This window comes from Glycine max, chromosome 6, assembly GCF_000004515.6.
Source record: "Glycine max cultivar Williams 82 chromosome 6, Glycine_max_v4.0, whole genome shotgun sequence".
Taxonomy (NCBI): domain Eukaryota; kingdom Viridiplantae; phylum Streptophyta; class Magnoliopsida; order Fabales; family Fabaceae; genus Glycine; species Glycine max.
In genome coordinates, this window is record NC_038242.2 from 22,877,041 (window position 1) to 22,949,129 (window position 72,089).

The window sequence follows — 72,089 nt, forward strand, 5'->3', positions numbered from 1 at the left end:
AATTTGATAAATACATTAAAGATAAAAAGGAAGAAAATATAAAAATTTAGAAGCTAGCATGTTTAAAAAAATGCTAGAAACTATTGAGAAGCTACTAAAAAATTATTTACTGAACAATCAAATGAGCTTTTCAGTTAGTAAAAGAATCTAGAAGTTAGCCGAAATGCCTTGTCGAGCATAACCAAACTCTCTAAAACTTGTCATTTTTTAAGGTTAAATATCATTATGGTCCGTAGAAAATTCATCAAATTTAGTAGTTTTTAAACTTTTCCTGATGTGGCTAACGATTGACATGGATGTCAAATGTTAGCCATGAGAATGCCACATAAAATCACGATTTTGAAAATGTAGGAAATAAGGTCCATTTTGACCAAATTTTCTGGAATCAAAAATTGATTTTACTATGAAAATGTAGGGAATAAGGTCATTTTTTTTTTAATATTGAGCAAATGTTCGAGAACCAAAAATAATTTTTAAATATGATTTTCATTAGGAATTTTTTTAATTCTTATAGCAAAAGCAAAAATACTTGCAAATGAATGCAGCATCTAAAGTGTTTGAATGGTGTCCCACATGTTTTGGAAGGAAACAAAATGTTTTTTTTATTGGAAACCCAATGACGTAGCTCCATGTGGAGCTTGTAGGCCTTGGATTTTCTTCATCAATAGAGTCATTTGCTTCTTAAAGATCATGGCAGTGGAATGGAGAAGGAAGAAAGATGATTGGAGACGCCACTTCAAGGATAAGATGAGTAAAAAAGGAGCTCACCACCATAGGAAGCCATGGATAAGAGCTTGAAGGTAGGGGAAGATGAGTGGAGGGAGAGGGAGAGAAGGAGCACGAAATTTTGTGCCTCAAATGAGGTCTGAACTTTGAAGTGTAATTCTCAAATGATCAACGTTGAAAAAATACACACACATGGCCTCTATTTATAGCCTAAGTGTCACACAAAATTAGAGGGAAATTTGAATTTCTATTCAAATTTCACTTGAATTTGAAATTGAATTTGTGGAGCCAAATTGTAAAACCAAAATTTTAATAATTATGATTAGTGAATTTTAGCTATGGTTCATCCCACTAGTCCAAGATTCTCCACTAAGTGTGCTTAGGTGTCATGAGGCATGTAAAGCATGAAGGACATGCACAAAGTGTGACTATATGATGTGGCAATGGGGTGTAGCAAGCAAATGCTCACCTCCCCCTCTAAAATTTAATTGGATTGGGCTTCTCCCAATTCAATTAAATTTATTTCTCAACACACACATCAAATATTCACTTAATGCATGTGAAATTACAAAACTACCCCTAATACAAAAACTAGTCTAGGTGCCCTAAAATACAAGGGGTGAAAAATCCTACATTTCTAGGGTACCCTACCTATATTATGGAGTCCTAAATACAAGACCCAAATATAATGAAATCCTAATCTAATTTGTACAAAGATAAGTGGGCTCATACTTAGCCCATGAGCCCTAAATATACCCTAAGGCTCATGAGAACCCTAGGGCCTTTTCTTACGTCTTTGGGCCAATCTTCTTGGAGTCTTCTATCCAATTCCCTTGGGGGGTAGGATTGCACCATTCCCTCCCCCTTGAAAAGGATTTGACCTCAAATATAGAGGTTCTTGAAACTCAAGGATTCTTTCATCAACACCTGTAAAAAGAATAAATACATATGTATTAGTGGTGTTGGGTATGTTAGAGTAGGATAAGGACTGAAAACTCCTTTCTTGGCCATCTTTCCATGAGAGAACACGGTTCCTTACCAACTCAATGAGTGGTGATACAAGTATAAAAAAATATGGGACAAACATTTTACAAAAGTTTGGTAAGTCATTGAAGTCCCAAATTTCCTTTATACTTGGTGGAGTGGGTCACTCAGGAATGACCTTTATTCTCTTAGGGTCCGTGGGAACCCCTTGATCACTATTTAAAAATTTAAGTAAAGTAATGGAATAAAAGATACTTTTTTCTTTATTTTCATGTTGATTATTCCTACAAAAAATTACGACAAACCTAAGGTGTTCCATATGAGCACCTAGGTTTGTATTGAAACCAAAAATAAGAACAAACCTACCTAATAAGTCCTTATCTACACGAATCTTGAATATGTTGGGCGCATGAGTGATTTTACAAAAGAGGGTTGCACCACTCAACACATTCATCATATCACCTATTTTATGGATTTGATGTCTAATAATACCTATTTTGGGCACCAACAAAGCACAAGGATTTAAGCTCTTACGAACCAAACCCCCATCCAACAACTCCTTTACTTGAGGAATAATATCAAGCCCAAGAGGTGTGGCAGTGCTAACAAGTTACAAAGGAGAAGATGTGGAGGTTGTCTAAGAGAGAAAATTTCTTTAATATTTGTCTTTATTGCTAAATGAATTTCCTTCTTAGCTAACCTCTTGGAGGAGACACTTACCTCCTTATACTCCTTAACCATTAAAGGTTGTTCTTCTTCTTGGGGGTAGATTTCTTTGCTGGATCCTTCTCCTTTTGCTTCTTCACTTTCACTAGAGGAAGGCGAAGTAATAGCCTCATCTTGGCTACTATAAATGTCTTGGCCCCTCATAATCATAGTTTTCTTGGTGGGGCATTGAGAAGTAATGTGTCCTCTTCCAAGACATTTAAAGCACTTTATGAAGCTAGTCTTTTCTTGCATACTAGCCTTAGGGGGTTGCTTTTCTATTGTCTTCCGCTTATCATCTTTGGGCTTACAAGGTGCCGCCCCTAAGATGCCTAGACTTTGGTCTTTCTTTGGATAAGAGTGAGAGCCATAAGATTTTGAAGTAGACTTTCTTTTAAGTTGTTGCTCTATCCTTATTTCTCAATCTAAGTAAGCCTCTACATTGTCCTTCCCATGGAAGTATGGGAGGTTAATGTTAGCCTCTTGAGGATTTCTTTCCTTTTCTCTCCTATGGGAGTGAGGTATAAGATGTGACCTATGCCTTCCTTCATAATAGTCACGAAGTTCTTCACTTAGGCTCTTACAAGAGTCATGACTACTATAGGTGGCATGTTTTTCTTTTCTTAACTCTTTTAGTATTTTCCTTCTTTCGTCTTCCCCTATTATCTCTCTTTTATCTTGACTTATTTCTTCCACTCATTTTTTCATTTTTCTTTTCTCTCTTGTTTTTCTTTCCACAACTTAAGGGATCTCAGCTCATCTAATATCTTATACAAGGGGTCCTTAGGAGTAGAACCCTCACCATTAACACTATATGAAGAATGAAGACTCATGTTGGTTCCTAAGTTGTGGTTCTTTCTTGTTGGGGGTTTGAAAACAAAAGGTAAAAGAAAATATGGTTGAAACTAGCCAAAATAAACACTAAAAGAGGTGTGAAAGATAAGATAAAAACTAATTGGTAAAAGGAAAGCTATCTAGGCGGTTTGACAATGGAAGGTAAAGGAAATAAGCTATGAAATTAAGCAAGAAATTAAAGTGCAAGAAATGTAAACTAGGCGAATCCTAAGAGTGTTTGGATGACCACATTTAAGGTTCCCAACAAAACACTCGCTATCCTATGAAAAAATTGCCTAAAATTATTACACACAAATGGAAGTTTGGTAACCTATTGGAGGCTCCCAACACACTTCCAATGAAAAGCTTTTTTGTTACAAAAACTTGAAAGCAATGAAGGTAAGTAAATAGCCAATTATAAAATTACAAAACGGTCCTCAATTTTGGTGGTTGTTCTCCCTTTGGTGATTCACTCAATTTGGAGTACTTCTTAATCCAATTGCTCTTAAGGTGATTGGCCCCTTGCTTCTTGACTCAAATTCTTCAAGGGATGACACTAATCCTCCTTTCCAATTCCCTATATGGCAACTCACAAACAAGAAAACAAAGAGACAAACAATAACCAAAGAACAAAAAATGAAATGAAAGCTAAACCAATAGAGTTTTAACAAGACAAAATTTCAAGGATTATTCAACAATTAAAGCAATGAAAATCACATAAAAGAAAGCTAGGACTCAAAGAGAAACTTAGAATGACTCTATAGTAGAGTAAAAAAAACTATAAAAAAAACTCAAGAAACCTCTAGTTTTGGCACTTTTTTTCACACTAATTTTCAATTGAAGTTTCAGAACTAAGATTGGTATAAAATAGGCACTAATTATAGATAAAATTTTGAGCCAAAACAACAAGCACACTTCCATTTTACTTTTTTTCCTGGACACTGATTTTGCTGCCAACTTGTCTGATTTTCCATATTTTTTCCTTTTATCCAAATCACTTGGTTCTTTTTTTATAATTTTTTTCCGTATGTCTGGAAAATTCAGTAAACATTTCAACTCAAAATTCGCATTGACCAATTCCCAATAATTTTTACAAGTACGTATGTTTAAGCTGCCAGCACCAACGATTTCAACCTAGAAACCAAGAGTAGTGTTTATGTTGCTTAAGGCTTGGATAATTACAATTTGTGTTTGCTTATGCTCAAATGTCTTGAATAACACAATTCAAGATAGCTTAAGACTTATTTTGATTCACAAATCCAGCCACAACTCAACACCACAACTCAAGTTCTTGGTAGGCATCATATAGGAAACTTAGGAAACAAAACAAAATTTAACAACAAGACTACTTCTAGGAATTGATTTAGAACATGTTATGAACTAAATAACATGCATGAATTAGACTCAAAATTCAAAAGATAGGCTAAAAATGACAAGAATACAAGAACAAATGTATCTAGAATTCAATTAACAAAATCAAAATTCAACACAAACTTAAAACATAATGTGACAATTATTATGACTAAACATGACTCTAAGACAACATGGAATAAGTGATTTACACTTAGATCTTTGTGTTTTTTTTCTAATCAATATTTTGGAAGAAAATTTAGATCTAAAGGTTCAGCACAAGAAGATTATGACTAAAAAATGATAGAACCTAAAATCAACACAAAAACATGATTCAAGAGTGGATCTATAAAATTTGAACCATAGAAATACAAGATCAAGTGTAGATCTAAGATTTAATCAGTTTATTTTTTTGAATCTACTCTAAACATAACCAAATCACAGGACAATGGAGGATATACATGGAGAATAAGATGAAGAACAAGGAATTAAATTGAACTGACCGAACAAAAAGATAGAGGAAGCAAAAGAACATCACTTAGATGGAGATGCTCTGATACCACATGACGTAGCTCCATGTGGAGCTTGTAGGCCTTGGGTCTTCTTCATCAATGGAGTCCTTTTCTTCTTGAAGATCATGGCAGTGGAATAGAGAAGGAAAAAAGATGCTTGGAGATGCCACTTCAAGGAGAAGATGAGTCAAAAAGAAGCTCACCACCGTAGGAAGCCATGGATAAGAGCTTGAAGGTAGGGGAAGATGAGTGGAGGGAGAGGGAGAGAAGGAGCACGAAATTTTGTGCCTCAAATGAGGTCTGAACTTTGAAGTGTAATTCTCAAATGATCAACGTTGAAAAAATACACACACATGGCCTCTATTTATAGCCTAAGTGTCACACAAAATTGGAAGGAAATTTGAATTTTTATTCAAATTTCACTTGAATTTGAAATTGAATTTGTAGAGCCAAAGTTTATAGCAAAAATTTCAATAATTATGATTAGTAAATTTTAGCTATGGTTCAGCCCACTAGTCCAAGATTCTCCACTAAGTGTGCTTAGGTGTCATGAGGCATCTAAAGCATGAAGGACATGCACAAAGTGCGACTATATGATGTGGCAATGAGGTGTAGCAAGCAAATGCTCACCTTCCCCTCTAAAATTTAATTGGATTGGGCTTCTCCTAATTCAATTAAATTTATTTCGCAATACACACATCAAATATTCACTTAATGCATATAAAATTACAACACTACCCTTAATACACAAACTAGTCTAGGTGTCCTAAAATACAAGGGCTGAAAAATCCTGCATTTCTAGGGTACCATATGATGCAATCCTATCCCGCAAGGACATTGGATAGAAAACTTCAAGTAGATTGGGCAAGAGATCCAAGGGAAGGCCCTAGGGTTCTCATGAATGTCTTTTCTTTGGCCATTCTACCTCACATAAGGGTTACAAGTGTTTTTCTCCAAGTGGAAGATTATTTGTGTCTAAATATGTTCTAATTAATGAGTCTAAATATCAATATTCAGCTTTGTTTGAGTCTGTTTCTTCTACACCTGAACCTTCTTCATACTCCACTCCCTTTAATTTCCCTTCTATACCTATCATACATAATCCTTTGTCTAACTCCGTAGGTTCATGAGATGTGCATACGCGTTGAATGTTACTATAACATGAACTTATTGAAACTCTAGCATTTCTATTCATATTGAGTCAATGTAAGTAGTTATGTAGTCTGAAACATGCTATTTTTGTTGTGGTGCTTATAGGAAACTTGTAAACAAATAATTTTGACACTGGTTTCGTCGTCCCTTTTGCACATTAGGTGCTGCAACTAATTAGAAGTGCCCTCCTCCACGTCAAGTACTATATCAACCATTGTAAGCCTCTGCTCAGTTTGAACATATTGTTCTTCCATTTCATTGATCATTAGCTGGGAGTGAATTTCAGAGTTGTTGGTACCACTGATCATGTTTCGGTGCTGGGGTTAGACGAAAGATCGTTTCATACTAATGCAACATTTTTCATCCATGTAAAATTAATATATGTCTTTTGTCTATTGTTGTTAATGTCAATGGGTTCCCTTTATTTTTCTTCCACTTCATTATTTCTGTTAATATTTTCTGCTTAACATGCAACAAGATATAAAATAGTCAGTATGAATCGGTCTGTATTTGGAAGGAAAACAAATCCCAGTGAGCCAATTTCCATGGTATTTCTTATTTTAAGAAATTTGAATATTGGATATAATTCTAGCATTCAATGCTTCAAAAGAATTTAAAAGCAATCTATGACAACTTGCTTATCATGATTCGGTCTGGGATCTCCCAATTTAGTTTAAAAATTGAAGTTAACCTCAGAGTTATATACTATTCAGATCTTCCAAAATGTTATATAACAAGATAGTAATAGTAATATGATATGGGTATGAGCCATTGAGTAAAGGCCAAAAGGGAATAAAATGAGACTGTGAAGAGCTTACAGTATGCAGTGGCTTATCTCTTTGATTAACATCATTGTCTGACCACTTCTTTGATAAATTTGATGATATGTGATTGTGGCAATCTTGAAATAAGAAATTAAAAGCTAAATGTTTGAAAATCATATTATAAAGTAACAAATATTGAAAGATTAGATTACGGATACCTTTCAAGTTGGAGCTGAATTTCAATGCATCTTCACAATATTGATTTTTGTTCTTCAGTTCCACTTTTAATGCAAAAACTTTGTGATTAGCCTCTTTTAAATTAGTTTTTGTTAGCCGAGTGTCAAGATCTACATTTATGAATGCATGATTTTGTACTTGCTCCTCAAGTATTCGATTCAATTCTTTCAAGGTTTGTAACTCCAATTTGAAGTTGTTAATAGTTTTCTCTGATTCCTGAAGTTGATTTATAGCTGATTGGAGCCTCCCTTCCAAGGCTTTTTTCTCAGATTTAGAACTGATTACTTTATCTTCAAAATTTTTAATTTCTTCCTTATCAACATATTGCATGTCTTCAGTTGGAAAATCATCATAATCTAAATTAGTTAGCACAGGCAAACATGATAACTATTCTTTGGGAAGATGCAACTTATCTGTGTCTGCAAACATCCCTGTTTCAGCTTCATTTTCACTTAGTGTCTCATCCCAATCAAATTGTTTTTTAATGGCATCCCTCATACTAGAAACATCTTGAAGTGAAAAGCAGTGATTCATAATCCAATCCAAAGTTATCGTTAGTTTTGTGGCAAATTTTTCATATCAACCTTGTCATTGAGTAAATCGTAACACACATGGAGAAATTGCTGCAAGGCATTCCCGAGTTAAGATATTTTCCACTGGAAAACATGGACCATGTAGCCTATTAGCATTCCTTGATTCTTATGTGTACGGATATTTCCATCTTTTTTGTACAAGGAATATGAATTATCATAATCCTCAGCAGGCATGCTAATCCCTTCAATAAGATCAATTATCTTACCTATTGATTGGCTCAGATCTCTTTGAGGTTGCTGTTTAGTTCCCTTTATTGATAAAATATCGGCAACATTTACTTCACCACATGGATCTACCATAGAATTATTCAACGGTTTCCATAAGGTGTGCTAACTAAAATGGAGAGTCTTAGATCCATCAAATGGATGGCCTTTTCTTCAATCAAACCCACATTGATCTGCATTATTTAGATAGCTCAAAGCCAATCTAATATCCTCACATATGTCATCAAGGTTCTTATGAGTGAAACACTTTTGTTCCAAGATCACTTTTACTACATCCCGAAGCCAACCAGGAATATCACCATTTAATATGTCAATGGAACATGATTCCTAATTTGACGTAGAGAACTTTGAAAATGATCTGAAACTTCAATAATCGCCTTACTTATTACTTTAGAGCTAATCCTATTCGGTCTAGCCTCTGGCAGGCCATTTATTTCATTATTTTCTTCTAAAGAAGGACAAGAAATTTCAGGGGCTTTTTCAACAGAGACCACTGCTAATTTTTCCATTCCAAGGAAGTCATCCATTAGGCTTATATCTGAAGGTCCAACACTTTTGCATGAATTGATTCCTTCTATTTTACACTTCTAAATTGCCCCAATTCGGAAATCAATGTAGAAGCCCAGGAGTTAGCACAACTAACCTTGTCCTCACTGCCAATGTCAGTCGTTGATGGAAAAGATATGTTTTGTAATGCAGGATTACTTTTAGGCTGCTCCAAGGTTACATGACCTCTAGATTCAATGTATGACTCAAGTCGCATCAGTTTAGAAGTTGTGTGAGCAAGAATTAATCTTAAGAATTGGATTTCATTTGTTTTCCTATTTAGCGATTATCTCAAAGTTTTGTTTTCTTCTTCCACACCACATAGTTGATCTGTCAAACTAGTGATTCTTCTAATGGTAGTCTTAGGAGAACTGTCAAGTGAAGATTTAACCACTACACTGGTTGAGTTGAAGTTTTTCCTTCTCATTTCAAGTGAATCGTGTGCCAACATTTTGACTTCATTTTCATTTATGCCAAGCAAGTTTCACCTGGTAATAGTTTTTGAACCATAATACGCAGCCTCTGACATTCTGATTCTAAGTTGGCAATTTTTTTACACTCTGTAAGTGCAGCTTATGAGAAGCATCAGTGCATTATGATCAACCTCTCCATGAACCAATTGTCTTTTCAAATCTTCAATCAAATTTTCTTTATCAATATTAGACTTATTAAGACAAGAATTTTCAACCCAGATTTAGCAAGCGATTTACTGGTCTTTGATAGTTGCTCCTCGAAAACTATGTGTGCTTCTTCAAATTCTTTAGAAGCCTTCATCACAACATCATGAATCCTTTGTTTTTGTTCTTCTCTAACAAAATGTAACTGTTGCATACATTCCTTGACAACACCATCAAATTGGGCGGGCCACTCTTTCTTTATAAACTAAATGTTGTTGTATAGATTCATTCAGATGTTGCTTCATATATAGTATTTCAGCTTTTGCTTTCTCCCATTCTTCAAAGGAAACTTTAATAAAAAAAAAACTGGTTAAATTACTCTAAGAATAATAAATAATTGATGACTATTATTGTCCAAATTCATGAACTGAAGGGAAATGAGAAACATCTTTAGCATTGCATGAATAATTGAATATTACCTGCTACTGCTTCTTGTACAATTTTTGTTTGTTTCTTGATTTGCTCATCTTTAGCATTGCATTCAAAAAGTGTGAAAGCAAGCTTATCATTTAATCTTTTTAAGTCTTTCTCCAATTTTTCTTTATCAATTACATGAGTCTGTACCTAAATAAAACAAGACAAAAAACTAATTATTTTTATCAAGTAATAAAAAAGCATTATATTCCACAAAGTTATGGGCCAGAATTCTGGGTTTCTAACAAATAGGTACATACAAAATTAATATGTCCATTTTATAATTATAAAATATTTCAAGATAACAGGCCCAGGAAAAAAGCCCTTTTGGATTAACATTTTTACTAATTAGTTCTCTTAAAGATTCTAGACATTAAAGATGTAGGGAGACTATAATAGTCATCTTAATCAATATATGAACCTAAAAGTTCCATGGCATTTATGAATAGAGCAAAATATATATGAGAATAAAAATAGTTGATGCAAGACATAATTACATGACCTCTCCATTTTCTTTTGAAGTCGGATTTGTTTTGTTAGTTGCTAAATTTGTCTTATGTGTGGCTTTTTCCCCCAAAGCCAAGACCTGTGATCCATAATGATAAGAAGGCTTCAAATGTGAGAAGCCTGCATGGAGATTTTGGTTAAGCAAGTATGTTAGTATAATTTAACTGAAAGGATAAGCTGACTGAAACAAAATAACATCATAACTGCATCAATAATACCACAAGTTCATTGAGCTAAGTTGATCTAAGCCTAGATAAATGCATCAACAATTAACTGAGCTCTATAGCTCAATCAATTGGGTTCAAAAGTGTATCACAATAAAAACAACTTTTTACATAAAAAATATTATACTGAATCTTTGGAATGGCATCCAAGATACACATAAATTAGGAAAAGTCCAAATGAGCAAACGACATAGAAGCAACATGGGGCTACTTCAATTGGTGAACATTAATTGTCGAGGGACATCAAACATCCCATTAGTGGGAACAAAAATAAAATTGCAAACAAATATATAGGTGTCAAAACATTGTTATCATCATTATTCTTATAAGGTATTATATTAGTATATAAAGAATTATCCCATGGACAAATAACAAGTCAATTGTAAAAGCTTAATCTTCGTTGGTTTCACAGATGAGTGAGAATTCTTAGCTAATTGAAGTGTTAATAAACTAGGTCACGAATTGGATGATGGGCTTTTCAACTCATTTGTGTAATCTAAGTAAGCATAATATATCCCTCAAATAAATAAACAAAAAATTTTAACCTTGTAAGTGTATTGTCATAACATGGCTGTAAAGGATGTAACAAAAAATACAAGGAAAAAATTTGTCCCAAAAACATAGAAATTAATTAAATACCTATATGGTATTATACCATAAACTTACCATCATACAAAAGAGGTAGATTACATCGCTAAATAAATAGACATTCCCACACATCCATATTCATAAAAAAAACAAAAAAAACTACTAACATTTTTCCAATGCAGAAAGCCTGAAAGTTGAAATTCATATTTTTTATTGTCAAACAACTCATTTTTTGTGCATTATTCATTGTTTACAATATATGCTTAATTCCAATAGTTAATTAAAATGTAATGTATATTTTAGAAAATAAATTAAATGAGTAATTAATATTATTCTGTTTTATATTTATTTTATTCAAAAACACAATTGAATACATGATGACTTTCAAAAGCATGTTTTAGAAAATAAACAATTCTAAGATGGTTCTTGGTATCATTCTAAGACGGTTCTTTGTTAAGAACCGTCTTAGAAGAATGTGTTCTTTAAGATGGTTTTTTAAAACCGTCGTCAAAAGTCAACACTTTCAATAACGTTGGCTTCAAAGACGGTTATAAACCGTCGTCGTATGTCATATTTCCAGTAATGGATGGTAGATCTGGAATTTAATCTGATATGTTTGGAATTGATTTTGGGCTTAGGGATTTAAATTATTGAGTTATTTTTTATATATTTTTTTTAAGTTTTAAGTGTGACAAATGATTTAATCTTTTTTAAAATACATTGTTTTGGCAGTTTTTAGTGGTAAAAAAATGTGATCAAGTTTAATAATCATAAAAGCAATGATACGTTGGCACTTAATGGCAAAAATGAATGAAAAAAGTTCAAAGACAATGACATGTTGCTGCAAAATTTAAGGACCAAAACCATAAACAAGAGTACTAAAAACTTAATTTACTTCTAAAATTTAAATGTAATACATTGAGTAATTCGATTCCTCAAAAGTCATAATGTGAAGCCATACCACCATTATTATAGTTTTATTACAAAATATATAAATTGGCTACCCTTGTTTTCGCCCGGGGAACATTATTAGTAGGGGTATACATAGTTTCTAACAACGACAATTTAGCATATGGAGACCCAAATTCATATTTTGTTGATTCCATAACTCACAGACATGTTGGTTGAACTAAAGCATTGTCAATTGTCACTAGAACGCAAGACAGTTATCAAAGGATTGAATAAAACTTGTGCTAGCTTAAAGTCGTCTTACAGGAAATTAAAATCAAATTGTTGGCACTGCAATGAGGAATCCAAACTCAGACAAAGCTTCGAAAACCAATTGCATAGCTTTTTCATGTCACTTCCTTGGAATGCACATGCTTGTTAAATTGAATTAACCCTTTTAAACCCATGATGAAGTTCTCACAGCAATGATACAAAAATAAGTTTTTGATTGTTTCAATATTTTTCGCATATTATAATAACTTAATGGTTTTGCTTTAACATTATGTAACACACTAGATCTTATATCAAAACATTAGTCAGACAATTCTCGTTAATTCTTTTTATTCTTGAAATACATGTCAATAAATTAATAGTTTTTTTCAAAACTCGATTAATATTTTATTTTAAAACATATATTGATAAATTTTATTGTAAAACTTGGATAAATAAATTTCATTAAAACTTATAAAAACATATTAATATCATTCATTGAAAGTCAACACAATTAAAAGTCTTCACACATTGTGGCATCCAACACAAGTCTACTCACTATCTCTTAATACTTAAGATACCTCACAAAATTCTAAACTACAACACACGATCTCAACTTCTGAAAAACATACAGAGTAACACTTACTAACACTATAAGGTAATGTTTGTGCTCTCAATACTCTACTACACCTCATGGATTAGGATACTCCAAATCTTTTGTTCCCTTTTTTTCCTACCCAATCCCTATTTTTTGTTCTTCAATTCTATATCTTACCCAACATTAGGCAGTTTCAATTCTTCTTATCTCTCACCTCTTTACTCAACCCGAGACTACCACTCAACTTTTTGAACCGTATTCTTTGAAACTTCCTTAAGGATACAAACACATACCCCAGATTTGAAAACAAGAAGGGTCAACACATTTTAGACATTGCTTCACAAAATTTAACATTAGGAGGGAAAATCATCTAGATGGAGTCCTGAGTGTGCATCTCACAACTCTATCCAAATTTTCTTTCTTCGTTCACAACTTTTTCCTTGCGCGAATGCAAGTAAAATAAATGAAACAACCCTTCTTCCCCTTGGATCAATGATTCACATAAGAATTGGAAATAACATATCCACAGGGATCAAACAACTCACAATAATTGAAGACAACTTACTCATCATCACATCAACTACTTAACCAGGTTCAAAAAATTTACTTTCCTTAGGTTTATCCGGATAAGAAGAAGTCTATATCAAACGAATCACATTAGAATTTAACATGAAGCGATAAGAGACATCATATGTAAGTTACTCATTTATGCCAATTTAATGATGCTCATGAGGACTAAGACACTTCATTCACAAGAATAGTATGCTATTCAAAAGTAGGTTATCGAAATGTGTTTGAATGACTCATGTTCGCAAGGAAAATATCAGTACAAAAGACCTCAATTTACCATACAATTTGATAAGGGGAACAACTTACAGAAAACATTATCGGACAAGAAAATTTGGATTAGTAAAGAATAACCCTATCACCTGTCATATACCCCTTTATAGATAGCAGGATCATGAGAAATACTCAGGATAAAGTATAGTCTAAGGAAACAACTTTATCTCTTAGCTTGGCAATATCTAACTATTTAACTATGCTATTTGTAACTAAATTGTGCCCTAACGAATCTCAAGGTCTTGACATTTCTCTCAACAATGTCGTCTCGAACTAATCCATACATAGCCTTAAACTACTCACCATTTGAGGTGTCTAAACAATCATTACACACAACATAAACAATCAATTCGGGAAAATCCTTACTTGGAATACTAAGTAAGTTACACAAACAATCATTCATCTTGTATACTTGTTTTCACAAGAATAAGAGCACACAACACAAACAACAAACAAGTCCATACCCCAGTCTTGATAAGGTCCATACCCCAATAAGAGCACATAACTATCACACTTGACATAAATGACTATAGTACTTAACACCACTGACTGTCATTCTTGACATAGTTAAATACTACACTTGACATCATTGATAATCACACTGGACACAACTGACTATCACACTCAACACATAATAGGAGCCAACAATGCCACCAAGCCTCCAAGGTATTTGTGGTCTTACACAACCACATTGATGACAATTAGGAGTGATCGCCACATAGGGTACAACATATACTAATCTCCAAGCTCATAACTCCAAAAAGTATAGTCTCGAAGCCGATCAGGAGTAGCAAAGTGAGGCTTGTGAGTTTCCCACGCCAAATGAGTGCACCAAATGTCAGGTATTCACCACTCGCTAATTCTCCAAGGTACTTTGAACCTCTTCACCCAATATATCTTAGTGTACCCTATAAATCATCTATTTCTCAACATAAACTTCATTTCTCACATATGGAACATAATCATACACCTTACTATCTTATAGATAGAACATAACAACATACCTCACCATCTCACAGATGGACCATAATCATATACCTCACCATCTTATAAATGGAATCTAACCATAACCAGACCATCTCACAGATGAATCCTAATAACAAAACATGTCATCTCATAAATGGGATAAAACTAATGATTCCATACTCTTCCTTCAATCTTCTTGCTTCTTTTTGCCATATTGCGTGTTTAGCCTTCATGTCGTGTACAACACACAAAACAAACATTCATACACACATAAAGAGAGACAAGGATCAAGCCTATATACTACTCTCAGGGAATCATTCTAGGACCCTCAAGTGATAGAAATCACTTTCCACCCAAATCTACCAAAAATTCGACGACATAATGACTATATTTACAACATCTCAAAATTTATAACCAACAATTTTTCGAGGGTCGGACACCCCCGAACTTAGACCAAAATGCATACATGTGAATATCAATATATTGTAGAACTATAAATCACACACCATAGATACAAGTGTCAGAGTTCACACTTTTTTAATCTTAGGCATGCATAACAAATAATAAAATTTCATCATTCATTCATATCTTAGCAATCACACTAGCAAACAATATATTCAAGTTCACAGTGGATCGTAGAGAGCAGTTCTCAGGACTTCTTGACACTTTCCCTAGGGTTTTCTTCATTCTAAATCCATTTCTAGTCTTAGAATTACCTAATTAAGTAATCTAATGTCTAGTATCAAGTTGTTGCCCTGTTTTACAAAGTTCCACTCTTAAACTTGTCTTCAAATTTTGAAGTGTTTTTAGAAATTAGTTTTTCATAAATCTTATATGCTACCCTATATTTTCACACCTAAAAAACTCATTTTTTAGGTCAAAACTTTAAGAATAACAGTTCATACAACTATGACAATCAGTTCAATTTTGTGACAAATTTAATCCTACAAAATATCCTTAAATTGATTTTGTTCATAACTTTTGCTAGAAAACTCTTATTTAAGTGAAATTTAAGGATAACCCTATGTTTTAAGACTCAAAGAACTCATTTTTAAGCTTAAAACTTCCAAAAAAGAAATATATCATCCAGTTCCAGTCATGGTAATAGATAAAAAATTTAAACATCAACACAACATGCAATGAAGCCTAGCTTCCAAAGACAACAAGGTTAGGGTTCAACAAGTGGAAAGACCCCCCCCCCCCCCCCCCCTCCCTTTACCTCTTGTAGTCTCCACGTGAAAGAGAAGGGTACCAAGAATAAAGTTCTCTTGAGTCAAAATAACCTTCAACAAAACTCGAGAACATGAGAGAAGTTTCAAGTGATGAAGATGAATGAACAAGGCTAAAGTGAAGGGTGAACTTGATTACGAACACTTCTAGGATTCAAGGTTTCTAGACCAACCCTCGAGAGCAAGAAGTTTTGCTGCTCTAAACTCCCTTAGAAGCTGATATGAAAATGAGAGGAAATGGCAAGGCTTTAGGTTTTTAATGAAGCTTGTAAGTGTGCTTAAGGCTTTGGTCCAATGGATTAAGGTGTTGGCTTATCTTAGTCACTCAATTTTGACTCATGAATGACTTGGAAATTATCTACATCAAGCCCACAATGGTTTCCTTTTGAATTTTCTACTAAAAATGGTTAAAGTAGAAGAGTTTTGCCAAAAATTGGTATTCTTGTTTTTCACCAAAACCATTAAATTCTATCCTAAACGTCTTGATCACTGTGTTAATCTCCCTAGTATTACGAGTAACTAGAGTGAACCTCTCACAAAGATCATTCTCACACAGAGCTAAATTACACTGTCACTCAGTGTACAACGTAATTTTGTTACAGATGAAATTTTTGTTAAGTAGTTTCCATATCCTTGTCAAGGTAGACTAAACAAATTATTTACACTAAGTATAGACATATATAGCACGCAAATTCTATAATTAAAAACATACAAGTATTGAAATTAAATTCATACATACACAAATGACACAACACAATTTCTCTGTCAGTCTGAGTTGTAATTTTTCACTGTGTTACAACTCTAACTTATTTTAATTATTCTACATCATATAACCAAACACTTTAATTAGTCACCAACTAATTAAACTAAAATTCTATTTTTAAACTAGTTGTATAGTTATTTACAAAAATGTTCTCCACTTTAAACTCTTATAATTTAATTAACCCTTTTCTAACTTTATGAAATCTAGATAACCATTAATCAACCTTCATTATCGCCACTTAATTTTTAATTTATTTACATTAATTACTAATATTCTTCTTTCAAGCTTCTAATTCTATTTCTAAACCAAAATCTAATTATTAACATCTAGGCCATTAATGAGTTGACCATTATTTGACCAAAGATTTTCTCTGAATTATTCTTATTCTTTCTAGACTTTAGGTTAAAAACTTAAGATCTTAACCATGTTTAGGTATCATATGATCACATCTCATTTTCTACCTAAAAACACTACTCAATCACACAACAAAACAATAACATTATCTACCACACACATGGAAAATAGAAATGTTACACATTACATGAGTGCAGACAGCGGTATGCAAACCATAAAACAGATACTTGTGGCCTAAATACATAATAATTGACGGCATTTTCATTCATAGTATTAAAGGAAATACAATAAAATTTTGCTTTTAAAAATAATTAAAATTCATAGCATTAAAGTAACAGGATACTGTCCAATTTAAAGCTGAGATAACAAGGACGAACTACACTATACTTCTGTATTTCTTCTCAATATACGACTTTATAATTGCATTTCCGCTGATAACTTTATATGCTATATATAATACATTTATCATATATTTTACAAGTAAAAAATGCATAGTCAAAGTTAGCCCTAGGTTCCGCACTGTACAGAAGATTCTGCTGCAAGCAGTTGGCAGTACACACGTCTATTGCGCAGCAGCAACTCAATTCAGGTGTTGGATATCACCAACATTAAAATTTCATGATGAATTTCCTTCCCTGAATGTTGATTATAAATTTGGGGGGTCATTAAAGCTTCTCCCTGATGCTGCCTTATGTTGAATAGATCTTCACATCAGTAAAGTCCTGACTTCTTAGGATTCAAGAACAAGATACCTTTTCAAATATTATCAGAACCTACTTTCTTTCCTTCTTGGCCTTCTCCATAAGCAATGTTGGATCACCAATCCCATCTCCAAACAGGATGAATTGCACCCCATAAGTTCATCCATATTTTGCATTGAAAGTAAAGAATACTTTCAGTGCAACTTATAGTTGTTGAATGTGGAGAATTGCTCAGTTGAAGAAGTATGGAGAATCAAGAACCTTCTGTAAGTCAAAATCACCTCTCTTTGGCAATGGAGGGAAAGCCAACCCTGGATATGTAGTCTGGAAGCCCTCAAGCAACTGTCAACAAATCACAACAAATCAAAGTTTCATCATGAGAAGGTTAAAGAAAACACAGCCTATGGCTTTTGTTTTATCCACTCTGGAGCTCTAAAATGGTACATTTTGGATTACACGGACGATATCATTAAGCATAAGTTTAATTTCAACTTAGATGTTATGTCAGTTTAATATTGGTCAATGGATAAATATTTTTTTAAGAAACATAGGATTATCTCAACTAACATCTGCAATAGTACGTAGTAGGATCAGCTGAGCTTTAAGATTTCCTAGTTCACAGGGAAAGTAATTTATAAAACTACGTGAATAAATAAATATTAAATCAATTCAACAATAATATAAAAAGTGCACAAGACTCCCACCAAGTGGGGTTTGGGGAGGGTAGATGCTGGTAGGCTTGCCCCCACAAAAGCAAAGACCTTTTCTAAGATTTAAAATTCATGACCTTCAGGTCAAGTCCCTTGGCAGCAGCAACCTTACCATTGCATGAAGACTTTACCTCAATTCCACAATAAAATAAATTTAATTTAAATTTTGAGGCAATAGAAACCCAATAATACTTAAGCTTCCAGATTCCAGAGTTCTAGTTCTGGTGTCCTCATATTAATGAACGTGTGCAAGTCTTCCGATGTCTATTTGCAAGTTCCAGAAAAATTAATAACCTCAATATGAATTGCAAAATGGATAAATTTCAAAGAAAATTGTTTTCTTTTGCATTTTTGCACTCATTTTACAAAATATTTTTAGATTAAGAAATTCTGTAACTTCACCCACAATAAAGGTCAATATGAACTTGCATATATTTGACAGTGAGACGGAAAATATTAATTTTTCTCCATGTTCCTAGAATATAAGTATACATTTCTCAGGCCACAGCAAGAACTTACATTTTCAAGTATAGGCATGTTATAAAGCTCCACAAATTTTTCTCTTAGAATCTGATTCATTTTCTCAACATCGCATGGGTGTGTCCAAAACGAATCATGAACCCCTGCAAACAATCATTTCTCAAAAATTAAGCAGGAAGAAACATATAAGAAAAGAAAAAGAAGGCATATTTCTCCCATAGACATTTCCCCACACCAAATTTCTCGAAGTTAAGCATAAAAAGTGAAAATAAATCTAAATATATTTACAGAACATGAAAGCTAAAACTGAATTTATGTTCATAAAAATGGATTAACCTAAATTTTCTCATCCGTCAAAGCACGATTTTGAGATCTTCAGTATTGAACACGTATTTAATAAGACAAACTGAGAGGTTTGAGATGAAGAAAACAGAAAAAGGATCAAGACACAATAATGAAAGAATGACATTTCAACTATAGAAACTATGATATACGACCAATCCTACTCATACTAAGTGAACTAAAGATTGAATTTTCTGTCTCACAAAAGAGAGAGCAAGCAAGTTTCTGCATGCAATTTTCAGAAATTAATCACTAATTTCACATATAGCAATTCTATTAGTTTCCCTGTTGATGAACTTAACTAGAAGAATGGATTTTATAAAGAAACTCCTCTAAATGCAAGCCTACAGCAAACTGCATTTTATTTACAATTACAATTGTAAAAGTAACTAATTCCAACTCCATCCCTACTTCCAAATGCAATTAAACAAACACCAAAGGCAAATAGACAATTTCTATACATTTAAAAAGTATAACAAACTAATATTTATGAATTTATTATTCTATAGGGAAACTTCACATATGTTTATTATTTCATTGGTAAAATGTTGTCTTCAAACCTGCAAAACATAATCCAGCATCATTGCAGGCTAGAGCAGTCATCATCATGTGTGAACTATCCAATGAATGTACAAAGTTAGGAGGAAATGCACTTCTCTGCTTCTTGACAGATACCTGGAATACACAGTCTTAATAACGAAAATAGTTCAGAAAGAAAAGAAAAGTGGAATATGAAAAGATTATGTATACTTACTGCACTTCCCTCCCTCTGCAAAGCCAAAAGCTGAAGAGATGTTCTTATCTGCAGTCCATGGTTAGATTCATTATTAAAATGTATGGAGATCAGCCAAAAAGTTTAAATCCATATAATTTTATTAAAATGTATAGTTATCGGCACCTGGCCATGGATTTCTATTTTCTATAATTTATATTATCAATGTCATACACAGTCAACTCTAGTTTACTGAAAACTGGATTAGAGATGCATTTCTCAACCAAAAACTACAGCTTACTGGTCAAGACATTTATGAGGAAATATCAGGTTGTCAATATGCTACTAAATATTAATTCCAAATGCAACAGAACGCAATGTCCACTATCACTAATATATTATTACATACTGTGTAGGCAGACTGTTGATCTAGGCCTGGCCCACTGTATTAGAGTGTAAATGTAAACAAGCATTTTTGCTTAGTAGGCTTTTCTTTTCTGTTTTCTGGACTGGGCCCAGCACTGATTGCTAGCCCACTGATTAGTCAGTTACTGACTCATGTGCTCTATATATAGATGCACTCTAACTGTTGTAACTAACTTTTCTCATTCAATAATACATTCTAGTTTCTCTAAGATAGTCAGAGCCTATCCTAGATCCATTAATGGGTCACTCACTATATTATCCGCGCACCAAGTCCAAAAGTGGTGGGCGTGAGGGGGTGTATTGGAAAAAATCCAAATCTCACATCGGCTAGAGATAAGGTCAAGATAGAGTATAGAGTTAGCTTTTAGAATTGAGTTAGGCTCAAAAAGTCCACATTCTGATACACTGTACTGTCTAGTCTGTAGGACTTTTTATTTGCCATCCCATTGTTGAGTTACTATTGTAATTGTTGAAATTATCGCCTTAGGGAAAGATGGAGAAGAGAGAAATATACATAAATAAGATGTAATACAAAACACTACCCTACACTCCTATTTATACTAATATTCTGGACCAACTAGCACAAGCTAAACTCAGTAATACTGTAATACCACTTAAATAATAAGGCTACTAACACAACAGAAATTCTAATATTCTAAGACATCCTCTCAAACCAAAACTTACAAAAATAAACACACTAAAAAGTACATATTACGCTCAATAATCCAGTTTATAGATATTCCAACTCTTTAGTTTTATTTAAAGCTACTTATCTCATCCAATGAAAAAATAATATTTATAAAATAAAATATTTTGTAAAATTAATTTAATTTAAATATAACTATTCTAATAATGATGAAAAAAATATTAAAGTACAAATATTTAAAACTTTTTAATTTTTAAAAATGTCAAAAATTTATTTAATTAATAAATTTGTTTTAATGGTGATTTAGAAATAATTATATATATAATATTAATTAAAGTATTTTAAATATTGATTACAAATGATAAAATATATAAATCATTATATATTATTGTTCAATAATATTTTTAAGGAGATAAAAAACAAGTTGATTTTAAACATAAATCGTTCGTATTACTTTTTAGATAGTTATTGTACAACTAATACATAAAATGAAATACCACACATTAATTAACAAAATATTATTTAACAAATATGAATAAAAAATCCAATGAATCAAAAAAAATATTAATTAACAAACTATATATATAATACATCATCACCTACAGGCTATAAAAGCCAAAAATACTTGGGCAATTGTACAAACGCACATGTAGGAGTATGCCAATAAAAGATCAGCTTTTAGTCGTGTAAACTTGGACAAATGTACATGGCGGTAATCAAATAAGAATTTGCTAGAAAAAATGCTCTGCATAAGCAGAGGAGAAGCAACTCCAAAGGAGCTTTTGTAGAAGCTCCTTTTATTTAAGATTTATACTATAAAATAAGCTCCTTATAACTTTAAGAACTTTAATATAAATACTGTTTGGCCCAGCTTCTCCTTTTAAGGAGAAAAAAAAGCTAAAATTAAGCAGAGCCAAACACTACCTTAGAATGGCACCAGCTCAAGATGGCCAAACTCTTACTTTCAACATGTTATCCAGAGCTTGACAAGAGACAACTATTTGTGCCTTCCGGTGGACCCTATTGGAGCTAAAAAAAAATTCTGCCAGTAACTGTCTCCTTTCCGGTTTTCAGCTCATGCCACTACTCAGCAATTTCCCCTTTTTCCAGTCACTTCCAGCTCTGCTTTGCCACTGTCGGTTGATGTCCTCTCCCGCTGGCGACCACACACCGCCACTTCTGGTCATGTCACCTTTATTTTTTGGCTGTCACTAACTGCCTTGTATATTTATATGTAACAAGCTCAGTGCATATGATTCATATGCTCCAACTTGAGAGGGAGTGCATATGATATACTATATCATGGTCTTTTTGTCATGGGACTATTTGAGGTTCTATGTAATTACAGTAATAAGGCAATTAGGAGATCTGCAATTTTTCCTTTATTTATTATTCATAGAATATAATAATATGCTCTGCTGTGTAATACACTCCTGGATTCAGTTGTCTCATATTTTCTCTTCCTTTCAACAAAAACCAAAAAGAAAAGAAAATATCAATATATAGAAGGCTCACCTGATAACGTTCAGTTTTACAGTATGGTTGTACAACAGGAAGACCAAGAGGAGTGGTCCAGCAAACAGCCTGGTTTTCACAAGCAATCACCTGTAGAAATGTTTCAGAACCACCCTTTTCAGGAAGAGAGACAAAGCAAAGAAATATGAAACCACACATATATGCATAAACCCATAAGCAAAGTACCAAAAGTAACTAATAGGACCCATGGCATCATTTGGAATCCAACATACTGTGTGATAAGAGAGCTAACCTTTGCACAATCTCCAAGCCAACCCATAATGCCACGTGCAGCTTCAAAAACTTCTCCAAGGGCAGCCAATGTCACCTATAGAAATTAAGTTTGAAAATGTTGATCAAACTACCTGATATGAACCAGAATGATAAGAGAATTTGAATGCATTAAGAAACCTGATAGAATGTATAAGCATGTCAATAAAGATTTTTCTTTCTTTGTTTTTGCATCAATGCAGAGATCTTAGTAGAAAGAAAACTTTGCTGTTCTATCTAAGTATTAACCATTCAAGGAGGAAGTGATCTCACAATGCAATGATAATAATTGCACATTAAGGCAGCTCATTGCAATCTCTAACAGCTAAAATCCTAGAATATAATGTAGCTGATACTCACCTTAGCTGCATAGCAAGATGCAGCATATAAAAGTCTATCATCAGTGACGAAACCTTTCTCCCCTAATCTTCTCTTAATTTGCTCCCGTGCCCCAATATAAGTAACACCATAAACAGAAGTCATTACTGTCTGTTTGACCAGTTTCCTATCAATCTGAATACTTTCAAAAGTTTAGAGTAGAACAGATAGAAAAAAGAGACCATAGCCAATTGCTGGAGTATAAATTTTATCATTTAGCAATTAGCACAACTTTGAAACTTGAAATCAAGACCGACCTGATCAATCAACACCTTTGCTAACAAAGCATTTGGAAAGGTATCCGGGTCTTTGTTGCTGTCTTGTCTCATTATATCATAAACCCTGCCCATATTACAATTTCAGTGTCTATAATATTAATAGTCCAAAGTAATTATGACAAGAATATGATGAATCACAAAAGATCTTCTGAGTTTGGATAGTTTACACAAGAACAGTATAGGTCATGAAGTAAGATTTAACAAAAATGCAACTACCCCAATGAAAAACACCAAACATGTAAACATTTCTATCCAGTGAGGGAGCACAGTAATAACAAGAAAGGCTTGGATGTCAATATAGTAACAGCATCAAAAGCGAAACACAGCTGAAATGAATTTAATATACCTAACAGCAATCTCTGTGTAAACATCAGCAGGTTTCTCTTTAGCAACCAAGTTAACTGCAGCAGCCTCCAGCTGAGAAAGTACATTTATTCCAGTAAAGTGAGAATAGTAAATGTCACTAATCAGAAAAGGCAAATAATACAGAATAATTTATCACTTTAACCACCCTAGTAATGGAAGGCAGTGGATCAAAAGTAAAGAAGGGACCATATATGTGTGCGGGACAGATTAATGAACTCTGCGCTGACAAAGATCACTTTAGCCATTTTAGAGTGTGATTAAATAACAAACACCTTATTTGCCATACAAATGTAATTATCAATCATTGCAATCATGAGTTGTTTCAGGCGATACTGATCAATGACTCAGGTGGTTAGGAAAATAGAACATCACTAAAAAGAATGACCAATTTTAAATAGATCTAATCTGATAGAGGACTATCCAAGGAGGAAGAGTTTGGCTTGGGTGGACTCAACATGGACGGAGTCACTTGAGTAAGGAGTAAGAGATTTTAATAACAACTTGTCGAGAGATTAAATTCTCTCATGGAGGAAAGAGAAGAAGGAATCTCATAAATTTTAGCCAACTTTTAAAATAAGATTTATTTTTGTTTTTAATTGTATTTTGGGTCTATTTTTGGACTTGTAATGGGCTACTATCTTTTTATTATTTTTAAGTCTTTTACTTATTAGATTAGTTATTGGGCCTTAGGCCTAATTTAGGGTTATTAATAGGAGTTATAAATAGACTCCTTAAACACTTTGTTGATAGTTTTTGATGAAATTTCAGATTAGGCACAGATAAGCGGTGTCTCTCTGGGTTCTTATGTGAAACCTTAGGTTCTTAACAAAGAATTCTATTTCTTCGTGGCGAATCATTCTCGTTGTTCTTTCCATCTCCTTTTCTAATTCCGCTTTTTTTCCTTTTTATTTTCACCATTTAAGAGTTTCAAATAGGTCCCCATACTAAAAATTGGTTCCCCAAATTAGGATTACATCAAGATCCAACATAGAAGAAAGGAAACTAATCACTACATTTAACTAGAAGCATGTTGATGCAAATAAATTTAAAACCAATGACTGAAAGAAAGGGAAAGCAATTAGCAAATTATAAATCATAAGATTGCTATCACTTAATTGTAAAATTACAGGCCATGAATATACCATCATATGAAGGTAATGAAGCATCAAAAAGCTGCCAAAATAATATAAAACAAAAAGGAAGACTATTTTTCTATGAATTGAATAAGCCTGTATTGATATTATTATTATTTTTTTTATCGGCAAAAATATGCATGTATTATATATATATATATATATATATATGTAATCAGTACAAGAAGTACTAAAATCTGAACATCCCAGTGTACATGTTGTCAATGTAAGATTATGGTATCAAAATATGCTTGAGATATTAGAATATCATAACCCCCATCTCTGAGCACACTGGAATACTCATTACAAAAAGTATCTATGGTCTAATCCCTCACCTATACAAGAATCCAGATTTAATATTACTGAACCAAAAATGGAACGACAGCTCAAAATCCTTATCTAAATATCTAAACCACATCCAGCATAAGAAAATTGCATCCTCCATCAATTTGTCCATTAAAATCCTCATTTGAGAATACAATTCTATTTCTATGATTCCACATGCTGTATTGATACTATGACTCACAGGAGTACTAGAAAGTGGTTATTTTATTTCAATACACTAACAAAACTTGTCAAGGACCCACTTTCATAAAAGCATAATTTGTTAGGTAAAGGCCCATTAATGATTTTACATTTATAACACACCATGCATGAACTGTTAGGTTTAAAGTGTGAACAATTTATAGACTGATAGACACACTGTACATTAATATGAAATTCAATTTATGAGGCTTAAAGGAATTATGGATAGAAATCTTGACCACTTGATCATAGAGAGTAAAGACTATTATTTCAAGGAACTTGCCTAGAATCTTCCAGTACTAGGTTAAGGTCTATTTTCATAAATGATTTTTATTGGTAACAATACTAGCACATTTCATATCAAAGTTACTCAAGGATAAATAATGAAGAAAGCTATACAAAAAACATTATATAACAATAAAATCATCACAAGTCCACAAGTATACGAAGTTAAAAAGAAAATTATATTAAGAGTGATTGCAAAATGAAAGAAATGAGATATGTAAACCTACATCATCTCTTCCCAGAGCTGCATAGTGTTGTAAGCCATTGCAGGAACCATCCTAAAATTCCATCAGAGTAGCATTACTAACAAATACTTTTGAAAACATACAGAAAAAAGTTTAAATTGAAAAGTGATCCCATATTAGAGTTTTGCAACATGAAAAAAGCCAACAATGAATTCACTTTTAAGGTTTTGGTACCACATTTCATCTTTCATTTTTTTCCTTTTTGCTTTCTCTTTAATTGCATTTTACCTTTTAGATAGTAAAACTTTATTGAAGATCTAATTTGGTTTTGAGGGCTACTCTTGGAATCAATTTTTGATTAATATCAAAAGAACTCCCAATAGGAAAAGGCTATAACAGCTTTTGTTTCATTGCTTTTAAGGCTTCCAATGATGAATTTACCTGATGAATTGGAAGATGTGAGATAAAAGAATTTGGTGATGAGCTTCTTAAGGCCTCTGATAGATTAATACAAGCAGCAAGGCACTGGAAAGGATCCTCCGCTGTTAACCACCAACGATTTCCGTTAATAGGGTGATCAGCAGAATCAAATATATCATGAATATGATCCTCTATAAATCCTAGGCGCCCATCATAAGACTGCTTCTCAATACCACCAGCATACAAATTTGCTAGATGTATCTTCAGCCACCTTAGTCCAGACTTTCCCAATGGCCGCCCTTCAGCAAATTCAAGTAGTCCTCGACACAGATCAGAACCTAAATGATTCAAATGAGGATGCATAGGATATGCTCTGCCACGGAAGTCAAGATTGTGTGGATAATAAAAGCCTTCCTCATCTTTCATTTTTCGTGCCACCTGTTTAAGAATGTATTTCCTTTAAATTATTGCTCAACTAGTGAAACATGGGATAGTATTGAATGTGATAATGGTAAACTTAGTTCAGATTATTCAATTAATGATCACATTGAACAAACATAAACTTTGGAAATCATGTCTAATTTTGTATTTGGATGCTTTTCCTTTCATTTGTATGTCATGTGAACAGAGAAACAGATGCACAACCCTACACAGGACTCTAAAATTATCCTGCGTGGAATCCTTGTGTTTGCCTCTCATGTCATAACCCTATCAACATCCTATTATGTAAGATACAAATAAAATCATAGGACATTGATGTAACTAAAATCAGAATTTGCAGTTGTTCCCAACAGTTCAAACATATGACAGAAAAAATATTTTACTGTGAGAGGGAAGATCTTACAGAAAGCTTAAGTTCAGTGTCACATCTTAGAGAATGCCTTTCCAGATTAATTTTTTTTGCCTTCCTTACATTGCATTTCCACTCCTGAATTAGTTTTAAATCCTCTACAAGCGGCTTATCTGGCTTAGGAACCTACAAGTCAAAGAAGAATATATGAAGGCAAGATTAATTGCATAGTAATAGGTAGCATTGAGAATTAATGACCCATCAAATGAACACGTGTATGGATTTAGCCATCAAATGAATTTGGAAATTTTAGACTGTGTCTGTGATTACTACTGACTCATTGCAGTCTCAGTTATAACTTTAAAAAGTTTTCTCATTCAAGTATGTTAAACGATTCAAATACTACCATCCAGAAGTGAATATATTTTTAGTTCATGTAAAGCCCTTTTTTACCTCACCTAGTGAGCTACGGCTTTGTCGTTATTTGTTTGTTTGTAAATCCCCTTTTTACTTTGCTTTGTAGTCTAACTAGCAAAAGCAATATGTAGAGGGAAAAAGCAGAAAGAATACAATCACTCTTTTATGAAGACCTAAAAACCTGCCCCTTCTCCCTTTTATATCTTGAAACATTTTGATAGAAATTGGATAATAATGACTGAATTTTATAGAAACACTCTGCAGGAATTATTCTTTCCAAAACAGAGACAGAATTACAACAATTAGAATCAGAATATTCACTCAAACAAGCCAAGATTTCGAGAGCTTGGTTCTCTCCCTCCCAAGGTCTAAACCACACATCTTCAGGATAACCAGAATATGATTCTGTTTTTCCTTCTTATTCTACACATACCCATAACTGCCTAATTAAAATAACTGTTCCTAATAAACTGCTCCTAATAATAGTAACTGCTGTCCTTTTTTTTTTTGCACAGCAAAAATCTGATAGTATTAATAGGGGTCAGTACTAGATGTACTGAAAAAACATATTATACAAGGCAGAAACTGCCATCCCCAATTACAAAAAATTAACCACAATAGGTGGTTACCCAAACAACAAAAACCCCTAAGACATTTCCTCCTTTAAGCAAGACGACCATTGATTAAAATGTATATGGAAACCTTTCTCCATGCAATTGATCCAGGACCAAGTGAGAAATAAAGCTTCATCCATGACTTTTTCAGAGCAGAAATCCTGGTTATTAAACACCAAAGCATTTCTATGCTTCCAAATAGTCATGGATAGAGCTATCCATAGAGCCTTCCAACGATTATCTACGTTTCTTTTCCCACTCCATTGAGAGAATTGCAGAAAATGGCAATTGGGTTGAAGAGAGAAAGGACCCATCCTATTCACCCATCTCAAAGTTTCCCACCAAAGATGACAAGTTTTCCTGCAAGAATACATAATATGACCAACAGTTTCGACTTCCTGATCACAAAGGGGACAATTGTAAGAGGGCAGCTCGACATTCCTCCTCCTTAGATTGTCCCTAGTAGGAAGTCTGTTCTTGAGAATTCTCCAAGTGAAAGCCGATGCTCTTGGGGGAATGTGCAGGCTCCAAATGGTCTTATAATTGCTGTCTACAGGGTTAGGACTGTCCTCAGCCTTGAGGAGATAATAAGCTGACTTTGTGGAGTAATATCCAGCAGGATCAGCCCTCCAACTGAGGAAATCCCTAGATAAAGGTTGGATTTGGATACCCTCAATGTCAGCCATGAAAGCTGCCATAGTGTCAATTTCATGGTCAAAGAAATGTCTCCTCCATTGAATCTGCCATTCCCAACTATTGCCAGATAAGATGCCCATTGAGCTGATAGTCTGATTCTGATGCATGCTCACTTGGTATAGAGTTGGGTACTTTTGTTGGAGACTTAGGTCATCCTCTTCCCTCCACCTGTCTTCCCAGAACTTAATTGTGTTTCCATCACCTACCCTCCACTTCAAATAATTTGAGATACAGATTCTATGGTGCTGCTGGAAAACAATTCTCAAATCCTTCCACCAAGTAGAATAATAGTCAGCTTTGTTTCTACCACAGCAAAGAGAGTTCCACCCTCCATATTTGGACAGTAATATTCTGGCCCATAACTGATGCTGATTATTTGCCAGATCACAGCCCCATTTACCAAGTAAGGCTTCATTAAACTTGGATAAGTCCTTAATCCCAAGACCCCCTTTACTCTTGGGAAGGCATATAGTATCCCAGTTTACCCAAGCAATCTTGGCCACTTCAGAATCTCCTCCCCAAAGGAAATTTCTCTGAATTGAGACTAGCTTGTGCACCACTTTTTTAGGAACTCTAAAGAAGGACAGCATGTAGATGGGGAGTGCTGTTAATACAGAGTTAATAAGGGTTACCCTTCCACCCATGGATAGACTTTTCTGCTTCCATTTACTAAGTTAGGACTCAAACTTGTTAATGATAGGCTGCCACACATTCCAGCATTTAGAGGTTGTACCCACTGGCATTCCAAGGTAGGAAAAGGGGATGTCTAGCTGACCACAATTGAGAAAGAGAGCTGCCTCCCTACACCAATCCTCTGATTTTCCCATGCACCCAACTTGGCTCTTGGTATAATTAATCTTGAGACCGGAGACCATCTCAAAAATTCTGAGGACAGATTTCAGGACCCTAATGTTGTCCAAAGATGCAGTTCCAAAAAACAGCATATCGTCTGCATATTGCAGAATGTTTATCTCCTCCTTTTGTCTCCCCACTTGGTAGCTATGGAAAAGGTTTTTTGAGACTGCTGTCCTCATCAACCCTGTAAGTCCTTCAGCTGCTATGTTAAAGAGAAAGGGGGCAAGGGGATCACCCTGCCTTAAGCCTCTATGTGGCACAAACTCCGAAGTGGGGCTGCCATTAACTAAAATTGATATGGTTGCACTAGACAAGCATCCATAAATCCATTGTCTCCATTTTTCAGAAAAGCCCATCCGCTGCATCATGTAATTTAAAAAGCCCCAAGAGACCGAATCATAAGCTTTTTCAAAGTCCACCTTGAAGATCATGCAAGGATTTTTTTTATACTTAGCTTCAGCAATGACTTCATTAGCGATCATCACCCCATGAAGAATGTGCCTCCCCTTGAGAAAAGTTGTCTGCCTTTCATCTATTAGATGAGGTAAAACACTGGCCAGCCTAGTAGCCAAGATTTTGGCCACTATTTTATAGACACATCCTATAAGAGAGATGGGTCTATAATCATGCAAGGTCTGAGGATTAGAAATCTTAGGTATGAGGGCTATGAAAGAGGCATTGCTTCCTTTAGGGAATCTGCCATTTAAATAAAATTCGTCCAAGAACCTAGTAAAATCAGGTTTTAAAACTTCCCAAAACTGCTTTATAAAATTGAAATTCAAGCCGTCAGGACCAGGGCTTTTATCTCCTCCACAAGCCCACACTGCTGCTTTAATTTCCCCCTCACAGAATCTAGCAGTAAGGCATTCATTATCTTGTTGACTAAGGGAAGAAAAGAACACTCCATCCAGAGTTGGCCTATGAGGGTTCTGTTCTGAGAATCTGAGTTTAAAGTGGTTTAGGACTGCATTCTTGACTCTGATAGGCTCCTGGACCCATTCACCTGCAATGAGCAGACCTTGAATTGCATTAATTCTCCTTCTGTGGTTGATCACCCTATGGAAATAAGCTGTGTTTCTATCCCCTTCTCTTATCCACTTAATTCTTGATTTTTGCCTCAACATGGATTCATATGCAAGTGCTGCACTCCAAAGCTGCTCCTGTAATGATTTCTTTAATTCCACCTCAGCCTGAGATAGGATTGCAGTATTGCTACCAGCCTCTAAGTCATTCAGCTCCTTCTTTAGATCCTGAATTTTAGAAACATTAATAGCACCATTTTGCAAGCTCCACTGTCTGATGCATCCCTTAATGAACTTCAGTTTCAGCTTTAAGGCATAGCCACCCCACCCACTTGGGTGATAATTGCCCCATCTATGAGACACCATTTTCTGGAATTCTTTGTCCTGCAGCCACCAATCCATTACCTTGAAAGGTCTAGGCCCCCAATCCACTGTTGTAGACCTCAAGAGGATGGGACAGTGGTCAGAGAAATCTCTATCAAGCACAAATTGGGTAGAATCTGGCCATTGGATTAGCCAATCATCAGAGAGAAGAAACCTATCCAGTTTGCTCATTGCAGTTCCATTAGGTCTAACCCAGGTGAAGTTCCTCCCAACAGACCTGACCTCCTCCAAAGCCATATCCGAGATCCAGGAATTAAATTCAGAGATACAGGATGAGTTCCCCACTGACTGAGAAGAGCTGATTCTCTCATTGTGGTGTCTTATAGAATTAAAGTCACCAGCAATGCACCACGGACCATCATGGAAAGAAGGTTTAAGGAGTTTAATCTCTTCCCACTGCTGTCTCTTTCCCTGTAAGTCGCAGGGAGCATACAGATTGGTAATGCAAATCCTCTTGTTTTCTTTAGTCCACACTCCTTCCAGCCATATATAGCCCCTACCAACTACCCTTCTATCCACCACAAAGGAATCATTATTCCATAAGCACAAAAGACCACCAGCTGCACTATTAGAAGGAGCAGCCTCCCAAGAAACATTAGCATCTCCCCATAAGTATTGACAGAAAGCTTTATCTATGGATTCCTTTTTAGTTTCCTGAATGCAAAGAAGATTGTTATAATTATGGGTATTATTAGATGTATCTTTAGAGTAGATTTCCCTATTTTATCTTGTTGAAGAAGACAGCAGTGTGTACTGTCTTGTCAAAGCTTGTCAAGCTGTCTCTCTCCTATTTGTATATATATATGTTATTTGAATGAAATAAAACTAAGCAACTGAGGGAAAAGTTTCTCTCCTCACATATTCAAAACTTTAAGTTGGTATCAGAGCGGGTCGTATCCACCGCCGTCCGCGCCGCCGTCCGCCACCGTCCGCCGCCGTCCGCCGGCCGTTTCAACCGGCGACTACAGGGTTTTGTGCGCCTCGAGGAGCGCAACTCAGCGCAACTAACCGCTGGGCCAGGAGCTTCCCCACGCGCCGTCACGCACCATCTTCGTGCGCGCCAAACGCCGGCGCGTGACCACCACGCGCCGCCCTCCCCTTGCCGGAAACGCGCGCGTTTGCTTCCGGCCGTCTCGTCGGGCTCTCCTGAGTCCATATCAGCCATTAGTTTTTGGTTTCGGCACTTCGTTGAGTGACCTTGTGCCTTCCTTGTCTCTCTACTTTAGTTTCCTTTGATCTGTGAGTGAAAATGGCTTCGTCTGGCCCAATACTTTCGTTTTCTGGAACTCCCACTATCACAACAGCAAAGCTCAATTGGAAAAATTACTTATCCTGGTCTGCTTCAGTAGAACTGTGGTTCCTTGGGCAAGGGCATCATGACCATCTTGAAAAAGATGCTGAGGCAGTTCCGGATGATAGAAGACCTGAGTGGGAAAAGTTAGATTATCAGCTCTGTGCTGTCTTATGGCAGTCAGTTGAGGCAGATGTTTTGGAGATTCTCAGATCGTTCAAAACATGCTGCTCCTTTTGGAAAAAGGCCCGGGAAATCTTTGCCAATGATATTCAGAGTTTGTTTGATGCAACCATGAAGGTCACAGCTCTCAAACAAACCAGCCACGATATGATTGCACACATAGGTAAAGCTCGGGCAGCAGTGGAAGAATTGAAGAGGTTCCTTGTGGCTGAATCGTTGGAGGAAGTGAATAGAAAGCTAGATAAGTTCTATATGGTTCTCATCTTGAGAAGTTTACATTCAGACTTTGATCACGTTCGTGATCAAGTCTTAGCTGGAGATCAGGTTCCGTCGATGGATTCTCTCATCACTAGGCTGCTTCGTGTTCCCCATGCATTGAAAGAAGAAAATCCGGCTGATGTAGTGGAGACGTCAGCCATGGCTGCACCTCGTGGGAGAGGGGGAGGACGTAACAGTAGAGGAGGCCGTGGTGGGAGAGGTGGACGTCCTCAATGCACATATTGCAAGAGGATGGGCCACACACAAGAGACTTGCTACTCCTTGCATGGCTTCCCTGACAAAGTAGCTCAGGTAACTCAGACCGAAACCGAAAAATCAGAGTCTAAGTTCTCTGATAAAGAATATCAAGAATATTTGAAGCTGAAATCTGAGAAATCCAGCAGCCAGACTTCATCTTCCTCTGTACCATGTTATTCAACAGCATGTATTTCTCAATCTATTGATGGTCCCAGTCCTTGGATACTTGATTCAGGTGCCTCTGATCATATTTCTGGTAACAAGTCTTCTTTTACATCCATTTCTTTTCCAAAAATTCCTCATCTTGTTACTGTGGCTAATGGTTCCAAAGTTGCAGCTCAAGGGAGTGGTCATGTGTCTTTATCTTCCTCATTGAAGTTGGATTCTGTTTTGTTTATTCCTCAATGTCCCTACAATTTAATTTCATTGAGTCAGTTAACCCGTTCATTAAATTGCTCAGTAACCTTTACTGCTAATTCTTTTGTTATCCAGGAACATGGCACGGGTCGATTGATTGGAGAAGGACGTGAATCACGAGGACTTTACTACTTGAAGCCCAACTTTTCTGTTTCTTGTTCAGCAACTTCAAACCCCAAACTTTTGCATGATCGTCTAGGTCACCCAAGTCTACCAAAACTGAAAATGATGATCCCTAGTCTGAAGAATCTTCGAGTCTTAGAATGTGAACCTTGTCAACTAGGAAAACATGTTAGGTCCTCATTTCCAAAAACTGTTCAAAGATGTAATTCAGCCTTCTCTATCATTCATTCTGATATTTGGGGACCAAGTCGTGTTTCCTCTTTTGGTTTTCGATATTTTGTAACTTTTATTGATGAATTTTCTAGATGTACTTGGGTTTATTTAATGAAAGACAGATCTGAACTTTTGCCTATTTTCATGTCCTTCCTCAATGAGATTGAAAACCAATTTAAAACAACAATTCAGGTTTTTAGAAGTGATAATGCCAAAGAGTATTTCTCTCATGATTTCTCCTCTTTGTTATCTTCAAAAGGCATTCTACATCAATCTACATGTCCCCATACACCACAACAAAATGGTATCGCCGAAAGGAAAAATCGTCATCTCCTTGACATCGCACGATCACTAATGTTAGCCTCTCATGTTCCCACACACCATTGGGGGGATGCGGTGCTTACTGCTTGTTTCCTAATTAACAGAATGCCTTCCTCCTCTCTTGAGAATCAAATTCCTCACTCAATCATTTTCCCTCATGATCATTTATTCCATGTTCCACCTAAAGTGTTTGGCTGTACTTGTTTTGTTCATAATCTCTCCCCTGGTTTAGACAAACTTTCTGCCCGTGCAATTAAATGTGTCTTTTTAGGTTATTCTCGTCTTCAAAAGGGTTACAAATGCTTCTCACCATCCACCAGGCGATACTACATGTCTGCAGATGTAACCTTCTTTGAAGACACACCATTCTACCCATCATCTACTGACCATTCTTCTTCCATCCAGAATGTCCTTCCAATTCCCTCTCCATGTCCTCTAAATACCTCAAATCCAGATGTCAGTGAGGTTCCTTCTTCTCCACCTCATCCAACTGAAGTTGCTTCTCCACCTCTTCTCACAAACCAATGCAGGATACAACAAGTTGGTCCTTCAATACCTGAAGCTTCTTTTCATGATTCTCCTCCTTCTTCAATCAATCCTCAAGCCATGGATCCTGCCACTTCTCATCCCTCTGATTCAGATTGGCCCATTGCCATCCGAAAAGGTACTAGATCCTCTCGTAATCCTCATCCTATCTATAACTTTTTGAGTTATCATCGTTTGTCTCCTTTATATTCTTCGTTTGTTTTCTCTCTATCTTCACATTTTGTCCCTTCTAATATTCATGAGGCACTTAGTCATCCTGGATGGAGACAAGCTATGATTGATGAAATGCAAGCTCTTGAACATAGTGGTACTTGGGAACTTGTTTCTCTTCCTCCTGGTAAGAAGGCTGTGGGTTGTAGATGGGTCTACGCAGTTAAAGTTGGGCCTAATGGTGAAATTGATCGACTTAAGGCTCGATTAGTAGCTAAAGGCTATACTCAGATATATGGCCTTGATTATTGTGACACCTTCTCTCCGGTAGCTAAGATCACTACTGTCCGTCTCTTTCTTGCTATGGCTGCCATGCGTCATTGGCCTCTTCATCAGCTTGATATTAAAAATGCCTTTCTTCATGGTGATCTTGAGGAAGAAATTTATATGGAGCAACCTCCTGGGTTTGTTGCTCAGGGGGAGTATGGTCTTGTTTGTAAGCTGCGTCGATCTCTCTATGGGTTGAAGCAATCCCCTCGGGCTTGGTTTGGTAAATTCAGTCATATTGTTCAACTTTTTGGGTTGAAACGTAGTGAGGCTGATCATTCTGTTTTTTATTGTCATTCATCCCCTGGAAATTGTGTTTACTTGATAGTATATGTTGATGATATAGTGATTACAGGGAATGATGCTTCTAAGATTATTCAACTAAAGGAGCACTTATTTAGTCATTTCCAGACCAAAGACTTGGGATATTTGAAGTACTTCCTTGGTATTGAGGTGGCTCAGTCAGGAGATGGTATTGTGATCTCTCAAAGGAAGTACGCCCTTGACATTTTGGAGGAGACAGGCATGCAGAATTGTAGACCTGTTGATAGTCCTATGGATCCGAATCTGAAGCTTCTTGCAGATCAGAGTGAAATGTATTCTGATCCCGAGAGATATAGAAGACTTGTGGGAAAACTCATCTATCTCACCATTACAAGACCTGATGTTTCCTTTGCTGTTGGAGTGGTGAGCCAATTTATGCAAAACCCTCGTGTTGATCATTGGAATGCTGTTATGCGTATTCTTAGATACATTAAAAGAGCTCCAGGTCAAGGATTACTTTATGAAGACAAAGGTAATACACAAGTATCTGGATATTGTGATGCAGATTGGGCTGGCTGTCCTATGGATAGGAGATCCACATCCGGATATTGTGTCTCTATTGGAGGGAATGTTATTTCTTGGAAAAGTAAGAAGCAAACTGTTGTTGCTAGATCTAGTGCAGAGGCTGAATATAGATCTATGGCTGTAGTTACATGTGAACTTATGTGGGTCAAACAAATTCTTGAAGAGTTGAAATTCTGCAAAGTGATGCAAATGAAGTTGTATTGTGATAATCAGGCTGCTCTGCATATTGCTTCAAATCCAGTCTTCCATGAGAGAACCAAGCACATAGAGATTGATTGTCACTTTATTCGGGAGAAGCTACTGTCTAAAGATATTGTCACTGAATTCATTAATTCCAATGATCAGCCAGCAGATATTTTGACTAAATCCTTAAGGGGGCCTAGAATTCAGTTTATATGTTCCAAGCTTGGTGCATATAATTTATATGCTCCAGCTTGAGGGGGAGTGTTATAATTATGGGTATTATTAGATGTATCTTTAGAGTAGATTTCCCTATTTTATCTTGTTGAAGAAGACAGCAGTGTGTACTGTCTTGTCAAAGCTTGTCAAGCTGTCTCTCTCCTATTTGTATATATATATGTTATTTGAATGAAATAAAACTAAGCAACTGAGGGAAAAGTTTCTCTCCTCACATATTAAAAACTTTAAGTAAGATCAACATTGTTGGCCAAGGTGAGCTTCCTAATAGCTGACCTTTTGACTCCACTGCCCAACCCTCTAGAATTTAAGGACAAAATATTCATGATTCAGACTGCTTCATTCCCATCACGTCTGCTGGTGCATTAAATCCGCTACTGCCATTAACCTCTGTCTTCGTAAAAACATTACTATTATCTTTTTCCACATAGGATACCCCCAATTGTCTAACCATCTCCATGTGGAAAGCTTCCTCATCACCTACGTACTCCTTGCTAACGCTATCATCGGGAACAGAACTGTGGGGTGGATGGTGCAGGTTAGGGATCATCCCCTCTGGGTCTGAGCTATGAATGTCCCTCCCTTCATAAACTTGAGTCTTACTGATTTCATTAAAGGGCTTCCGCGAGACAAGGTTTTTTCCATTGAGGCAAGAAAGTGGGCTATGTTGGACATAGGCCTCATGATTTAATGCTCCCCACTCCTTTCTTCTAACATACACCCTGAGATTTGGAGAAAGCTTATTCCCCTCTTTATTTGGGCTTTTAGACAGGCCCACAGAGTGATTTAAACCTACCCCCTCCTCAGCTGCAGCTTCCTTTTGATAAGGGGGCATTAAATTTGAATCAGAGTTGACCAGAGGTGTAGAATCATGGATATTGACCAATGGTTCATCCTGCTTTACCCTGTGGATATAAGAGTTTTTGAAAGCAGGCAGAGGTATATCTTCAACGTCTCCTTCCTGAATTGGGGTCTGTTGTTGGCTAGGGCAGAAAGACATAGGTTCTGCCATGTCAACAGGATGCATGTCCAAACAATTTGGATCAATGCATTCCCATTGGCCCGCGACAGAAGGTGTCAGGGCGGCATCAGCTGGCAGCTGCTCGTGACAGAGGAGGGAAGACATGTAAGCACCTATCGCGGTATCGTTGCCCCTGCGAGTTGGGTAAGGCCCCTCAGTCCGGCGTCTCCGACGATGGTCCTCCATAGAAAGCGACGAACAGGCAGAGGAGCCGCCGACCAGACTACCGGAAACACGCTCAGCTGAAAAACCGTGCATGAAGGGGGTGTTTGGCTCCTCGTCGGAATTCGCTATAGCCGTGGAGAACGGCGATGGAGGGAGTTGCGTCACCGCCGCTTCTCTCAGAGTTCTACCCCACCCAACTCCCATTTCCTCACGCAAGTCCAGAGAGTATTGGACTCCGTCGACGAGGATCAGCATCGTCCTCTCTATGAACGGTTTCTCCGACGTTCGAATCAAGACCCGCGCCAAATCTACTCTGGATTTCTCCTCCGTCACCTCATCCATTTCTACTAGTTCACCACATACCGACACAATGCATGCAAATGTATCTGCGTCCCAAACCGTAAGGGGTACCCCCCAGATACACAGCCAAGTTAGACGATAGGATGGCGTCAACATCGGCGTCCATCTCTGTAACAGAGATAGAGGAGTCCCGCCATGTGTGTGCTCCTTGCGGTTAAAATCAGTAGCTTCTACCTCCGTTAAACCATGAAGGATGATCAAATCATCTCCCCAGTACGACACTTTGACCTCCTGTCCAAACATCCCCCTAACCTCCTCATCCACCCTATCAAACATGGCTTTGTTTTTCAAATGACCCACCCAAGCATTATCAAGCCATTTGGTCTTCTCCTGCGACGTTTGGATCTTAATCCGCGGCTCCTGTGCTTCTATCCTGTCGTTGGTTCGATTGGTCACCACCTCAGCATAAGATTTGAGTTTATTGAACGTAGGGGCTTGACGTAACTCCTGTTTGTACGCGCCATGCTCCGTGTTCTTCTTGGACATTCTATGGTTCGAAGCTGTGAGTGGCTCTGTTACCTTGTTCCCGTCCCTCTGGAATTTGGGCTTGTTGACAAACAGCTTCATTCCTTGTATGTAAATGCGGTTGTCGAGCCTTCTTTCCATACCATCTTCATCTTCTACTCCTTTGAAACGCACAAAGCCATAACGGTGACCTTGTTTGTTCCTCTTCTTCGATACAAATACCTCCTAGACCTTTCCCCAGACTTGGAATATCTTCCAGAGCTCTCTTTCACTGACCCCATCAGGAAAATGGGAGAAATAGAAAGAGGTAATATCCGCCCTTTCTCTCCATGTCGATGATGACTTTTTCCCCCGGAAGGTGACCTGAAGTGACTTTTCCTTAACAGCTATGCCCTTTCCGTGAGCTGGTTCGCGCTTGGAAAGGGACCTTCTCCTCCTACTCTTCACTTGAATCCACTCTCCCTCCTGGAGGTTGTCACAGTGACCTCGTTGTTCATCCCGATGATCGTTGAAGTGGCGTCTGTGGTCATCCGCGACAAGCGAATAATCATTGTCGTCGTCCCTGCTTCGTCTTTCTCCGAGAACACGCCAGCTGCTATCTCTGTTAGTTGTTCCTCCGCGATGATCACGTACCTGAGAGCGTCCTCTTTCTCTCACTTTCCTTTCTCGCCTCTCTCTCTCAATCTGTTTCTCTAATAAACTGCTGTCCTATTAAAACTAACTGCTAACTATTCCTAATAAACTGCTCCTAATAATAGTAACTGCTGTCCTATTAAAACTAACTGCTATTGACAGCACATAACAATTATTCCCCCCCGCCCCCCTTCTCTTATAAACATTTTTTATAAGAGGTCTAACACATTTGTTTTTCCTTTTCTGCAAAGATAAAAAGATATTCATTTGGATGGACAGAAGAATATTACAAGTAATCAATTATGCTTTTTTTTATTTATGCTTACATCTTTACAATCAACCAGTCCTGCAATGTTACCTCCTCCAGCCCAAATTGACTCTACAACTCCAAGCACTCTTCTATTTACTCGCCATTTGGTGTTGCCAAGAATATCCAAGGCCTGCACAAAACAATGATGCCTTTTTATTATGAAAAAAAAGTATATATATAATATAGATACAGTTTAGTGAACCAGAAAATGTAGAATACAAAATATTGAAACTGTTTAGAAATACTGACAAATGACAAATACATTTTTAATAATAAGAAACTTGTAACCATTGAATAAGCAAGTTACTGATCCCTGATTTGGTAATGCAAGCAATTCATCAAATTTCTTAACAGATCATATTTTTTATATAATACTGACACATTTTCATCGTCAATCAAAAAGGAAAGGCTAAATGTCACTTTTGGTGCTTTATGTTTTAGTGTTTCTTCATTTTGGTACATTGATTGAAAGCTTGTTATGTTTCTTGGGGGTGTGGTTGCAGAGGCTCAAGGCTGAGAAGAATGAAGGAGTGTTTGAAAGAGAAGAGGCAGTGGTGGGATGCAGTTATGAAAGATAGTGGCAGTTTTTAGCTGCCACTATGTTAAAATAATTATTTCAAAATTTAAATGTAACAGAACTCTAACGTTTTAAACGGTAAATTAAAAAAGGACCAAAAAGATATCTTTCGAAAACATAAAGGACCAACATGAAAATTTTAAAACTTAATGTATCAAAATAGAAAAATACTAAAACATAAAGGACCAAAAGTGACATTTAGCCAAAAGGAACATACACTACCTCAAAAACTTTTTGCATTTGTGCTCCGTCGACATTCTTCATTACATCTTGCTGCTTCTTAGATCCATGAGTACGCATGATATAAGATGGTAAGAATAAGTGTCCACCCTTGTCATATCTGGAAAGAGCATTATGAAATGTTAGACACACAAACACGCAGGCAAGCAACTAAGTGACGAAGGATTAAATATTTAAAAAAAATGTGAAAAGTTACATCCATCCTTCACATAGATTTTTTGCAAATTCATGTTCGTTTTCGAGATTAAAAGAAGTAGCTAAAAGTTCATTCAATAGTTGCATTCCTTCTCTTTGGTCTTGAAAGAGGTTGAAACTGAGCACAATAAATTATAACAATATAAAATCAAAGCAAATTCAGGCATTTCAAAATACAATACAAGAGAGACACCCATTTCATTGGCCATACCCTTTCCATTTTTTGGGAGGTATTAACATTGGCATGTAAGGTATTAACATATGTTTAGCCTGCACAAAAAGATACATATCAGTAAGTAAAAACCTTATGCTATACACTTTTGTAGTGCATGCTAACTATCCTGAATGAGTTAGAAGTATCTGATGTTTAATAAGCCACCATGCTTAATAGCAAATAAGTTTGAGAATAACAAAACAAATCAACAGCATTTATGGGGAAGTTCAGATTTCACTATTTCAACAAAACTTTTGATTTTAGCTAGCCATAACACAAGGAAGTCATAGATATATGTACCAGATTCCATGCAAATAGAACACATAGAGCAAGAAGCTTATGCAGATTCATAAACAGCATTCTCTTCCACCTACATCTAAATGCTAGTTCTTTATCTTTTGAGAAGAGAGTAATGAGGTTATAAAATAGTTCTAATTTACAGGAACATCATACACATGTGAGATAATAATGGATTTACTTAGCATTCATGAAGCTATCATTAAAGCTGTTATCATATGAACAGAATAACTTTATGTATGACATAATATTGTTTAAGAAATGGAAGACAAAGTCTTAACTTACACATTTTTCAAGCCCAACTAGGACCAAGGGATCACATTGTATAATGCCATACTTCTTCGAAAACTTTTGCCTACAAGCACAAAACAGTTTTTTGGAATTACAATTGAAAAACAAGTGTGATAAAGGAACTTCCATGAATCCCTTGCATACCTACTCTATCAAAATATATCATCGGTCACATTTTTAAACATCTACCTTGTTAGAAATAAGAACATTTTAGGAGATAAGAAGTTCAATATTTACTTTTTCAAGTTCCCTAGATACTTGTTATAGCTAGGTTCAATGCATCATATGAGAAGTAGTGATATCTTAATTGTTCTCTTGTAAAATGTTTCGGCATTAATTATCTTTGTAATGCTCTTGAATATAAATAAGTTCATTCTTCTGGGTGGGATAATTACTCAAGCAATTTCAGAAAAAATATTTGTTTCTCTCTTCTCACATGGTATCAAAGCTCCTGGTCTAAGGGGGCTCTACTTCCACAAAAAACATCTCCGCAAAAATTATTTGTTTTACAGCTGGAATTTCCCAGCAACATTTTCCAGTGACCATCATATTTCTCAGCCACTTTCCGGCAACTTCCATATGTCTTGGTTCCGTCCACCGACAGACTTTCTTAAAACTGTCAGAAATTTCAGGAAAATTTTCCAGTCACTTTCAGAACTTTTCTGACACCTTTCTAATATCTTTTCCAGCAGCCGCTAGTCTCAGATTCATTTTGCTCCAATTCTCCTGCGCTGATTATTGTTCTGCATGATCAGTACCAAAATTTTCATTCAAACATCTATTTGTCTCTCCTTACTTGGTCTTTGATTTGATCACTATGGAAGCGACGGTTGTGCATCCATCCCATTTCTAGAAAAGCCATCAGGTGCTTGTACTTCAGCATATTAAGGTATGCTTCCTCTCTCATTTGAATTTAATGTCTAAAAAATTTCCATCCCATTGGGTTCTCTGGACTCTAGAGCTATAGACCATATGACCCCATCTAAATATTTTTCTACTATTCCTTATGTCCCCAGCAATAAGAAAATAGCAACTGCAGATGACACTCTTGTAACTTGTACTGGTATAGGAAACATCCACATAAATCCCTTCATAATCCTTAAAATATTCACATGTCCCAATGCTGTCCACAACTATTGTCTCTGTACAAAAAGTTACAAAAGACATATCTTGCAATAGGGGTGGGCATGGATTGGATTCTTAAGAATCCAATCCTTATCCAATCCGCATCTACTTAAATGGATTGGATCTTAAATCTATATCCATATTTTTTTTTTAAACACTTTGGATTCAAGATCCAATCCATTTAAGTGGATATAGATTTGGTCATATCCAATCCATATTCACTTACATGTTATAAGCGAATTGGAAAAAAGAACACAGATCTACATTTCTTTTTTAATTATTTTATTTTTTATATAAGCAAAAGAATCCATTAATGATAAAACAGATCAACCAATTAAAATAAAATATATTGTCAATTACAACTTCCAAAGCAACAGGCAGAAGTAAATTTGAAGAAAAGAACAGAGAGAGAAAGGAGAGAACATTGTAATGGGAGTTCCAGAGATCAACTCCTAGAGTCATCTGGTATTGATCGAAGAACTACTTTGTTCTTGAAAAAAGAAAAAGACATAATAGAGAAGATAGGTAGGTAGGTACTTGCTAGGTAGGGTTTTGTTTGACGAGATAGAGAATATAAAAAAACTTACTAGGAGGAGGGGCTGATGTTCTCGTGGAGTTTTCCAGTGCTGGAGAACATAATAATAGAAACCTTGGCATCGCAGAGAATGGTGAGCTTGTTGGCCTTCTTTAAAAGGTCATTCAGTTGTTTAGAGTAAGTGACATGGCACCGCTTAAGATAATGGATTCAAATGTTCACTTAAGATCCATGTATCAGATAATGGATTTTGGATCTTTAAACTAAAATAAGATGTGGATGGGTTTTAAAAGTCTAATCCATTAAAGTGATTTAAAACAGATTGAACTAGACTGGAAATTGGATCAGATTAGGATATTGGACTTTTTTGCCCAGGCCTATCTTGCACTGTTATTTTCATAATAATTGTTGTGTATTCCAGGACAAAGAATCAAGAGGACATATCTTGCACTGTTATTTTTCAGCATAGCTCATAATCCTGTTTAGCATTTGAACAAAACATGTAGAAGTTTACAAACATTTTATCAAGGAAAAGCTCGATTGCGGCTTGATTTGTTCTCCAAATGCACCTTCACAAAGTCAACTTGTGGATATTCTCACCAAAGGGTTATGCCATTCACATTTATTCTAAGCTTGAGGGGGAGTGTTGGAAACAGGAATTTTAATGGTTATTTTTCCTAGATATTTGTTATAACTAGGTTCAGTCCATCATAGGAAGTAGAGGTACCTTAATTGTTCTCTTGTCAGAAAGTGAGTTATGAGCCTAACTCAACCCTACAAAACCGGCTCGTAAGGTGAAGATTGTTTCTCACTTATATAATTTATCTCCACACTATCTTTAGTCGATGTAGGACTTCAACATGTCCCATTTTGCCCACGGCTACCTGCCATGACTTTCAACACACACCCCTCTATCTAGGGGTGACCACAATTTAGGTGGCTTTTTCCAACATCCCCCCTCACACTCAAGGCTACCTGCCTAGAGCATGATAGACACAAGGACCCATCTAGGATAGGCTCTGATACCATGTAAAATGAGAGAAAATCTAGAGGGATAATAGACTAAAACCATGTGCCAGATTACACGGCAGTTGCTTGTTTATATAGACTAGTAGTATTGATTACACATAATTAGAGGATATTCAATTTCCTCTAAATTAGATATCATATCCTATCACATCATTATATATTAAATTCCTGATTCTAAACATAAACTGTTTTAGCAAATACTTATTTTTGTAATACTCTCAAATATAATCAAGTCCATTCTACTAGGTGGGATAATTAGGCAAATTCAGAAAAAAAGTTGTTTCTCCTCACATACCTCATATCATAAGACATAGGAACTTTTGAGAACCTCTTTTATAATGTGAACTATTATTCTTCAATTTATCATGAGCAAAGATTATCTCTCATACTTCATCACAATACATTCTATGCTTATGAGCATCAACATCTTTTTTGTATGTGCATGTGTGTGTGCATCTGCATTACATGTGTGTGTAACTATGTATGTGCACGCGGGTATGCACATGACAGAGAGATAAAGAAATCACAACAAGACACATTCAGACACATTACATATGATACTCAAATTATCTCCTGTCACTTAGTTGTTAGGGGGCTCAAGGCCTTAAATCTTAATTAAAAAGTTAACATCCCCTTTCTTTTTCCACAGAGAAAAAACTGAAACCTCACCCTGGATGCCATGGTACAGCCTTAAAACCATGCCTGAAAGCTGGTCGAATATCAGGTGGAGTATCGGCAGACTGGTTAACCGGAGAGTGTACATATGCTGTATCAATTAATAATTCTACTAATCGACTTCCCAGCTGCATAATTTCAGAGCTAACTCATTAAATTCCCATTTTAAATCCAAAAGATAGAGAAAGAGAGAGAAGATAATTGATTACTCAAAGAAGAACCTTAGCCTGCGTGTCCCGGCTCCAAGGACTACATTCTTCTTTTCTCAAAATCATCTGCACTTCCCTCAGTCTATTTTTTTTAAGCAAACTGTTTAAATAATTTCTTTGTTTTTCTTTATCACTATCCAAACTGTCTTCAGCATCACCCTCTGTCTTCTTACTCTGGCTACTTTTATTTCCTTCAACGAACTTATGAATCCTAACCTGAAATAAAATAAGATATTTATTACAACATCTATAAAATAACTGCACCAATTATGTTTCAGTCAAGTCAGACATACAAAGGGGTAAGTTTTCTAAAGACTTTGATTAAAGTCCACTTTGGATCAATTGTAAAACATTACTGTTAAGAACTTCCTAAAGAATGGGTGTTTACAGAGAAGTTACATGAGAAAGTTTTTTGAAAATGTTGAAGTGCACAAGTTAATTTTAACTTGTGCAAATTTTTTATTCATTTTACCTTCTTGATTCATCTTATTTCCTTTTCTTATATGTTTGCTAAGAAGTTCATCCAAACTGACCATAAAATCCAATCCGGTTTTAAACAACTTAAGCATTAGAGGCTTATCTAGTTCTACTATTCTGCATCGGCATCCATGATGTAGCCAGTCAATTAACCCTGTATTACACAAGAGTGACCAGTCACATAGAAATAAACTAAACTTTACCTAAACTAGCGTACCTCTGTGCCCGGAGGCTCCTCGCTAAGCGAGATATGGGGGAGGGTAATTGTACGCAGCCTTACCCTTGCATATGCAAAGAGGCTGTTTCCGGATTTGAACCCATGACCAATAAGTCACCAAGACACAACTTTACTGCTGTGCCAGGGCTCGCCTCTGGACATTACCTACAATGTCAATAATGTTTCGAAAGCTGCCCATAGAGAGGATTTTACCCAACCCCTACATTTGAGCTGAGGACCACTACGGGCAACAAAGCTAGGGCTCGAACGGAGACAACAGGTTAAGCTTGAACAACCCATGCCAATTGATCTACATGTTTGATGGTTCAAAGCTATGTATCGTATGCCTGACCTAAAAGGCTAGAACTAACCCATTCTTGTAATAACAATTTGAGACCAAAATAGGGCCATTACCTCCTGTTCTAGAGCCATGCCAATATGAACAGCAGCATGAACAAGCTGAACACAGCCTTCCTCATTCTCCATCACCATGGCCATCATCTTATGCATCACAATGACGGCCACCTTATCGGCAGGCAAGTCGTCGACGTGGGGGGCAATGGAGTCCTGCTGCTTCTTGGGGCGGGCGCGGTGGGCCGTCTGCTCGGCCTCCACGGCGGCCCTGAACGGCTCGAACCAGCCCAAGAGGAGCGACTTGACATGCGGCAAATTGGGCGCCAACATCTTCTCCCGCATTTCCCTCTCCAATTCCCTGTACTCCTCCACCATCTTCTCCCAGGCCTCTGTCTCCGCCTCAATCTGCCTCCTTCGCAGCAAATTGTACTTCTCCCTCTCCTTGTCCTTCTGTCTCATCTCCTCCTCCTGCATTAACAAACCCTTCAGGAACAGCCACGGCGGCTCCTGGACAAAGATCCTTGCCGTCGTAGCCGGAGACACGTCCTCCTCGACCGCAGCGCTTAGGTCTTCAACGATGAAGTTGCCGTCGGTGGAGAGGAGGTGGTGGTGGCGGAACTGGAGGATTGGGTCGGAGTGGGTGAGGGGGAAGGAGGAGCAAGAGAAGAGGAGCGAAGAGGAGGGAGAGGGAGAGGTTGGGATTAAGAGAAAGTGGAGGGTTCGGTGGGGCTTGTTGCGGTTAATAATGTGAAAGTGGCTTCTTCTTCTTCGTCTGGCGGGATTGTCGAAGGCGTGAACCTGTGGAGTGGGGAATGAAGATGCCAATGTCATTGTGCGTTTATAAAACGAATGAAAGAGGCGTGTGTTGGTGTTGTGTTGTTGATTGTTGCGAGAGACCGGAATCACGCTCGTGTGGAGGAAGGAGAATGAAGGAAAGAAACGGAGGATGATTGTGTTTCTTCGCTCGCCTTCCAGGATGAGGTTCAAACCTCTCTTAAATCTTGTAATCCTATGGACTATGGACCCGGCAGAAGATTTTTTTAAAATAAAAATCATATATATATATATATATATATATATATATATATATATATATATATATTCTCATTTTGGTTAAATTATAATTTTGATGTTTATAATTTTTCAAATTCACAATTTTGGTCTCTTAATTTTATAAATTGATGATTTTGGTTTATTTATTAAATTATTAATTAATAATTATTATTGAGTTAATTATAAATTAATTAATAATCATTAATTATAAAAAATTAGTGGGAAATCTCTGGGTTGCACAATCATCTATGGAGTCACTTTTGTAGAAGCAAAGACTTTGTCTTTGATGTTTTGATGATGTCATATGTTTTGCCTTTTGATGATGTCATATGTTTGTGATATTTTGATGCCTTATGAAAATGCGTTTCTCAAGTTTAATTCAAGACAAAAATCCAAGAATACAAGATACAACATCAAGAAGATCTCTAGTGGTTTAGGAATGGAATTCAAAATTGAAACTGCAAAAGGTTTGGCCAAGAAATTTAAGCAAAAATGTCTTTTTTCAAGAGATTTACTCTCTGGTAATCGATTACCAGAGGAGGTGATCGATTACCAGTGGTCAAAATGACTTATAACAGCTATTAGAAATTTGAATTCAAATTTTACACTGTGTAATCGATTACACATGGATGATAATCCATTATCATTAGTTACTGAACATTTTGATTCAAATTTTAAAGCATATAATCGATTACACAAGTCTTGTAATCGATTATCAGAGGAGATTTTCAGAAAATTATTTCCAAGGGTCACAACTTTTCAAATGGTTTTTACATGGTCATCAAAGGTCTATTTATATGTGACTTGGAACACGAATTTGCTTAGAGTTTTTCAAAACAAAAAGTCTTATCCTCTCAAAAAGCAAAATCATTTTTATCCTCTTAAGAATTCCTTGGCCAATACACTTGCAATTCAATAAGGAATTAATTGAGTGCTTAATTGTACAATCTATCTCTTTCAAGAGAGATTTCTTCTTCTCTTCTTTCTATTTCTCAAAAGGGATTAAGAGATCGAGGATCTCTTGTTGTAAAGAAATCTGAACACAAAGGAAGGGTTGTTCTTGCGTGGTTCAGAACTTGTAAAGGAATTTTGCAAGATAGTGGAACTCTCAAGCGGGTTGCTTGGAGACTGGACGTAGGCACAAGGGTGTAGCCGAACCAGTATAAATCTGAGTTTGCATTTTCTTTTCCCTTAAACTCCTTTATTGTTTATTGCTTATTATTTCTATTTAGTAAGATTAATTTGCATTATTATCTAGGAGTTCTTGTTTAAAAGGAATCTTGGGTTGTTGGGTTAAATTAAAAGTAGAATTTTTAATTGGGGAATAGTCTGTGATATCTTAATTCAACCCCCCCCCCCCTTTCTTAAGATATTTGAGGCCACTTGTCCAACAAGTGGTATCAGAGCTTCATTCTTGTATAAAGTTTAGAAGCTTCAAGAATAATGGCCTCAACAAACTTCTTATTCCCATAAGGAAATTCAATAAATAGGCCTCCTATTTTTAATGGAGAGGGTTACCACTACTAGAAAACCCAAATGCAAATTTTCATTGAGGCAATAGACTTAAACATTTGGGAAGCCATAGAAGTTGGACCTTATGTACCCACCATGGTGGCTGGAAATACAACAATAGAGAAACCTAGAGAAGAGTGGTCTAAAGAAGAAAGAAGAATAGTGCAGTACAATTTAAAGGCTAAAAACATCATTACTTCTGCCTAGGAATGGATGAATATTTTAGGGTGTCAAATTGTAAGAGTGTTAAGGATATGTGGGACACTCTACAAGCTACACATGAGGGAACAATTGAGGTCAAAAGATCTAGGATAAATACTCTAACTCATGAGTGAATTATTTAGGATGAACACAAATGAAAGTATACAAGATATGCAGAAAAGATTCACACATATAGTTAATCATCTTGCATCATTAGGAAGAACTTTTCAAAACGAGGATCTCATATATAAAGTGTTAAGATGTTTAAGTAGAGAATGCCAACCAAAGGTAACAGCCATCATAGAATCTAGAGATTTTTCTATTATGTCTCTTGCTACTCTATTTGGAAAATTACAGGAACATGAAATGGAGTTGCAAAGACTAAATCAACATGAAGAAAATGATAAGAAGAAGAAGGGAATTGCTCTTAAAGCCTCATCTTCAATCCAAGAGGAAAGTGACATAGAAGATTCAATTGACTTAGATGAAGATGAAGATGAAGATCTTAGCCTCTTTGTCAAAAAATTCAACAAATTTATTAGAATGAGAGGAAATCAAAGAAGACAAAACTTCAAACCTAAAAGAAGAACTGAAGAATCATCTCAAATTCCAAAATGCTTTGAGTGCAATCAACCCGGACATCTGAGGGTTGATTGTCCAATCTTTAAGAAAAAGATAGAGAAGTCTGAAAAGAAGACTATTGGTGATAAGAAGGCAAAGAAGGCCTATATCACATGGGATGACAACGACTTAGAATAGTTTTATGATTCTGAAAAAGAAATGGTTAATCTATGTCTAATGGGCAAAAATTATGAAAGCGAAGAAGAGGTAACATCTTCTAACAAATCTATTTCTTTTGATGAGTTACAAGATGCATTTGCTGAATTACATAGTGAATCAATTAAACTAGCAAAACTTGTCTCTTCATCTAAGAAAACAATTTCAGATTTAGAAAAAAGAAATTTCAAAATTAAACAAAGAAATAGATATTCTTAAAACTGAAGTTTCAATCTCTAAATCTAGTGATAAAGTTCATGTTTCTACTATGACTAATGAAAAAGTAAATTCATGTAAATGTTGTAGCAAATATGTAGAAGAAATTAAAAATTTGAAAAACTCACTTGCAAAATTTTCTATTGGCAAGAATAACTTGAATGTTATATTAGGAAATCAAAGATGTATTTTTGATAAAGCAGGAATTGGATACAAACCAAAAAAACAACAAAATTTTTACAAAAGTTTCTTTTCTTTCTCACAAAAATACAATTCTCCTTTCATTACATGTTTTTACTGTGAAAAAAAAAGGGCATGACACATCTACATGTTATTTTAAGAAAAATTGCAACAATATCAAAATGATATGGGTCCCAAAAGGATCTTTAGTCAATACTAACACACAAGGACCCAATAAAGTTTGGGTACCTAAGTCACAAACTTGATTATGTAGGTATCTTTGAAGAAGAAATGGTACATAGATAGCGGTTGTTCAAAGCATATGACGGGAGATTCATCAAAATTCACACATATCTCTCCGAAGAAAAGTGGACATGTTACTTATGGTGATAACAACAAAGGTAGAGTTCTTGGAGTTGGAAAGATAGGTACAAATTCTTCAAACTCCATTGAAAATGTTCTACTTGTTGAAGGCCTTAAGCACAACTTGCTTAGTGTTAGTCAATTATGTGACAAGGGCTATCTAGTATCATTTGATTCTCCAAAATGTCTAATTGGACATAAACATGATTCAAATATAACGCATATAGGGTATAGAATTAACAATGTCTATATGATAGATTTAAGCCAAAAACTAGATAATAATAAATGTTTTCTTAGCAAAGATGATGATCCATGACTATGGCATAAACGTATTGCTCACATAAACATGAAACATTTAAATAAATTGATTTCAAAAGATTTAGTTATTGGTTTGCCAAAACTAAAATTTGAAAGAGATAGACTATGTGATTCATGTCAAAAAGGAAAACAAACTGGAGTTTCATTCAAATCCAAAAACATTGTTTCAACTACTCAACCTTTACATACTACACATGGATTTGTTTGGCCCTTCTAGAATTATGAGTCTTGGAGGAAGTTTCTATGCCCTTGTTATAGTTGATGACTATTCTAGATACACTCGAACATTATTTATCACTCATAAGAATGATGCATTTCAAGCATTTAGGAAACTTGCAAAAGTTATTCAAAATAAGAAAAATCTCAAGATTATATCTATTAGGAGTGATCATGGGGGTGAATTTGAAAATAAAGAATTTGATTTATTTTGTGAAAAGCATGGTATTGAACATAATTTTTCTGCACCTAGAACCCCTCAACAAAATGGAGTTGTTGAAAGGAAAAATAGGTCTTTGGAAGAAATTGCTAGAACCTTATTGAATGATACTTGTTAGACAAATGGTCTCAGTTATCTTAAGAAGGGGGGTTGAATTAAGATAACAAGAACTATTCCCCAATTAAAATTTTACTCTCTCTTTTTAGAAGTAAGAAGAAGAGAAGAAGAAATCTCTCTTGAAAGAGATAGATTGTACAATGAAGATCAATCACAATTCCTTATTGAATATGCAAGTGTTTGACCAAGGAATCTTTGAGAGGATAAGACATTTCAATTAAGAAAAACTCTCTTAATCTTTTGAGAGGATAAAACTTTTTAGGCAATGAAAACTCTCTCTTAATTCGTGTTTCCAAGTCACATATAAATAGACCTTTGATGGTCATTCATAAACCATTTGAATAGATGTGACTCTTGAAAGTTATTTTCTGAAAATCTTGTCTGGTAATCGATTACACGATTTGTGTAATCGATTACAACTTTTAAAATTTGAATTAAAATGTCTATTAACTGCTGGTAATCGATTACCAATATTGTGTAATCGATTACACAGTCTAAAATTTGAATTCAAATACTTAGTAGCTATTGCAAATCATTTTTGGCCACTGGTAATCGATTACATCCTCTGGTAATCGATTGCCATAGAGTAAATCTCTTAAAAAAACACTTTTTAGCATGCATTACTTGGCCAAACCTTTTGCTATATCAAATAGGAATTCCATTCCTAACATACCAGTGATCATCTTGATGTTGTGGCTTGTATTCTTGAATCATTGTCTTGAATTTAAACTTGAAAAGCCCATTTGCATCATTTGCATCAAATCATCATGATCATCATCAAAACACCAAAGACATTTGCTTCTACAATCTCCCCCTTTTTGATGATGACAATATAAGTCCTGAAATCAAGATTCAAGCAAGCAATGTATATGTATAAAATTTGCGTTCACTCCCCCTATGTTTTGGAATTGATGATGTGATACTCCTCTTCCAAAATATTTTTGGGTTGAAGCCGTTAATATTGTATGTTATATCATGAATAGGGCTTTAATCAGACCTATCTTAAAGAAAACTCCATATGAATTGTTCAATGGTAGAAAACCAAACATCTCACATCTACATGTTTTTGATTGCAAATGCTTTGTATTAAACAATGGAAAGGAAAACTTAGGAAAATTTGATGCTAAGTCAGATGAAGGAATTTTCCTTGGTTATTCCTTGCATAGTAAAGCTTATAGAATATATAATAAAAGAACTATGACTATTGAAGAATCTTTTCATGTTTCCTTTGATGAGTCTAATGCTATTTCTCCAAGAAAGGATATTTTAGATGATGTTGCAGAATCTTTAGAACAAATGCATATTCATGGACAAGACTTTAAAGGAAAGGGGAAAGGAAGCAATGAAGATCCTCCAGAAGAAGCCAAATCAAATGATGAACTTCCAAAAGAATGAAACCCTTGACAACATTATTGGTGATATCTCAAAAGGGGTAACAACTAGACATTCTCTTAAAGATTTATGCAATAATATGGTTTTTGTGTCTATGATTGAACCTAAAAATATAAATGAAGCCATAATAGATGATCATTGGATTGTTGCTATGCAAGAAGAACTAAATTAGTTTGAAAAAAACAATGTGTGGGAACTAGTAGAGAAACCTGAAAACTACCCCATCATAGGAACAAAATGGGTATTTAGGAATAAGTTAGATGAACATGGCATAATCATTAGAAATAAGGCTAGATTAGTTGCAAAAGGATACAATCAAGAAGAAGGTATAGATTATGAAGAAACATATGCTCTAGTTGCAAGATTAGAAGCCATTAGAATGTTCTTAGCTTATGCATCCATAATGAATTTTAAGCTTTATCAAATGGATGTTAAAAGTGCTTTTCTAAATGGCTTAATTCAATAAGAAGTATATGTTGAACAACCTCCAGGTTTTGAAATATCAGATAAGCCAAATCATGTTTATAGATTGAAAAAGGCTTTATATGGTTTGAAACAAGCCATTAGGGCATGGTATGAACATCTAAGCAAATTTCTTTTAGAAAAAAGATTTTTTTAGAGGAAAAGTGGATACCACACTATTTATAAAGAGAAAGTATGATGATATTCTATTGGTTCAAATATATGTTGATGATATAATCTTTGGATCCATTAATGATTCATTGTGCAAGGAGTTCTCTCTTGATATGCAAAGCGAATTTGAGATGTCAATGATGGGAGAACTAAATTACTTCCTGGGGTTACAAATCAAGCAAACTAAAGAAGGTATATTTGTCAACCAAGCAAAATACTGCAAAGAATTGATCAAAAGATTTGATATTGAAAGTGCAAGGCACATTGCTACACCTATGAGTACTGGTTGTTATTTAGATAAAGATGAATCTGGTCAGTCTATAGACATGAAACAATATCGAGGTATGATTGGATCTCTTCTCTATTTATCTGCTAGTAGACCAGATATCATGTTTAGTGTATGCATGTGTGCTAGGTTCTAATCCAACCCCAAACAATCACATTTGAGTGCAATAAAAAGGATCATAAGATACCTAGTAGGAACAATCAATTTAGGATTATGGTATCCTAAGAACTCAACATGTAACTTAATAGGATACTCTGATTCTGACTTTGCCGGATCCAAAACTGATAGAAAGAGCACAAGTGGGACATGTCAATTTATTGGATCTACTCTTGTATCTTGGCATAGTAAGAAACAAAATAGTGTTGCTTTATCTACTGCTGAAGCGGAATATATTTCTGCTAGCAGTTGCTGTGCCCAAATTTTATGGATGAAGCAACAACTATCTGACTATGGAATCCTTCTTGATCATATACCAATTAGGTGTGACAATACCAGTGCAATAAATCTATCCAAAAATCCAGTTCAACATTCTAGAACCAAACATATAGAAATTAGGCACCATTTTCTAAGAGATCATGTTCTGAAGGGAGATTGTGTGCTAGAGTTTGTTGATACAAAGAATCAGCTTGCTGATATCTTCACAAAACCTCTCCCCAAAGAAACATTCTTTTCCATTAGAAGGGAATTAGGCCTCTTAGATATTAGTGATTTGGATAAATAAGGATTGATTGATTGAATCATCTATGCTTAATGATTGATTGTTTGTGTTAAGTGTGTTACTTTGCTTGATTTTGCTTAAATTCTTGTTATTATGTTTGATTGATGCATTATTATGTGTTTGATGCTTGAATGTTTGAATTAAATACATATAAGTGGTGATGATTGATATAGTTAGATGTTTAGCATAGGCATAGATAATTTTTAGAGAAACAAGCCTAGTTTGTGTTCTGGTGATCGATTACCATTAAGTGTAATCGATTACACAAGAACAGATAGCTTGTAATCGATTACAGCAGCCTGTAATCGATTACCAAAAGGCTAAATGCTCCTGTAATCGATTACCAAACCTTGTAATCGATTACATCACGTCCTCTTCTATAAATACTCACGAAATCCAGTGGCGCTACGCAGCCACACTCCTCCTACGTGCCTCCTTTTCCCTAAATCTTCAAATCTTCATAACTCCCTCAATTCTTAACCAAATCACGTCCCACAAAGCCCAATCTTCATCATTTTCACTCCTTTTTCAATTCCACCAATTTAAATTCACTAAAACTTCATCAAATTTCAGAATCGTCAAAGAAGCAAAAGGGATCATCCTTCACCACCGCTGCTGCTGGCCATCGCCGCCACGAACCATCTGAAGCACTCACAACACCAATTCATCCTTCCTTATCATCTCCAAGATCATCTAATCTATTTTCTTCAGATGATCAACATCTATGGTACAACTCTCAATTTTCTTCTAGGATCATCTTAGACCCTAAGTACCTAGACACAGATTTATTTAATGATGAGACATTTGACTGTTATCAAGTGTTTCAAAACTCTGGATTGGTTGATTTTATGTCTTTAAAATTGCCTTACTATCCTGAACTTGTTAAAGTCTTTTACAACAATTTAAAAATTCAGGATGATATTATTTCTTCTGAGGTGCATGGTATTTCTATGATCATTGATCAATCTCTGTTCTTTTCATTGACTAAATTATCCAGTCAAGGTGCACCTTTTGAGGGCACCATTGTTGATGACTGGAAGTTTGATTATTCTAGTCATGATGCTCGTCGTATAGTTTGTAATGACCAGGCAGAAATGACCGGTAGATTGCTGGCCGGATCATTAACCTTTGATTGTCGCATCATGCACTATATTATCGTTAGAATTTTGCTTCCCCATTCTTCTAATTTGGCTCAAGCCTCTGAGGAGGACTTGATTTTGATGTGGGCTTTCCTTACCGGTCATCAGATCGACTGGGCTCACTTGGTTAGGTACCGAATGCATAAGGCATTACTGGCCAATGCACCTCTTCCATATCCTCAATTGGTCACCCTCTTTCTCCGTCATTTTCAAATTCCTCTTGATGATGAACCTTTTGTTCAAGTCAAGCGTTCCTTTGCTATAGGTGTTGGTGCAGTCACTTCATTTGGTTACCATAAGGATCGTGATGGTCAATGGCTGAAGAAGGACGCACTCCATCCACAAGACGAGCGTACTCCTTCTCCTCCTCCTCAGCGAGATGATTCAGCCCTTATGATTGAAGTTCTTTCAGAGTTACGGGGTCTCCGCACTTATGTTGGTGAATGATTTGATTCCTTGGATGGTCGCTTTGAAGGCATGGATACCCGCATCACCCAGCTTGAAGCGGATGTCACTTATCTTCGTCGGTGCTTTGACCTTCCACCACCGTCTTAGTTTTTAGGATGTTATTATCTTTTATTATAAGCCGTGTATTTGGCTATGCTTTTTACATTATCATTTTCTGAACTTTCGTTATCTTTTGATAATTAGCACTTAGTCTTTTATGCTTGGATTATATTTGGTTTTAACTTATGGATGATTGGCTTATATTTGGTTGTGACTTATGATTGATTATGTACACTTTAGTTATATTATCTTGTGTTGGTTGCCACACACTTTGGCTTTTTGATGTTGCCAAAGGGGGAGAGAAATGGGGTGGTATAGTGGTATAGAAGCTTAGAAATCAAGTGATTAAGTGGTGATTAAGTGATCATCAATTCCAAAACATAGGGGGAGTATGAAATGAGTGAACGCGATATTATATCTTGCATATACATTGCTTGTATCTTGATTTCAGGAATTAAATTGTCATCATCAAAAGGGGGGAGATTGTAGAAGCAAAGACTTTGCCTTTGATGTTTTGATGATGCCATATGTTCGTGATGTTTTGATGCCTGTCATACCCTAATTTCGTCCGGGGATTATTATTTGATGATATACAATCCTTTGATTGGCCGCTTCAAGATACTTGGCACCCTTTGTTGCACAATATGTGAAGTCCCGAGACGTGCCGAAAATCAAAAGGATGCAGGCTTACGCGATCCGTGAAAATTCCGTAATGTGACGGAAATCGAAAGGAGGTGTTTTTCGCAATCCGTGAGTTTTCGTAACTTCTTCGAAAGCTAAAAAAGAGTAAATACATAATCCGTAAGGATTCGTAACCTTGCGGAAGGAAAATAAGTATCGTTAAGAAATTCGTAAAGTTTCGTAACGTTACAGAAAAAGAATTACCAAAAAAAGGTAAAGGGGGTGTATTTAGTAAAATGGGGGGTGCAAATAGTAATTTTCAAATCTGGGCCCTTCTAGAGGTTTCTGGGCAATTTCTTGCTTAAGGTTGAAGCAACCTAGCTTGCCTGGGCGAGCTAGGTGGCCACCACACCCCCCGTTTGTTGAAAAATGGGATTCCGGGGCTTCTGGGACACCCGTAATGCTTCCGTAAAAATCCCATAATCCTAAATAAGCATATTTAACTTAATACGGGTGAGAGGGAAGAGAAAAAAGAAGAAAATCAAGTCCTATATGCTTCCGTAACTTTTCCGTAAATTACGAAAGGAGGGGGGTGAACTTATCAAAATTGGGGGGTGCAAATAACAATTTTGAAATTTTGAATTGGGCCTTCCAAAATGTTTTTTTTGAAGCTGGATTGCTTCTGGAGGAAGCAACCCAGCTCGCCTGTGAAAAGAGATAATTTCCAACTTTTCTTTGAAAGATTTTATTGAAAAGTTTTTCTTTGAAGGGTAAATGCTGTGAAAAGTTTTTCGAACACCCAAGATAGACTCGGATGAATGCACAAATTGATAGAAGAATATATTTTGGAAACACTGGGTTGACTTAAAATAGGGAAAATGAATCCTGAGCCCTAGTGTCACATGACCATAAAAACTTGGTGCTTGAGTGTCCACATGGGTGCATGCGTGACCAGTTTTGCATAAAATTTCCTGATCATCATTGTTGCATGTGTATCATGGAAATAATGTAGGACATCCCCTTTATCCCCGAACTGCTGGCCAAACCCTGACATATATCATGACCAGCCGTTCTATAAGCCTTGAGCCAAAATCCCAACTTACCATAAACCTTGACCCAGGGTGAGAATGTCAATCCTTGCCCTCGGAAGAAAACGCAAAGAGAAGGAAAATTCCCAATCCAAGAAAGGGAGAAGACACAAAAAGAAAAGAAAATTCCCAAATCAAGAAAGGGAGGAGACACAAAAAAGAAAGAAAATTCCCAATAAAAGAGTGGGAGAAAGCAAAAAAAGAAAGAAAAATTCTTGATCAAGGATCGGAAGAAAAAGAAATATGCAGAAAGGTCTTTGGACTAGACAATATCTGAACAATACAAAATTGTCACCAAGTAAACAAAAAAGGAAACCATGACCCAAAGTGGCCCTCTCCCTTTGATTGCCAACCAAAATCATGTGTGCTGGCGACTTTCTCGCCCCGCACTAAACAAAAACAGAAAAGGAAAAGGTAGAAACACTCAAAGCCAAATTTCCCACCAAGAAAAACAAACCATTCCCAAGAAAAAGTCCTATTGACCCATGATCACGCATGTAATCTTTGATTTGATGGGAAATGATTTGCAAAATCAAGTCATGACATATCTATGGATAAAACACTTACCTGTGTGAGATTGATACACTTTGAGTGATTTTCTTCTATTTTTGTTGAACCCAGTGCTTCCTCTAAATGGTCATTTAGAAATGAAATGCTAACATCCAAAAGCTCATTTACGGTCATGAGAAAATTTCATCGACATGCTCTCCTTCCTCGATAGACACATTGTTTTTCATCCAAAAAACATATGTTGCTCTGATTAGTTGGAAGTTTTGTCTCTTTACTAGAGCATGTTCGCATTTTAGTGAAGAAAACGCCGAGACTATTTTAGTCTCACAGTTATCAAGAATTACGTAGGTCTGAGTTCCTCATCACAAATTGAGGATACGTAGGAGCAAAAGCCCTGCTTTTGTCGACCACCCCACTTTTTGTTACCGTGACCCAAGAGTCCGGGGGCATTCGGAGCCACATGACCGTGGGATCCCCAAATTCGTATGTTCCATCATTTGTCATTTGTATGCTATCTTTTGTTTAACTGAGGGACTAACGTTTGTTTCGTTTTGATTGACTTTTGTTTTGTGCATACATGTCGTTTGAACTGTTACGTTAGTATTTACTTCGTTGTTGTCAATAATGTTTTTTGAAATTCCGGAGTCGTGTGGAGTTTTCCATTTAGGAACGTCATCCTAAAAATAAAATGAACCAAAATCATGATAAAAAAGGAAAGAAGTGTTGTGAATAAAATGTCTACATATATAAAGGAAAAGAAAAAATGTTTTTATATATATACATGTATGTAAAAGGAAAATGTGTATAGAAGGTTTTTGTGTGTGTAAGTGATGCGTGGAGAGAAATTCTTGTGTGTGTGAGCAACGAATGTATATAAAGAAACTTTTGTATGAACCATAGGTGTGTGTTGGGAAAAATGAAAAAATCTTTGAACATAAATAGGGTTTTGTATATAGACCGGGTGATGTAAAGAGAGAGAGTTCCAATGCGTATACAGAAAAAGTTTGTCATGTATAAGAGTGTAGATATACAAAGAAAAATTTCTTCATAGAGGACCATAGGTGTATAATTTTGTGAATATATAAAAATGAAACAAAAAGGAAAAAGAAAGAGAAACTGCGAAGGTCGACATGTTATAGTTAAGAAGTATAAATCATTCGTAAAGAGCAAACGTATCTTCTGGAAACAAGGGACTGATGCTAAGAGTTTATTTTCCGGAATAAACCGAGGTAAGAATGGATGAATTCATTGAACTGATGAAAGAACATAACTTGGAAACGTTGGGTCTGTTTGTGTAAATTCCCAACCGTAGTATCACAATGCCATAAACGGGATGCTCGAGTGCCCACCTGGCTGTAGCCATGACTAATTTTGCACGTTGTTTTCAAATCATCATTATCACGCGTGCCTTATGGAATAATACAGAAGTTTGACCCGAAATCGACACCTTGACACCCAAATTTGTTTCGCCCCAGATATCAAGATTGAGTTCCCACGATAAAAGACCCCATTGAAACACAACCTTAGACTTTTTGAACCTTGGCCTGTAAAAAAGAATCCTCATTCCTTCCCCGAAGCAAAGGACAACGGAATCTCCTCAAGGGAAAGCGAATAGAATGCTAAAACCCGATTTCCAAAGAAAGGGATGGGGGAGGAGAAGTGAAAAGAAAGAAAAGGAAGAAATAGAAAGAAAGAAAAAGAAAAAAATGAAAATAAAGAAAAGAACAAAAGAAAGAAAAGGAAGGATTCCCGATCAAGGATCGAAAGGAAGTAAAAAGGGAAAAGAAGCAATTCTCAATCAATGGAAGAAAGAGAACGGAAGATCTTCAGACCAGATTAATTTTCGGCAAGGAAAGTGACTGCCAGCAAAGGAAAACCCATTTTTGGTGTCTCTTCCTTTCAGACTGTCATTCTCGACTGGCGATATCCCACCCTACATGAACAAAGAGGAAAAGACCGAAACACCCAGCTTCCTCTCCAAAAACACTACCCTCGAGAAAATCCTATTGGTCCGTGATCGTACGTTTGATCTTTGATTCGATAGGAAGTCGTGTGCAAAATAGAGTCATGGTGCAATTATGGTTTGGGAATAGGATAAAACACTTGCCTATGTGAGTTTTATACACTATGAGTGATTTATTTTCAGCTTAGCCCGATGTTTCCCCTGCATGTTCATTTAAAAGCAAAAAGTTGACATCCTGCCCTTCATTCTCGGTTACAAGGAAGATTACCCTTGGCACAAGTATATTGTTTCTCTAAGATATGGTGCTCTCGCGAATGATTTATTTTCCTTTGCAAAAAGCATGTTTGCCTTTCAGGTGGAAAAACCCGGTGGACCGTTCGGTCCTGCCAACCTTTTTTTTTTCTCGGAGCCCCATGAATGTCATTGCCTAGTGCTGTTCATGCATCCTCCACCCAAAGAGTTTGGAGCTATGCTTCATGATTTCCTAGTGTGGACCCTTTAGTGCAATCCTCCATTATCCCTTTTTTTTTCGGAGCCCCATGAATGTCATTGCCTAGCGCTGTTCATGCATCCTCGACCCAAAGAGTTTGGAGCTATGCTTCATGATTGCCTAGTGTGGACCCTCTAGTGCAATCCTCCATTCTCCCTTTTTTTTCGAAGCCCCATGAATGTCATTGCCTAGCGCTGTTCATGCATCCTCGACCCAAAGAGTTTGGAGCTATGCTTCATGATTGCCTAAGTGTGGACTCTCTAGTGCAATCCTCCATTCTCCCTTTTTTTATCGGAGCCCCATGAATGTCATTGCCTAGCGCTGTTCATGCATCCTCCACCCAAAGAGTTTGGAGCTATGCTTCATGATTGCCTAAGTGTGGACCCTCTAGTGCAATCCTCCATTCTCCTTTTTTTTCGGAGCCCCATGAATGTGATTGCCTAGCGCTGTTCATGCATCCTCCACCCAAAGAGTTTGGAGCTATGCTTCATGATTGCCTAAGTGTGGACCCTCTAGTGCAATCCTCCATTCTCCCTTTTTTTTTCGGAGCCCCATGAATGTCATTGCCTAGCGCTGTTCATGCATCCTCCACCCAAAGAGTTTGGAGCTATGCTTCATGATTGCCTAAGTGTGGACCCTCTAGTGCAATCCTCCATTCTCCACTTTTTTCGGAGCCCCATGAATGTCATTGCCTAGCGCTGTTCATGCATCCTCCACCCAAAGAGTTTGGAGCTATGCTTCATGATTGCCTAGTGTGGACCCTTTAGTGCAATCCTCCATTCTCCACTTTTTTTGGAGCCCCATGAATGTCATTGCCTAGTGCTGTTCATGTGTCCTCCACCTTCGAGTCTGGAGCCCCGCGAATGTCATTGCCTAGCGCTGTTCGCCAATTCTCCATTCTCCACTTTTATTCGAAGACCCATGAATGTCATTGCCTAGCGCTGTTCATGTGTTCTCCACCTTCGAGTCTGGAGCCCCGCGAATGTCATTGCCTAGCGCTGTTCGCCAATTCTCCATTCTCCATTTTTATTCGGAGACCCATGAATGTCATTGCCTAGCGCTGTTCATGTGTCCTCCACCTTCGAGTCTGGAGCCCCGCGAATGTCATTGCCTAGCGCTGTTCGCCAATTCTCCATTCTCCACCTTTTTTTTCGGAGCCCCATGAATGTCATTGCCTAGCGCTGTTCATGTGTCCTCCACCTTTGAGTCTGGAGCCCCGCGAATGTCATTGCCTAGCGTTGTTCGCCAATTCTCCATTCTCCACTTTTTTCGGAGCCCCATGAATGTCATTGCCTAGCGCTGTTCATGTGTCCTCCACCTTCGAGTCTGGAGCCCCGCGAATGTCATTGCCTAGCGCTGTTTGCCAATTTTCCATTCTCCACTTTTTTTGGAGCCCCATGAATGTCATTGCCTAGCGCTGTTCATGTGTCCTCTACCTTCGAGTCTGGAGCCCCACGAATGTCATTGCCTAGCGCTGTTCGCCAATTCTCCATTCTCCACTTTTTTTCGGAGCCCCATGAATGTCATTGCCTAGCGCTTTTCATGTGTCCTCCGTCATCAAGCGCGGAGCCTCTGGTGACTGAGAAATATGTTTTTCTGTTATTTTTTGGATCGGTTCCTTCGCCAAACATGTGTATATGTATATTATATTCGTTGTTCTTATTGTTGTTTGTATTTTGTTTTGTGTTGTACAACAAAAAAAGGAGTAGAGACGAGAGTCGTCATCACGAAAAGGGCAGGACGGACAAAATCAGTGTCTTATCTTTGCTTTCCTCTTATCTCCGATGAGAGGTAAGTAAAGAGGGGCAACTGTTATACCCTAATTTCGTCCGGGGATTATTATTTGATGATATACAACCCTTTGATTGGTCGCTTCAAGATACTTGGCACCCTTTGTTGCACAATATGTGAAGTCCCAAGACGTGCCGAAAATCAAAAGGAAGCAGGCTTACGCGATCCGTGAAAATTCTGTAATGTGACGGAAATCGAAAGGAGGTGTTTTTCGCAATCCGTGAGTTTTCGTAACTTCTTCGAAAGCTAAAAAAGAGTAAATACATAATCCGTGAAGATTCGTAACCTTGCGGAAGGAAAATAAGTATCGTTACGAAATTCGTAAAGTTTCGTAACATTACGGAAAAAGAATTACCAAAAAAAGGTAAAGGGGGTGTATTTAGTAAAATGGGGGGTGCAAATAGTAATTTTCGAATATAGGCCCTTCTAGAGGTTTCTGGGCAATTTCTTGCTTAAGGTTGAAGCAACCTAGCTTGCCTGGGCGAGCTAGGTGGCCACCACACCCCCCGTTTTGTTGAAAAATGGGATTCCGGGGCTTCCGGGACACCCGTAATGCTTCCGTAAAATTCCCATAACCCTAAATAAGCATATTTAACTTAATACGGGTGAAAGGGAAGAGATAAAAAGAAGAAAATTAAGTCCTATATGCTTCCGTAAGGCTTCCGTAACTTTTCCGTAAATTACGAAAGGATGGGGTGAACTTATCAAAATTGGGGGGGTGCAAATAGCAATTTTGAAATTTTGAATTGGGCCTTCCAAAATGTTTTTTTGGAGCTGGGTTGCTTCCACAACCCAGCTTGCCTGGGCGAGCTGGGCGGCAACCTCCTCCCCCTTTTTCCTATAAATAGGCTGAAGGGGGCTGTTCTATGGATCCCGGATGCCCCTGGTGAGGTATTTCAACTGTTTTGGGTGAAATAAATTGTTTCTGTGAAGAAAATCCAAGTCGAGGTGCTTCTGTAACGCTTCCGAGAGGTTTCCGTAAGCAAATTCGTGAAGGTTTTCCTCCGTTATTCACCGTTCTTCATCCGTTCTTCGTTCTTCAACGGGTAAGTTTCGAAATCGATCTTTTCAATTCATTCTATGTACCCGTGGTGGTCCCCATTTGTTTTGTGTACTTTTATTCTCGTTTCATTTACTTTCCGTACCCTCTTTTGACGTGCTTCAGTCATTTATTTAAGTCATTTCGCGCCTAATCTAAAAATAAAATAAATTTCCACCGATCATTTGAATTGTAGTATTCGTTAATTTCTGTTAAACTGAATTCCGACCGTTCGGTCGTGCCGTAACCACGTTGGAAATAAAAAAAGAGGTAAAATAATAATATAATAATAAAAAGTATCTTTTAGTAAAATGAAGCACAAAAATCAATCGGACGTTTTCTCTTTGGGATTTCTCATTCTTAATTGAATTGACTAATAACTAAAGCGAAACTAAGGCTAAAATCAATTCGCCAAGTCAAGCTCGTCCACCAAAAAATCACTAAAAAAGGATTTGAAAGTTTTATCTCAACTTTTTCTTACCAAGTTAAATGGATCATTTTTAAAGGCCCAACACCTTTAAGTGATCACCTTTCAAGTAAAAGAATCGCTTGATTCACCTTTAAAGAAAGAACTACGTAGGTCTGATTTCCTCTTTGATGGAGGGTACGTAGGAGCAAGAGCCCCGCTTTTGTCGATCTCAAAAAATAAAAAGAACTAAAAGTTAAGATAACACAATTTCCACAATTCTGAAAAATAGGCTGTTGTCCTTCGAGACAAACGTAAGAGGTGCTAATACCTTCCTCAAGCGTAAATATAACTCCCGAACTTAGAATTTTTACTTTTGACCAGTTTCCTTCGGTTTTCCCGATGTTTTCCACAAATAAACGTTGGTGGCGACTTCGCGCATCTTTCCTCCTTTGGAAAGCGCACCCGTGAGCCTCGCCTCGCACGCCTGCAAAAGGGCACGTTGCGACAATGCCTTATGAAAATGCGCTTCTCAAGTTTAATTCAAGACAAAAATCCAAGAATACAAGATACAACATCAAGAAGATCTCTAGTGTTTTAGGAAGGGAATTCAAAATTGAAACTGCAAAAGGTTTGGCCAAGAAATTTAAGCAAAAATGTCTTTTTTCAAGAGATTTACTCTCTGGTAATCGATTACCAGTGGCCAAAATGACTTATAACAGCTATTAAAAATTTGAATTCAAATTTTACACTGTGTAATCGATTACACATGGATGGTAATCGATTACTAGCAGTTACTGAACATTTTGATTCAAATTTTAAAGCCTGTAATCGATTACACAAGTCTTGTAATCGATTACCAGAGGAGATTTTCAAAAAATTATTTCCAGGGGTCACAACTTTTCAAATGGTTTTCACATGACCATCAAAGGTCTATTTATATGTGACTTGGAACACGAATTTGCTTAGAGTTTTTCAGAACAAAAAGTCTTATCCTCTCAAAAAGAAAAATCATTTTATCCTCTTAAAAATTCCTTGGCCAATACACTTGCAATTCAATAAGGAATTAATTGACTGCTCAATTGTACAATCTATCTCTTTCAAGAGAGATTTCTTCTTCTCGTCTTTCTATTTCTCAAAAGGGATTAAGACATCGAGGGTCTCTTGTTGTAAAGAAATCGGAACACAAAGGAAGGGTTGTCCTTGTGTGGTTCAGAACTTGTAAAGGGATTTTGCAAGATAGTGGAACTCTCAAGTGAGTTGCTTGGGGACTGGACGTAGGCACAAGGGTGTGGCCGAACCAGTATAAATCTGAGTTTGCATTTTCTCTTCCCTTAAACTCCTTTATTGTTTATTGCTTATTATTTCTATTTAGTAAGATTAATTTGCATTATTATCTAGGAGTTCTTGTTTAAAAGGAATCTTGGGTTGTTGGGTTAAATTAAAAGTAGAATTTTTAATTGGGGAATAGTCTGTGATATCTTAATTCAACCCCATTGTTAAGATATCTGAGGCCACTTGTCCAACAACTTCTTCCATCATTGACACTGAGCCACCCATCATTGCATTCCAAAATGAATTGCAACACTATTACAAGTCCGTACTAGTCATCTATAACAATACAAGTCATTGATCAAGAGAATTTTTCCTATTCAATCTGCAATTTCAGTTTGGTTCTACCCTTTTATTTTTATTGACTTATTTTTTTTCATAATCAATCAATTGTAATATAGACTTATTTATTTTGGACTTACTACTCCAATTTAATATATTTAAATTTGTATTTCTTACGGTGATGCTTTCTCCATTTCTTACGAAGAAGGTTTCTCCTTTTTTGATTTTTCATGGCAAGTTTTTGACAATTACCATGTTAAAAGTTAATAAACCATTTTAAAAGTTTTGTTTTAGAATCTTATGGACACCCTTTTTGATGCAATCCTATCCCCCAAGGGTATTAGATAGAAGACTCCAAGAGGATTGGGCTAGAGCTGCTAAAGAAGGCCCTAGGGATCTTATGAACCTCAGGGTAGATTTCTGAGCCCATGGGCAAAGGTTGGATCCTCTCTTCTTTGTAAATATTAGAATAGGTTTTTTCCTTCTTTTCAGCCTTGTATTTTGGCCATTCTAGTAGTATAGAGTTTTAGCCTTGTATTTCAAGGCATTTTGAGTAGTCTTTGTAGTAAGGACTTTTTTGTATTTTCATGTATTTTGGCATGGGTGAGCTTAACTATTATAGGGGATGTGTATAGCTAAGCTCTAGGTTCTCATCTCAAGGAGGTGAGCTTAGCTATTAGAGGATGTGTGTAGCCAAGCTCTAGCTTCTCTAGGAATCTTCTCAAGGAAGCTTCTCAAGGAAGCTTCTCAAGGAGGTGAGCTTAGTTATTAGAAGGGTGTGTGTAGTTAAGCTCTAGCTTCTCAAGGAAGCTTCTGAAGGAAGTTTCTCAAGGAAGCTACCTAGGCTATAAATAGAAGCATGTGTAACACTTGTTGTAACTTTGATGAATGAGAGTCTTGTGAGACACACTTCAAAGTTCAACTTCTCTCCCTCTTTTCCTCCTTCAATTTTATGTTGCCCCCCTTTCTCTTTCTCTCTCTCTTTCTTTTCCTCCATTGAAGCTTCCTTTTTAAGCTTCTTATTCAAGGCACTCTCTTGGTGGTGAAGCTTTTTCTTCCATGGCTTATTCCCTAGTGGATGATGCCTCCTCTCACCTCTTCTCCTTTATCTTCCGCTGCATCTCCATGATGGAAAATCACCATTGAAGGACCTCATTGAAGCTCAAAGATCCAGCCTTCATAAAAGCTTCACAAGCAAGCTTCCATCACTTTTTGTACTAAAAGTTGAGAATTTTTCACTTTTGGGTATGTTTCAGTGTTAGTTTGTGCCTTGAGGTATATGAAATTTATTTGTTACAACACAAGCCATGAACCCTACGATGAGACAAATGAGAAAATGTAGGACCTTTGCATTAATATATTTTTCTTTTCTCACTCAATAGTATTCTATTAGAACTTTCTTCCTCTTTATTTTCTCATTCTACCTCCACATCCCCTTCTTGGACCCGTAGCCCTCCTAGCACCACATCTATACCCCCTTCCTGGAGCACTCTAGTCACTGGTGATCGTGCCATTTCTCACCACCTTTGCACCCCCTTCTCAACTCCATAGTGCCTCTACGCCATGCCATTGTGTTAATGACGCTCACTCTCACAAGTGCTTCGCTCATTTGTCACTTCGCTAGACCCTCCCTTTATCATCGAGTGCTTGTAGGTTGCAAGATCTACAATATTATAAGGGTTTTCTCTAACTTATGCTCCAATTGGGTTTTTTGAGTTTGGGGTTATGGATTTTTATGTTACCAAGAAATTTAAACAATTAGAATAGAAGATAGGTGTGCTTGGTTTTGCATTTCTTGATTCATTTTGAGTTATTGATCATTATATATTAAATTAACGAATTTGTTTTTGGTTCCCTGAAGTGATGCATGACTCTCGGAAGCCAACTATTGAAAATAGCTATCTATTTTAATCTTTGAGACTAACCTTTTTCATTTGATCTGTTAGGATGACCAGAGTAATTGCTTATACAGGTGTTTCAATTGCTTTGTTCAACCAAGTTTCATGGATTACCATATTACTCTGGTCAACATTACCACTTCCTTTGTGGTTGAGAAAGATAACATTCTTTTGTGATTAACCTTTTCTTTTATCATATGTTGTCAACATGTATGGAGAAATTTAATGCTATTAAATTTTTATTATATTTTTAATTACATTTTTTTAATTCAATTAAAAGTTGTTTACTTAAATTCTCTTGAGATGTCAATCCAAACATGCGGGTTACCTTTGATTAAGGTGAGGAAATTGGCTCTTTTGAGTCTTTTTCTAATGAGTTTCCCTTACTTGCCTTTGTCCAAATTCATTTGCTTTGGCCATTTGCTAACAATTTTGGTTTCTTTGGGTTGGTTTCTTAATGCACTCAACCTTTATTGAAGATTTTATTGCTTTTGTAAGTGGTGATGGTCTTGAAAGATTCTTCAGTTCTTTTAGTAAGGGTGGAAGAGAGAAAGTGATTTTGAAACAACAAGAAACACACTAAAAGTGGGAGGTTAAATAGTGTGTATATCAAAGATATAAACTTTTTGTGATATAAAAGATAATGTAGATAGTAATGTATTAAACACAAGTCGTCCATTGAGGATGAAATAAATATATAATGAAATTCAGTATGGCCATCCAATGAAAAATAAAATAGAGTTCTTGAAATAGTTTTTCAAATAAACACTTGGTGTTAAAAGGCGATGAAAAGTGTTATAAGAATGCTTAATAAACCGTTATGGAGACAAGTAGAAACACTAGGTTTATACTGGTTCACTCAACTTGAGCTACGTCCAATCCTAGGATTTCACTAATCAAAACTTGATTGCAAAACAAGTATTCTAACCTGTCATTGTTGGCTTTACAAGTGTCACAACCTACACTTCAACGGGGGTGCGAGGCAAAAAGCAAAGGTGCGTCTTTCCAAAAAGAAAAACGTGCGGGAGTCGCCACCAGTGTTTATTCGAGGAAAACGTTAGAAAAAAATCAAAAAAGAGGTTTGCAAATTTTGAAAATAAGGGTTCAGGAGTTGTTTACGCATGGGGAAGGTATTAGCACCCCACGTGTCGGTCAGGAAGGACAGTAGCCTTTAATCAAGTGTGCAACGTGACTTCAAAAGTTATTTATTTTTACCTTTTTTATATCTTTTTATTTTTGGGGTCGACAAGGGTGTTGCCTTTGCTCCTACTTATCCTCAAGTGTGATGAGGAATTTAGACCTACGTAATTCTTTAAAGTGAGAAAGTTTGTGTGTCAAATTGTTTTTTATGCTTTTCAAAGGTTCACTTTTAATTAATAAGAACAAAAGAGGGTCCTTAAGGTGTTGGACCTTGAACGATCTCAAGTGACTTTGATGGAGAGAAAATTAGTTATGCGTTGGTTTTATTAACTTTCAATGTCTTTAAAAGACAACTTTACGGCGCTAATGATCGATTAAGATTAAACTTCACAAAAAATAATGAGATTATCGATGGCAGAAGGAGAAGATGAATATGCACAAAACAACAAGGGGGACCTTTAAGGGTGCACAAATCACATTCAAATCTTAAAAACAAAACTAACCGACGGTTACACGAAGAACACTGAACAAAGAATGATGTAGAGATTGATCACAGTCGCGATTTGGCAGCGCCTTGGCTTCGTTTCCTCTTCCTTCTTTTTCTTCTCACTTATTTCTCTTAATTTCCTTCACTCCTCTATGCTGGAACCCCTTCTCAGCCTCCCCTTCATGCCTATTTATAGAAAAAGGGGCACTTGGGACAATGGCAGCTCGCCCAGGCGAGCTAAGACTTAGTCATGAAGTAATTGGCTTGCCCAGGCGAGCTGGTTCCTTCACCCTGAAGTCATTTGGGGGCCCAAGCGAGCCAGAGGCTAGCCTGGGCGAGCTAGGGTCCAGGAAACTTAATGAAAAGACCCTTTTGCCCCTCATTTTTGGCATTTTTTGCATTCTTGATCAAAACATTGAACGATCTTTTGTCTTGTGCGGCAACTAATGTCGAACAATACAGTTCGGCTAGCGAGAATCAAAACATTAGTGAATGATAGTCCCAGACGAAATTAGGGTCTAACAGTTGCCCCTCTTTACTTATCTTTTATTGAAAATGAAAAGGTAAGTAAAGATAAGGACACTAATTTCATTCGAGCGATCTTGCTATCCAACCGGTAATTGGTGAAAACCAAGGAAGCGAAACCTATAAAAAGAACAAATAGTTATCGACATGGAAGTATCAAAAGTATTAAGCAAAAGACATTGTATTCTTGCACAACAAAATAGGAGACATTGAAGTCTTGTAAAATGTAAAGAATGAAGACATTGAAGTCTTGTAAATGTAAAAGACAAAAGACATTGAAGTCTTTGAGAATGTGAAAGACTGAAGACATTGAAGTCTTGAAATGTAAAAGACTGAAGACATTGAAGTCTTGTAAAATGTAAAGACTGAAGACATTGAAGTCTTGTAAAATGTAAAGACTGAAGACATTGAAGTCTTGTAAATGTAAAAGACAAAAAACATTGAAGTCTTTGAAATGTAAAAGACAAAAGACATTGATGTCTTTGAAATGTAAAAGACAAAAGACATTGGAGTCTTTGAAATGTAAAAGACAAAAGACATTGAAGTCTTTGAAATGTAAAGACGAAAGACATTGGAATCTTTGAAATGTAAAAGACAAAAGACATTGAAGTCTTTGAAATGTAAAGACAAAAGACATTGGACTCTTGAAATGTAAAGACCAAAGACATTGAATTCTTTGAAATGTAAATACAAAAGATATTGAAGTCTTGAACTGTAAAGACAAAAGACATCGAAGTCTTTGAAATGTAAAGACAAAAGACATTGAAGTCTTGAAATGTAAAGACAAAAGACATTGAAATCTTGAAATGTAAAGACAAAAGACATTGAAGTCTTTGAAATGTAAAGACAAAAGACATTGAAGTCTTAAACTGTAAAGACGAAAGATATTGAAGTCTTTAAAATGTAACGACAAAAGACATTGAAGTCTTGAAATGTAAAGATGAAAGACATTGAAGTCTTCGAAATGTTAGAGACAAAAGACATTTAAGTCTTTAAAATGCAAAGACAAAAGACATTGAAGTCTTTGAAGCCTTCGCTAAAAAAAACGAATACGCTTGGTGAGGAAACAAACCTCCAAACCAATCAGAACAACACGCATTTTTTTTCAAAAATAATGCGACAAATGAGGAATGAAAGCGCAAAGATAGAGTTTCTCATAACCAATAATGATATTAAGACATTTTGCATTTCGTTTCTAAAGGAGCATTAGAAGAAATACTGGGTTTAACTGAATAGAGGAAAACTGCTCAAGTGTGTATAAAATCTCACACAGACCAGTGTTTCATCTCAATTCCAAATCACAAATATTTCATAAATTGATTTTGCAAGTCATTTCCCATCAAATCAAAGATAATGTGCATAATCAACATGGATCAGTAGGACTTTTTAAGGTCAGACTTGTAGGAAATTTTGGCTTTAGTTGCTCTGGTCTTTCTTCGTTTTGGTGTGAGTAGGAGAGCAGACATAAAGATTTGGTTAGTAACTTAAACAGGCGATCACTTCCTATCCCCTCATGTCTTGAACAAGTTACTATTGTTTCCCTTCCTTTTTACTCTTTACAACAACTTTGTACATGGTTTTGACATTTTTTGTTCCAAAGAACTTGTTTTTCTTTTCTATTTCCTTTGCTCTTCTCCATTTTTGATTGATTTTTTTTCTTTTTCTTTTTCCTTTCTTTCTTTTTTGTTTTCATTTCTCCTTTTTTTGATGAACATTTAATTTCCTTCAAAAATCCATGACTAACCAAAAGATGATAGAAATCTCCTTTGGAAGATACCCTTGCTCTCTTATCTTAAGGTAAGGTAGGACACTTTCATCCTAGGTTAGGGTTCTCATAAAAATCAAATGTCTGGCTCAAAAGGCTTGCAAATGGAAGAAAATAATGTATATTGGGATAACTGTTTGGCCAATGGCTTAGAAAGAAGGAAAGCCCATATCACTTCCATGAATCATATGTTATGACAATTAGAAATTCATGCAAAATCAATCATAGAACATATCCATGCAGACACTCAACATAAAATTTGTGGTCACACAGTCACTAAGGCTTAGGGTCTATTTCCACATTTAGATCAAATTAGTGTTTCAACAATTGTCCTTTTATCAGTTCTATGCAAAACATCCGAGTCCATTCGGTATTCAGGAAAGTCCTTCATTATTTTCACCCTAAGATACATATTTTCTTTTTTCAAAAACCCCTTTTTGTTGTGTTTTGATCTGCAAAATTCTCAAAGAATACTGGTGATTGTTTCTTTTAAAAAGCATGTTAGTTTTAGAAAAAGTTTGAAACCTAGACAAAGTTGTAATCCGAGACTACTCTATCAAAAATCAAAGGGCGCACAAAAATAGAAATGAAACCACGCGTAAGTTCCTTCAGTTGTTTTTTTGTTTTTTTTGTTTCAAACAATCATCACAAAGAAATAACATAACAAAGTATTGAAAGCGATAATTAAGATAAAGACAAGTTCACAAATTTAGAAGGTCCTGGTCGGGAGGCTCAGTCTCCTCAAAGGAAGAAATCCATCACATTTACCATATCTTCGTCTTCCTCAGCTTTGTCTTCATCTCCTTGGGCCTCTGTGGGACTTGCACCTCCCTGAAAATTAGGCCTATCCTCAGGCCATGCAACAATGGCTCTGAACTACTCAGGAGTAGGCCACGGATAAGGGTTAGGGTCCTGGTGCTGCTGGTGCAGTGTATACTGATAGAAGCTATCGTTCAACTGCACCTGACCTCTATGGTTTGCAGCCTGCTAGTCAGCCAAATGCTGCATGTATGCGTGCATCTGGAGCTCCATCCTTTGCATGTGAGCCGAGATGGAATCTAAGGAC

General features: G+C 36.3%; 1 protein-coding gene across 1 annotated transcript; it reads right to left on the minus strand.

Annotated features, from left to right (window-relative positions):
- Window positions 1-17,245: 17,245 nt before the first annotated feature.
- LOC100783185 (DNA-directed RNA polymerase 3B, chloroplastic) lies at window positions 17,246-46,850 on the minus strand. The gene is made up of 19 exons (XM_003525848.5): window positions 45,899-46,850; window positions 44,803-45,006; window positions 44,576-44,709; window positions 41,212-41,281; window positions 40,627-40,685; window positions 40,203-40,320; window positions 39,420-39,533; window positions 27,163-27,294; window positions 26,340-26,756; window positions 25,941-25,991; window positions 23,751-23,821; window positions 23,384-23,468; window positions 23,109-23,261; window positions 22,732-22,806; window positions 22,479-22,568; window positions 19,934-19,981; window positions 19,740-19,854; window positions 18,877-18,980; window positions 17,246-17,989 (listed from the first exon to the last, which is right to left on the minus strand). Exons 1-19 carry the CDS (start codon window positions 46,667-46,669, stop codon window positions 17,879-17,881), a joined length of 2,922 nt encoding a protein of 973 aa, XP_003525896.1. The 5' UTR covers window positions 46,670-46,850; the 3' UTR covers window positions 17,246-17,878.
- Between the last annotated feature and the right edge of the window lie 25,239 nt (window positions 46,851-72,089).

Excerpts from the sequence above, each read along its gene's own strand:
- LOC100783185 (XM_003525848.5), bottom strand. The coding sequence starts at position 46,669 with ATGACATTGGCATCTTCATTCCCCACTCCACAGGTTCACGCCTTCGAC. Across the intron at positions 23,822-25,940 it reads CAGCTCTGGGAAGAGATGAT|CTGGAGGCTGCTGCAGTTAA; the intron begins GTAGGTTTACAT and ends GTACTTTCTCAG. Across the intron at positions 19,855-19,933 it reads TGCAGAGGGAGGGAAGTGCA|GTATCTGTCAAGAAGCAGAG; the intron begins GTAAGTATACAT and ends TGTGTATTCCAG.